Consider the following 69,800-nt stretch of genomic DNA (forward strand, 5'->3'; position numbering starts at 1 on the left):
ACCCAGGGGGTTGTGATCAACAACATATGCCTGGATAGGTCAGTTATTAGAGCGTCAAATGTGTAATCAGTGGGTCCTGGGTTCAAGTCCTCATTTAGGTGATCGCCTTTCAATTTGTAATAAGGGCAAGCTAACTGATCATCTCTCCTACTAAATGACTGACTGTTTGCTCTTTTCAATATGATTAACCTACAAAAGGTGTAACATTCCTGTTTAATTACTTCACCATTGGATTAAGGTTTAGCCACCTGGAATACTAGGTGGCAATCTTACCAGGGAAGTGAGAGTGAACTGGCAGAGGTGCTGCTTTGAATGCACCACTGTCAGGCTTTGCCTAGCCATGAAGTGCTGCCCTTTGTTCGTGCGTTATTGCTGGAGGAATCAGACAAATAGACATTTCTTTCCACTTCTGTGTAGTTGTGGCCGAGTGGTTAAGGCGATGGTCTTGAAATCTTTTGGGGTCTCCCCGTGCAGATTCAAACCCTGCCAACTACGGTTGAGGTTTGCTGTGCTTTCGTTTTCTTTCATGATTTTCAGTGGGTGTCGGAGAGATTCATTATGTCATTGGCCCTATCTTTGTACAAGCATTTTTTCAATTTCCCTTGCCGACCCGTGTCTCGTTTCGAGCCTGAAGTGGGCAATGTTCTAAAAGGCACAAGTCGTCTCATTATTTGTCCATACAATTCAGGCATTGGGATCTGTGTATTTGGTACCCCTGATGACTTAAAGGCCTTAAATAGCCAGCTCAAGAGTCACTGCAGTATGTTGAGTAGAGAAAAATGAGTATCAGAACTATGAAAGGTTTCCTCTCTGCTGGCGTATTTCAAGATGACTGCTTTTTCTACCTCAAAAGAAGCAAGTCTCATGTCATTGTAAAGTTCCTCCACTCAAAGATCTGTTATATGCTCTGTTGGAATAATGAAGCTGATGTGTTGTCATTATGACGTTGCCGTAAATATTACACTGCTCTCTAGACAAAAGAGTCGGCAAGCTGCCATGAAGGGATCCCAGACTTTTTTTGAGAATTCCCAACCTGCCAAAAGCAACTCAATGATCTCAATCCTTATTAGTTGTAGACGTCATTGAGAGTTAACTTTAGGTTAACTGGGTCCATGCGTTTCTTTTTTTTTTTTTTTGGCTTAACTGCCTTTATGTCCAAGGGTGTCGACACAACTGACAGAGTGTGGGTACCTCAGTTAGTAGCGCATCAGACTTTTAATCTGAGGGTCCAGGGGTCAAGTCCCTGTTTGGGTGGTAGGTTGACAGTTTGTAGTGAGCCTAAGGTAGCTGTAACTTTCCCATTCTAAGTGAGCAGCTTCTCGCTCTTTTGGATGTAAGTATCCTCTAAAATGTGCTACATGCCTGTTTAATTTCTTCACCATAGGATTTAGGTTTGGCCACTGGAGGGCTAGGAGGCAATCTTACCAGGGAAGTGAGAGCGAACTGGCAGAGGTGCTGCTTTGAAAGCACCACTGGCAGGCTTTGCCTGGCCAAGCTGTTCTGCCTTTTTCTTGGGCAGCATTGATGTGAGGAACCATACAAATTTAAATTCCTTTTCAATTTCTTGTAGTTGTGGCTGCGTGGTTAAGGCAATAGACTAGAAATCCACTGGGGTTTCCCCATGCAGATTTGAATCCTCCCAACTATGTTGCTGCTGTTCTTCTGCTTTCCATTTTCTGGCAATGCTCACTTTCTTGGGCTTGTGATCGTTAATGAAAAAAGCTGTGACAATGTTATGACAGTTGAAAAGGTTTGTTGTCCATATATGCTACAGAACTTCTTTTAAATTTACACTGCACAGACAAGCAAGCCAAAGGCTTTTTACATTTAGGCAGGTCTGAGAAGGCGCACGCAACACGGTACCAGTGGTGCGCCGTGATCGTATAGAGGTTAGTACTCTGCGTTGTGGCCGCAGCAACCCCGGTTCGAATCCGGGTCACGGCAGCATTTTCTGGTAGACAGAGAAATCAAGCTGCTTTTACCACCTCTACTCACCCAAATCCTTCATTTGGCTGTTTGCGTGGCTTCACCTCAGCGGTGACCTGTGCTTTACCCATCCAGCCAAAAGCTTGCACAGGTTCAGACGCATGTAGTCGTGGCTGAGTGGTTGAGGCGATGGACTAGAAAATCATTACGGAACTCCCTGTGCAGGTTCAGTGTCTGTTGTGCTTTTGTTTTCCTCTCTTGGTTTAGAGTGGGTGTCGCTGTTATGCATTAATAAAGCCTTTGGCCCTATCTTTGTACAAGCTTTTTTCAATTTCCCTTGCTGACCCTCGTCTAGTTTCGAGCCTGAAGTGGGCAATGTTCTAAAAGGCACAAGTCGTCTCTTTATTTGTCACTGCAGTATGTTGAGTAGAGAAACATGCGTATCAGAGCTATGAAAGTTTACATTTCTGATGGCTTTTTGGAAGATGACTTCTTTCTCTTCGTCAAGAGAAGCAAGTCAGATGTGACTGCAACTTTACTCCACTCAAAGTGCTGTTATGTGCTCTTTTAGAATAGTGAAGCTGATGTGTGCTCATTATGACTTTATAGTGATAATTACTCTGCTCTTTAGACCACAAAGTAGTTGGCATGCCACCATTAAAGGATCCAAGCCTATTTAAGCATTCCTAACCCACCAAGAGCAGCTCAACATTCTCAATCCTTACTGATTTCAGGCTTCATGGCAAATTAACTTAAGGTTAAAATGGCACATGCAGTTTTTGGCTCTACTGCCTTTATCTCCCAGGGGGTTGTAACAATCAGCATGCCAGTTGGTAGAACAACAGACTTTTAATCAGTGGGTTCTGGGTTCAAGTCCCTGTTTGGGTGATTGACTGTCAATTTGTACTAAGGCCAAGCCAGCTGATAATCTCTCCTACTAAATGAGAGGCGCTGCTTTAAATGCACCGCTGTCAGGCTTTGCCTAGCCATGAACTGTTGCCCTTTGTTCGTGCGTTATTGCTGGAGGAATCAGACAAATAGACATTCCTTTCCAGTTTTGTGTAGTTGTGGCCGAGTGGTTAAGGCGATGGACTTGAAATCCATTGGGGTCTCCCCGCGCAGGTTCAAACCCTGCCAACTACGGTTGAGGTTTGCTGTGCTTTCATTTTCTTTCATGATTTTCAGTGGGTGTCGGAGAGATTCATTAATTATGTCATTGGCCCTATCTTTGTACAAGCATTTTTTCAATTTCCCTTGCCGACCCGTGTCTCGTTTCGAGCCTGAAGTGGGCAATGTTCTAAAAGGCACAAGTCGTCTCATTATTTGTCCATACAATTCAGGCATTGGGATCTGTGTATTTGGTACCCCTGATGACTTAAAGGCCTTAAATAGCCAGCTCAAGAGTCACTGCAGTATGTTGAGTAGAGAAAAATGAGTATCAGAACTATGAAAGGTTTCCTCTCTGCTGGCGTATTTCAAGATGACTGCTTTTTCTACCTCAAAAGAAGCAATTCTCATGTCATTGTAAAGTTCCTCCACTCAAAGATCTGTTATATGCTCTGTTGGAATAATGAAGCTGATGTGTTGTCATTATGACGTTGCCGTAAATATTACACTGCTCTCTAGACAAAAGAGTCGGCAAGCTGCCATGAAGGGATCCCAGACTTTTTTTGAGAATTCCCAACCTGCCAAAAGCAACTCAATGATCTCAATCCTTATTAGTTGTAGACGTCATTGAGAGTTAACTTTAGGTTAACTGGGTCCATGCGTTTCTTTTTTTTTTTTTTTTTGGCTTAACTGCCTTTATGTCCAAGGGTGTCGACACAACTGACAGAGTGTGGGTACCTCAGTTAGTAGCGCATCAGACTTTTAATCTGAGGGTCCAGGGGTCAAGTCCCTGTTTGGGTGGTAGGTTGACAGTTTGTAGTGAGCCTAAGGTAGCTGTAACTTTCCCATTCTAAGTGAGCAGCTTCTCGCTCCTTTGGATGTAAGTATCCTCCAAAATGTGCTACATGCCTGTTTAATTTCTTCACCATAGGATTTAGGTTTGGCCACTGGAGGCCTAGGAAGCAATCTTACCAGGGAAGTGAGAGCGAACTGGCAGAGGTGCTGCTTTGAAAGCACCACTGGCAGGCTTTGCCTGGCCAAGCAGTTCTGCCTTTTTCTTGGGCAGCATTGATGTGAGGAACCATACAAATTTAAATTCCTTTTCAATTTCTTGTAGTTGTGGCTGCGTGGTTAAGGCAATAGACTAGAAATCCACTGGCGTTTCCCCATGCAGATTTGAATCCTCCCAACAATGTTGCTGCTGTTCTTCTGCTTTCCATTTTCTGGCAATGCTCACTTTCTTGGGCTTGTGATCGTTAATGAAAAAAGCTGTGACAATGTTATGACAGTTGAAAAGGTTTGTTGTCCATATATGCTACAGAACTTCTTTTAAATTTACACTGCACAGACAAGCAAGCCAAAGGCTTTTTACATTTAGGCAGGTCTGAGAAGGAGCATGCAACACGGTACCAGTGGTGCGCCGTGATCGTATAGAGGTTAGTACTCTGCGTTGTGGCCGCAGCAACCCCGGTTCGAATCCGGGTCACGGCAGCATTTTCTGGTAGACAGAGAAATCAAGCTGCTTTTACCACCTCTACTCACCCAAATCCTTCATTTGGCTGTTTGCGTGGCTTCACCTCAGCGGTGACCTGTGCTTTACCCATCCAGCCAAAAGCTTGCACAGGTTCAGATGCGTGTAGTCGTGGCTGAGTGGTTGAGGCGATGGACTAGAAAATCATTACGGAACTCCCTGTGCAGGTTCAGTGTCTGTTGTGCTTTTGTTTTCCTCTCTTGGTTTAGAGTGGGTGTCGCTGTTATGCATTAATAAAGCCTTTGGCCCTATCTTTGTACAAGCTTTTTTCAATTTCCCTTGCTGACCCTCGTCTAGTTTCGAGCCTGAAGTGGGCAATGTTCTAAAAGGCACAAGTCGTCTCTTTATTTGTCACTGCAGTATGTTGAGTAGAGAAACATGCGTATCAGAGCTATGAAAGTTTACATTTCTGATGGCTTTTTGGAAGATGACTTCTTTCTCTTCGTCAAGAGAAGCAAGTCAGATGTGACTGCAACTTTACTCCACTCAAAGTGCTGTTATGTGCTCTTTTAGAATAGTGAAGCTGATGTGTGCTCATTATGACTTTATAGTGATAATTACTCTGCTCTTTAGACCACAAAGTAGTTGGCATGCCACCATTAAAGGATCCAAGCCTATTTAAGCATTCCTAACCTGCCAAGAGCAGCTCAACGTTCTCTATCCTTACTGATTTCAGGCTTCATGGCAAATTAACTTAAGGTTAAAATGGCACATGCAGTTTTTGGCTCTACTGCCTTTATCTCCCAGGGGGTTGTAACAATCAGCATGTCCCTCGATAGGCCAGTTGGTAGAACAACAGACTTTTAATCAGTGGGTTCTGGGTTCAAGTCCCTGTTTGGGTGATTGACTGTCAATTTGTACTAAGGCCAAGCCAGCTGATAATCTCTCCTACTAAATGAGAGGCGCTGCTTTAAATGCACCGCTGTCAGGCTTTGCCTAGCCATGAAGTGCTGCCCTTTGTTCGTGTGTTATTGCTGGAGGAATCAGACAAATAGACATTCCTTTCCAGTTTTGTGTAGTTGTGGCCGAGTGGTTAAGGCGATGGACTTGAAATCCATTGGGGTCTCCCCGCGCAGGTTCAAACCCTGCCAACTACGGTTGAGGTTTGCTGTGCTTTCATTTTCTTTCATGATTTTCAGTGGGTGTCGGAGAGATTCATTAATTATGTCATTGGCCCTATCTTTGTACAAGCATTTTTTCAATTTCCCTTGCCGACCCGTGTCTCGTTTCGAGCCTGAAGTGGGCAATGTTCTAAAAGGCACAAGTCGTCTCATTATTTGTCCATACAATTCAGGCATTGGGATCTGTGTATTTGGTACCCCTGATGACTTAAAGGCCTTAAATAGCCAGCTCAAGAGTCACTGCAGTATGTTGAGTAGAGAAAAATGAGTATCAGAACTATGAAAGGTTTCCTCTCTGCTGGCGTATTTCAAGATGACTGCTTTTTCTACCTCAAAAGAAGCAAGTCTCATGTCATTGTAAAGTTCCTCCACTCAAAGATCTGTTATATGCTCTGTTGGAATAATGAAGCTGATGTGTTGTCATTATGACGTTGCCGTAAATATTACACTGCTCTCTAGACAAAAGAGTCGGCAAGCTGCCATGAAGGGATCCCAGACTTTTTTTGAGAATTCCCAACCTGCCAAAAGCAACTCAATGATCTCAATCCTTATTAGTTGTAGACGTCATTGAGAGTTAACTTTAGGTTAACTGGGTCCATGCGTTTCTTTTTTTTTTTTTTTTTTGGCTTAACTGCCTTTATGTCCAAGGGTGTCGACACAACTGACAGAGTGTGGGTACCTCAGTTAGTAGTGCATCAGACTTTTAATCTGAGGGTCCAGGGGTCAAGTCCCTGTTTGGGTGGTAGGTTGACAGTTTGTAGTGAGCCTAAGGTAGCTGTAACTTTCCCATTCTAAGTGAGCAGCTTCTCGCTCTTTTGGATGTAAGTATCCTCCAAAATGTGCTACATGCCTGTTTAATTTCATCACCATAGGATTTAGGTTTGGCCACTGGAGGCCTAGGAGGCAATCTTACCAGGGAAGTGAGAGCGAACTGGCAGAGGTGCTGCTTTGAAAGCACCACTGGCAGGCTTTGCCTGGCCAAGCAGTTCTGCCTTTTTCTTGGGCAGCATTGATGTGAGGAACCATACAAATTTAAATTCCTTTTCAATGTCTTGTAGTTGTGGCTGCGTGGTTAAGGCAATAGACTAGAAATCCACTGGGGTTTCCCCATGCAGATTTGAATCCTCCCAACTATGTTGCTGCTGTTCTTCTGCTTTCCATTTTCTGGCAATGCTCACTTTCTTGGGCTTGTGATCGTTAATGAAAAAAGCTGTGACAATGTTATGACAGTTGAAAAGGTTTGTTGTCCATATATGCTACAGAACTTCTTTTAAATTTACACTGCACAGACAAGCAAGCCAAAGGCTTTTTACATTTAGGCAGGTCTGAAAAGGAGCATGCAACACAGTACCAGTGGTGCGCCGTGATCGTATAGAGGTTAGTACTCTGCGTTGTGGCCGCAGCAACCCTGGTTGGAATCCGGGTCACGGCAGCATTTTCTGGTAGACAGAGAAATCAAGCTGCTTTTACCACCTCTACTCACCCAAATCCTTCATTTGGCTGTTTGCGTGGCTTCACCTCAGCGGTGACCTGTGCTTTACCCATCCAGCCAAAAGCTTGCACAGGTTCAGATGCGTGTAGTCGTGGCTGAGTGGTTGAGGCGATGGACTAGAAAATCATTACGGAACTCCCTGTGCAGGTTCAGTGTCTGTTGTGCTTTTGTTTTCCTCTCTTGGTTTAGAGTGGGTGTCGCTGTTATGCATTAATAAAGCCTTTGGCCCTATCTTTGTACAAGCTTTTTTCAATTTCCCTTGCTGACCCTCGTCTAGTTTCGAGCCTGAAGTGGGCAATGTTCTAAAAGGCACAAGTCGTCTCTTTATTTGTCACTGCAGTATGTTGAGTAGAGAAACATGCGTATCAGAGCTATGAAAGGTTACATTTCTGATGGCTTTTTGGAAGATGACTTCTTTCTCTTCGTCAAGAGAAGCAAGTCAGATGTGACTGCAACTTTACTCCACTCAAAGTGCTGTTATGTGCTCTTTTAGAATAGTGAAGCTGATGTGTGCTCATTATGACTTTATAGTGATAATTACTCTGCTCTTTAGACCACAAAGTAGTTGGCATGCCACCATTAAAGGATCCAAGCCTATTTAAGCATTCCTAACCTGCCAAGAGCAGCTCAACGTTCTCAATCCTTACTGATTTCAGGCTTCATGGCAAATTAACTTAAGGTTAAAATGGCACATGCAGTTTTTGGCTCTACTGCCTTTATCTCCCAGGGGGTTGTAACAATCAGCATGCCAGTTGGTAGAACAACAGACTTTTAATCAGTGGGTTCTGGGTTCAAGTCCCTGTTTGGGTGATTGACTGTCAATTTGTACTAAGGCCAAGCCAGCTGATAATCTCTCCTACTAAATGAGAGGCGCTGCTTTAAATGCACCGCTGTCAGGCTTTGCCTAGCCATGAAGTGCTGCCCTTTGTTCGTGCGTTATTGCTGGAGGAATCAGACAAATAGACATTCCTTTCCACTTTCTTGTAGTTGTGGCCGAGTGGTTAAGGCGATGGATTTGAAATCCATTGGGGTTTCCCCGCGCAGGTTCAAACCCTGCCAACTACGGTTGAGGTTTGCTGTGCTTTCATTTTCTTTCATGATTTTCAGTGGGTGTCGGAGAGATTCATTAATTATGTCATTGGCCCTATCTTTGTACAAGCATTTTTTCAATTTCCCTTGCCGACCCGTGTCTCGTTTCGAGCCTGAAGTGGGCAATGTTCTAAAAGGCACAAGTCGTCTCATTATTTGTCCATACAATTCAGGCATTGGGATCTGTGTATTTGGTACCCCTGATGACTTAAAGGCCTTAAATAGCCAGCTCAAGAGTCACTGCAGTATGTTGAGTAGAGAAAAATGAGTATCAGAACTATGAAAGGTTTCCTCTCTGCTGGCGTATTTCAAGATGACTGCTTTTTCTACCTCAAAAGAAGCAAGTCTCATGTCATTGTAAAGTTCCTCCACTCAAAGATCTGTTATATGCTCTGTTGGAATAATGAAGCTGATGTGTTGTCATTATGACGTTGCCGTAAATATTACACTGCTCTCTAGACAAAAGAGTCGGCAAGCTGCCATGAAGGGATCCCAGACTTTTTTTGAGAATTCCCAACCTGCCAAAAGCAACTCAATGATCTCAATCCTTATTAGTTGTAGACGTCATTGAGAGTTAACTTTAGGTTAACTGGGTCCATGCGTTTCTTTTTTTTTTTTTTTTTGGCTTAACTGCCTTTATGTCCAAGGGTGTCGACACAACTGACAGAGTGTGGGTACCTCAGTTAGTAGCGCATCAGACTTTTAATCTGAGGGTCCAGGGGTCAAGTCCCTGTTTGGGTGGTAGGTTGACAGTTTGTAGTGAGCCTAAGGTAGCTGTAACTTTCCCATTCTAAGTGAGCAGCTTCTCGCTCCTTTGGATGTAAGTATCCTCCAAAATGTGCTACATGCCTGTTTAATTTCTTCACCATAGGATTTAGGTTTGGCCACTGGAGGCCTAGGAAGCAATCTTACCAGGGAAGTGAGAGCGAACTGGCAGAGGTGCTGCTTTGAAAGCACCACTGGCAGGCTTTGCCTGGCCAAGCAGTTCTGCCTTTTTCTTGGGCAGCATTGATGTGAGGAACCATACAAATTTAAATTCCTTTTCAATTTCTTGTAGTTGTGGCTGCGTGGTTAAGGCAATAGACTAGAAATCCACTGGCGTTTCCCCATGCAGATTTGAATCCTCCCAACTATGTTGCTGCTGTTCTTCTGCTTTCCATTTTCTGGCAATGCTCACTTTCTTGGGCTTGTGATCGTTAATGAAAAAAGCTGTGACAATGTTATGACAGTTGAAAAGGTTTGTTGTCCATATATGCTACAGAACTTCTTTTAAATTTACACTGCACAGACAAGCAAGCCAAAGGCTTTTTACATTTAGGCAGGTCTGAGAAGGAGCATGCAACACGGTACCAGTGGTGCGCCGTGATCGTATAGAGGTTAGTACTCTGCGTTGTGGCCGCAGCAACCCCGGTTCGAATCCGGGTCACGGCAGCATTTTCTGGTAGACAGAGAAATCAAGCTGCTTTTACCACCTCTACTCACCCAAATCCTTCATTTGGCTGTTTGCGTGGCTTCACCTCAGCGGTGACCTGTGCTTTACCCATCCAGCCAAAAGCTTGCACAGGTTCAGACGCGTGTAGTCGTGGCTGAGTGGTTGAGGCGATGGACTAGAAAATCATTACGGAACTCCCTGTGCAGGTTCAGTGTCTGTTGTGCTTTTGTTTTCCTCTCTTGGTTTAGAGTGGGTGTCGCTGTTATGCATTAATAAAGCCTTTGGCCCTATCTTTGTACAAGCTTTTTTCAATTTCCCTTGCTGACCCTCGTCTAGTTTCGAGCCTGAAGTGGGCAATGTTCTAAAAGGCACAAGTCGTCTCTTTATTTGTCACTGCAGTATGTTGAGTAGAGAAACATGCGTATCAGAGCTATGAAAGTTTACATTTCTGATGGCTTTTTGGAAGATGACTTCTTTCTCTTCGTCAAGAGAAGCAAGTCAGATGTGACTGCAACTTTACTCCACTCAAAGTGCTGTTATGTGCTCTTTTAGAATAGTGAAGCTGATGTGTGCTCATTATGACTTTATAGTGATAATTACTCTGCTCTTTAGACCACAAAGTAGTTGGCATGCCACCATTAAAGGATCCAAGCCTATTTAAGCATTCCTAACCTGCCAAGAGCAGCTCAACGTTCTCTATCCTTACTGATTTCAGGCTTCATGGCAAATTAACTTAAGGTTAAAATGGCACATGCAGTTTTTGGCTCTACTGCCTTTATCTCCCAGGGGGTTGTAACAATCAGTAGGCCAGTTGGTAGAACAACAGACTTTTAATCAGTGGGTTCTGGGTTCAAGTCCCTGTTTGGGTGATTGACTGTCAATTTGTACTAAGGCCAAGCCAGCTGATAATCTCTCCTACTAAATGAGAGGCGCTGCTTTAAATGCACCGCTGTCAGGCTTTGCCTAGCCATGAAGTGCTGCCCTTTGTTCGTGCGTTATTGCTGGAGGAATCAGACAAATAGACATTCCTTTCCACTTTCGTGTAGTTGTGGCCGAGTGGTTAAGGCGATGGACTTGAAATCCATTGGGGTCTCCCCGTGCAGGTTCAAACCCTGCCAACTACGGTTGAGGTTTGCTGTGCTTTCATTTTCTTTCATGATTTTCAGTGGGTGTCGGAGAGATTCATTAATTATGTCATTGGCCCTATCTTTGTACAAGCATTTTTTCAATTTCCCTTGCCGACCCGTGTCTCGTTTCGAGCCTGAAGTGGGCAATGTTCTAAAAGGCACAAGTCGTCTCTTTATTTGTCCATACAATTCAGGCATTGGGATCTGTGTATTTGGTACCCCTGATGACTTAAAGGCCTTAAATAGCCAGCTCAAGAGTCACTGCAGTATGTTGAGTAGAGAAAAATGAGTATCAGAACTATGAAAGGTTTCCTCTCTGCTGGCGTATTTCAAGATGACTGCTTTTTCTACCTCAAAAGAAGCAAGTCTCATGTCATTGTAAAGTTCCTCCACTCAAAGATCTGTTATATGCTCTGTTGGAATAATGAAGCTGATGTGTTGTCATTATGACGTTGCCGTAAATATTACACTGCTCTCTAGACAAAAGAGTCGGCAAGCTGCCATGAAGGGATCCCAGACTTTTTTTGAGAATTCCCAACCTGCCAAAAGCAACTCAATGATCTCAATCCTTATTAGTTGTAGACGTCATTGAGAGTTAACTTTAGGTTAACTGGGTCCATGCGTTTCTTTTTTTTTTTTTTTTTGGCTTAACTGCCTTTATGTCCAAGGGTGTCGACACAACTGACAGAGTGTGGGTACCTCAGTTAGTAGCGCATCAGACTTTTAATCTGAGGGTCCAGGGGTCAAGTCCCTGTTTGGGTGGTAGGTTGACAGTTTGTAGTGAGCCTAAGGTAGCTGTAACTTTCCCATTCTAAGTGAGCAGCTTCTCGCTCTTTTGGATGTAAGTATCCTCCAAAATGTGCTACATGCCTGTTTAATTTCTTCACCATAGGATTTAGGTTTGGCCACTGGAGGCCTAGGAAGCAATCTTACCAGGGAAGTGAGAGCGAACTGGCAGAGGTGCTGCTTTGAAAGCACCACTGGCAGGCTTTGCCTGGCCAAGCAGTTCTGCCTTTTTCTTGGGCAGCATTGATGTGAGGAACCATACAAATTTAAATTCCTTTTCAATTTCTTGTAGTTGTGGCTGCGTGGTTAAGGCAATAGACTAGAAATCCACTGGGGTTTCCCCATGCAGATTTGAATCCTCCCAACTATGTTGCTGCTGTTCTTCTGCTTTCCATTTTCTGGCAATGCTCACTTTCTTGGGCTTGTGATCGTTAATGAAAAAAGCTGTGACAATGTTATGACAGTTGAAAAGGTTTGTTGTCCATATATGCTACAGAACTTCTTTTAAATTTACACTGCACAGACAAGCAAGCCAAAGGCTTTTTACATTTAGGCAGGTCTGAGAAGGAGCATGCAACACGGTACCAGTGGTGCGCCGTGATCGTATAGAGGTTAGTACTCTGCGTTGTGGCCGCAGCAACCCCGGTTCGAATCCGGGTCACGGCAGCATTTTCTGGTAGACAGAGAAATCAAGCTGCTTTTACCACCTCTACTCACCCAAATCCTTCATTTGGCTGTTTGCGTGGCTTCACCTCAGCGGTGACCTGTGCTTTACCCATCCAGCCAAAAGCTTGCACAGGTTCAGATGCGTGTAGTCGTGGCTGAGTGGTTGAGGCGATGGACTAGAAAATCATTACGGAACTCCCTGTGCAGGTTCAGTGTCTGTTGTGCTTTTGTTTTCCTCTCTTGGTTTAGAGTGGGTGTCGCTGTTATGCATTAATAAAGCCTTTGGCCCTATCTTTGTACAAGCTTTTTTCAATTTCCCTTGCTGACCCTCGTCTAGTTTCGAGCCTGAAGTGGGCAATGTTCTAAAAGGCACAAGTCGTCTCTTTATTTGTCACTGCAGTATGTTGAGTAGAGAAACATGCGTATCAGAGCTATGAAAGTTTACATTTCTGATGGCTTTTTGGAAGATGACTTCTTTCTCTTCGTCAAGAGAAGCAAGTCAGATGTGACTGCAACTTTACTCCACTCAAAGTGCTGTTATGTGCTCTTTTAGAATAGTGAAGCTGATGTGTGCTCATTATGACTTTATAGTGATAATTACTCTGCTCTTTAGACCACAAAGTAGTTGGCATGCCACCATTAAAGGATCCAAGCCTATTTAAGCATTCCTAACCTGCCAAGAGCAGCTCAACGTTCTCTATCCTTACTGATTTCAGGCTTCATGGCAAATTAACTTAAGGTTAAAATGGCACATGCAGTTTTTGGCTCTACTGCCTTTATCTCCCAGGGGGTTGTAACAATCAACATGTCCCTCGATAGGCCAGTTGGTAGAACAACAGACTTTTAATCAGTGGGTTCTGGGTTCAAGTCCCTGTTTGGGTGGTTGACTGTCAATTTGTACTAAGGCCAAGCCAGCTGATAATCTCTCCTACTAAATGAGAGGTGCTGCTTTAAATGCACCGCTGTCAGGCTTTGCCTAGCCATGAAGTGCTGCCCTTTGTTCGTGTGTTATTGCTGGAGGAATCAGACAAATAGACATTCCTTTCCAGTTTTGTGTAGTTGTGGCCGAGTGGTTAAGGCGATGGACTTGAAATCCATTGGGGTCTCCCCGCGCAGGTTCAAACCCTGCCAACTACGGTTGAGGTTTGCTGTGCTTTCATTTTCTTTCATGATTTTCAGTGGGTGTCGGAGAGATTCATTAATTATGTCATTGGCCCTATCTTTGTACAAGCATTTTTTCAATTTCCCTTGCCGACCCGTGTCTCGTTTCGAGCCTGAAGTGGGCAATGTTCTAAAAGGCACAAGTCGTCTCATTATTTGTCCATACAATTCAGGCATTGGGATCTGTGTATTTGGTACCCCTGATGACTTAAAGGCCTTAAATAGCCAGCTCAAGAGTCACTGCAGTATGTTGAGTAGAGAAAAATGAGTATCAGAACTATGAAAGGTTTCCTCTCTGCTGGCGTATTTCAAGATGACTGCTTTTTCTACCTCAAAAGAAGCAAGTCTCATGTCATTGTAAAGTTCCTCCACTCAAAGATCTGTTATATGCTCTGTTGGAATAATGAAGCTGATGTGTTGTCATTATGACGTTGCCGTAAATATTACACTGCTCTCTAGACAAAAGAGTCGGCAAGCTGCCATGAAGGGATCCCAGACTTTTTTTGAGAATTCCCAACCTGCCAAAAGCAACTCAATGATCTCAATCCTTATTAGTTGTAGACGTCATTGAGAGTTAACTTTAGGTTAACTGGGTCCATGCGTTTCTTTTTTTTTTTTTTTTTTGGCTTAACTGCCTTTATGTCCAAGGGTGTCGACACAACTGACAGAGTGTGGGTACCTCAGTTAGTAGCGCATCAGACTTTTAATCTGAGGGTCCAGGGGTCAAGTCCCTGTTTGGGTGGTAGGTTGACAGTTTGTAGTGAGCCTAAGGTAGCTGTAACTTTCCCATTCTAAGTGAGCAGCTTCTCGCTCTTTTGGATGTAAGTATCCTCCAAAATGTGCTACATGCCTGTTTAATTTCTTCACCATAGGATTTAGGTTTGGCCACTGGAGGCCTAGGAAGCAATCTTACCAGGGAAGTGAGAGCGAACTGGCAGAGGTGCTGCTTTGAAAGCACCACTGGCAGGCTTTGCCTGGCCAAGCAGTTCTGCCTTTTTCTTGGGCAGCATTGATGTGAGGAACCATACAAATTTAAATTCCTTTTCAATTTCTTGTAGTTGTGGCTGCGTGGTTAAGGCAATAGACTAGAAATCCACTGGGGTTTCCCCATGCAGATTTGAATCCTCCCAACTATGTTGCTGCTGTTCTTCTGCTTTCCATTTTCTGGCAATGCTCACTTTCTTGGGCTTGTGATCGTTAATGAAAAAAGCTGTGACAATGTTATGACAGTTGAAAAGGTTTGTTGTCCATATATGCTACAGAACTTCTTTTAAATTTACACTGCACAGACAAGCAAGCCAAAGGCTTTTTACATTTAGGCAGGTCTGAGAAGGAGCATGCAACACGGTACCAGTGGTGCGCCGTGATCGTATAGAGGTTAGTACTCTGCGTTGTGGCCGCAGCAACCCCGGTTCGAATCCGGGTCACGGCAGCATTTTCTGGTAGACAGAGAAATCAAGCTGCTTTTACCACCTCTACTCACCCAAATCCTTCATTTGGCTGTTTGCGTGGCTTCACCTCAGCGGTGACCTGTGCTTTACCCATCCAGCCAAAAGCTTGCACAGGTTCAGATGCGTGTAGTCGTGGCTGAGTGGTTGAGGCGATGGACTAGAAAATCATTACGGAACTCCCTGTGCAGGTTCAGTGTCTGTTGTGCTTTTGTTTTCCTCTCTTGGTTTAGAGTGGGTGTCGCTGTTATGCATTAATAAAGCCTTTGGCCCTATCTTTGTACAAGCTTTTTTCAATTTCCCTTGCTGACCCTCGTCTAGTTTCGAGCCTGAAGTGGGCAATGTTCTAAAAGGCACAAGTCGTCTCTTTATTTGTCACTGCAGTATGTTGAGTAGAGAAACATGCGTATCAGAGCTATGAAAGTTTACATTTCTGATGGCTTTTTGGAAGATGACTTCTTTCTCTTCGTCAAGAGAAGCAAGTCAGATGTGACTGCAACTTTACTCCACTCAAAGTGCTGTTATGTGCTCTTTTAGAATAGTGAAGCTGATGTGTGCTCATTATGACTTTATAGTGATAATTACTCTGCTCTTTAGACCACAAAGTAGTTGGCATGCCACCATTAAAGGATCCAAGCCTATTTAAGCATTCCTAACCTGCCAAGAGCAGCTCAACGTTCTCAATCCTTACTGATTTCAGGCTTCATGGCAAATTAACTTAAGGTTAAAATGGCACATGCAGTTTTTGGCTCTACTGCCTTTATCTCCCAGGGGGTTGTAACAATCAGCATGCCAGTTGGTAGAACTACAGACTTTTAATCAGTGGGTTCTGGGTTCAAGTCCCTGTTTGGGTGATTGACTGTCAATTTGTACTAAGGCCAAGCCAGCTGATAATCTCTCCTACTAAATGAGAGGCGCTGCTTTAAATGCACCACTGTCAGGCTTTGCCTAGCCATGAAGTGCTGCCCTTTGTTCGTGCGTTATTGCTGGAGGAATCAGACAAATAGACATTCCTTTCCAGTTTTGTGTAGTTGTGGCCGAGTGGTTAAGGCGATGGACTTGAAATCCATTGGGGTCTCCCCGCGCAGGTTCAAACCCTGCCAACTACGGTTGAGGTTTGCTGTGCTTTCGTTTTCTTTCATGATTTTCAGTGGGTGTCGGAGAGATTCATTAATTATGTCATTGGCCCTATCTTTGTACAAGCATTTTTTCAATTTCCCTTGCCGACCCGTGTCTCGTTTCGAGCCTGAAGTGGGCAATGTTCTAAAAGGCACAAGTCGTCTCATTATTTGTCCATACAATTCAGGCATTGGGATCTGTGTATTTGGTACCCCTGATGACTTAAAGGCCTTAAATAGCCAGCTCAAGAGTCACTGCAGTATGTTGAGTAGAGAAAAATGAGTATCAGAACTATGAAAGGTTTCCTCTCTGCTGGCGTATTTCAAGATGACTGCTTTTTCTACCTCAAAAGAAGCAAGTCTCATGTCATTGTAAAGTTCCTCCACTCAAAGATCTGTTATATGCTCTGTTGGAATAATGAAGCTGATGTGTTGTCATTATGACGTTGCCGTAAATATTACACTGCTCTCTAGACAAAAGAGTCGGCAAGCTGCCATGAAGGGATCCCAGACTTTTTTTGAGAATTCCCAACCTGCCAAAAGCAACTCAATGATCTCAATCCTTATTAGTTGTAGACGTCATTGAGAGTTAACTTTAGGTTAACTGGGTCCATGCGTTTCTTTTTTTTTTTTTTTTTGGCTTAACTGCCTTTATGTCCAAGGGTGTCGACACAACTGACAGAGTGTGGGTACCTCAGTTAGTAGCGCATCAGACTTTTAATCTGAGGGTCCAGGGGTCAAGTCCCTGTTTGGGTGGTAGGTTGACAGTTTGTAGTGAGCCTAAGGTAGCTGTAACTTTCCCATTCTAAGTGAGCAGCTTCTCGCTCTTTTGGATGTAAGTATCCTCCAAAATGTGCTACATGCCTGTTTAATTTCTTCACCATAGGATTTAGGTTTGGCCACTGGAGGCCTAGGAAGCAATCTTACCAGGGAAGTGAGAGCGAACTGGCAGAGGTGCAGCTTTGAAAGCACCACTGGCAGGCTTTGCCTGGCCAAGCAGTTCTGCCTTTTTCTTGGGCAGCATTGATGTGAGGAACCATACAAATTTAAATTCCTTTTCAATTTCTTGTAGTTGTGGCTGCGTGGTTAAGGCAATAGACTAGAAATCCACTGGGGTTTCCCCATGCAGATTTGAATCCTCCCAACTATGTTGCTGCTGTTCTTCTGCTTTCCATTTTCTGGCAATGCTCACTTTCTTGGGCTTGTGATCGTTAATGAAAAAAGCTGTGACAATGTTATGACAGTTGAAAAGGTTTGTTGTCCATATATGCTACAGAACTTCTTTTAAATTTACACTGCACAGACAAGCAAGCCAAAGGCTTTTTACATTTAGGCAGGTCTGAGAAGGAGCATGCAACACGGTACCAGTGGTGCGCCGTGATCGTATAGAGGTTAGTACTCTGCGTTGTGGCCGCAGCAACCCCGGTTCGAATCCGGGTCACGGCAGCATTTTCTGGTAGACAGAGAAATCAAGCTGCTTTTACCACCTCTACTCACCCAAATCCTTCATTTGGCTGTTTGCGTGGCTTCACCTCAGCGGTGACCTGTGCTTTACCCATCCAGCCAAAAGCTTGCACAGGTTCAGATGCGTGTAGTCGTGGCTGAGTGGTTGAGGCGATGGACTAGAAAATCATTACGGAACTCCCTGTGCAGGTTCAGTGTCTGTTGTGCTTTTGTTTTCCTCTCTTGGTTTAGAGTGGGTGTCGCTGTTATGCATTAATAAAGCCTTTGGCCCTATCTTTGTACAAGCTTTTTTCAATTTCCCTTGCTGACCCTCGTCTAGTTTCGAGCCTGAAGTGGGCAATGTTCTAAAAGGCACAAGTCGTCTCTTTATTTGTCACTGCAGTATGTTGAGTAGAGAAACATGCGTATCAGAGCTATGAAAGTTTACATTTCTGATGGCTTTTTGGAAGATGACTTCTTTCTCTTCGTCAAGAGAAGCAAGTCAGATGTGACTGCAACTTTACTCCACTCAAAGTGCTGTTATGTGCTCTTTTAGAATAGTGAAGCTGATGTGTGCTCATTATGACTTTATAGTGATAATTACTCTGCTCTTTAGACCACAAAGTAGTTGGCATGCCACCATTAAAGGATCCAAGCCTATTTAAGCATTCCTAACCTGCCAAGAGCAGCTCAACGTTCTCTATCCTTACTGATTTCAGGCTTCATGGCAAATTAACTTAAGGTTAAAATGGCACATGCAGTTTTTGGCTCTACTGCCTTTATCTCCCAGGGGGTTGTAACAATCAGCATGCCAGTTGGTAGAACAACAGACTTTTAATCAGTGGGTTCTGGGTTCAAGTCCCTGTTTGGGTGATTGACTGTCAATTTGTACTAAGGCCAAGCCAGCTGATAATCTCTCCTACTAAATGAGAGGCGCTGCTTTAAATGCACCACTGTCAGGCTTTGCCTAGCCATGAAGTGCTGCCCTTTGTTCGTGCGTTATTGCTGGAGGAATCAGACAAATAGACATTCCTTTCCAGTTTCGTGTAGTTGTGGCCGAGTGGTTAAGGCGATGGACTTGAAATCCATTGGGGTCTCCCCGCGCAGGTTCAAACCCTGCCAACTACGGTTGAGGTTTGCTGTGCTTTCGTTTTCTTTCATGATTTTCAGTGGGTGTCGGAGAGATTCATTAATTATGTCATTGGCCCTATCTTTGTACAAGCATTTTTTCAATTTCCCTTGCCGACCCGTGTCTCGTTTCGAGCCTGAAGTGGGCAATGTTCTAAAAGGCACAAGTCGTCTCTTTATTTGTCCATACAATTCAGGCATTGGGATCTGTGTATTTGGTACCCCTGATGACTTAAAGGCCTTAAATAGCCAGCTCAAGAGTCACTGCAGTATGTTGAGTAGAGAAAAATGAGTATCAAAACTATGAAAGGTTTCCTCTCTGCTGGCGTATTTCAAGATGACTGCTTTTTCTACCTCAAAAGAAGCAAGTCTCATGTCATTGTAAAGTTCCTCCACTCAAAGATCTGTTATATGCTCTGTTGGAATAATGAAGCTGATGTGTTGTCATTATGACGTTGCCGTAAATATTACACTGCTCTCTAGACAAAAGAGTCGGCAAGCTGCCATGAAGGGATCCCAGACTTTTTTTGAGAATTCCCAACCTGCCAAAAGCAACTCAATGATCTCAATCCTTATTAGTTGTAGACGTCATTGAGAGTTAACTTTAGGTTAACTGGGTCCATGCGTTTCTTTTTTTTTTTTTTTTTTGGCTTAACTGCCTTTATGTCCAAGGGTGTCGACACAACTGACAGAGTGTGGGTACCTCAGTTAGTAGCGCATCAGACTTTTAATCTGAGGGTCCAGGGGTCAAGTCCCTGTTTGGGTGGTAGGTTGACAGTTTGTAGTGAGCCTAAGGTAGCTGTAACTTTCCCATTCTAAGTGAGCAGCTTCTCGCTCTTTTGGATGTAAGTATCCTCCAAAATGTGCTACATGCCTGTTTAATTTCTTCACCATAGGATTTAGGTTTGGCCACTGGAGGCCTAGGAAGCAATCTTACCAGGGAAGTGAGAGCGAACTGGCAGAGGTGCTGCTTTGAAAGCACCACTGGCAGGCTTTGCCTGGCCAAGCAGTTCTGCCTTTTTCTTGGGCAGCATTGATGTGAGGAACCATACAAATTTAAATTCCTTTTCAATTTCTTGTAGTTGTGGCTGCGTGGTTAAGGCAATAGACTAGAAATCCACTGGGGTTTCCCCATGCAGATTTGAATCCTCCCAACTATGTTGCTGCTGTTCTTCTGCTTTCCATTTTCTGGCAATGCTCACTTTCTTGGGCTTGTGATCGTTAATGAAAAAAGCTGTGACAATGTTATGACAGTTGAAAAGGTTTGTTGTCCATATATGCTACAGAACTTCTTTTAAATTTACACTGCACAGACAAGCAAGCCAAAGGCTTTTTACATTTAGGCAGGTCTGAGAAGGAGCATGCAACACGGTACCAGTGGTGCGCCGTGATCGTATAGAGGTTAGTACTCTGCGTTGTGGCCGCAGCAACCCCGGTTCGAATCCGGGTCACGGCAGCATTTTCTGGTAGACAGAGAAATCAAGCTGCTTTTACCACCTCTACTCACCCAAATCCTTCATTTGGCTGTTTGCGTGGCTTCACCTCAGCGGTGACCTGTGCTTTACCCATCCAGCCAAAAGCTTGCACAGGTTCAGATGCGTGTAGTCGTGGCTGAGTGGTTGAGGCGATGGACTAGAAAATCATTACGGAACTCCCTGTGCAGGTTCAGTGTCTGTTGTGCTTTTGTTTTCCTCTCTTGGTTTAGAGTGGGTGTCGCTGTTATGCATTAATAAAGCCTTTGGCCCTATCTTTGTACAAGCTTTTTTCAATTTCCCTTGCTGACCCTCGTCTAGTTTCGAGCCTGAAGTGGGCAATGTTCTAAAAGGCACAAGTCGTCTCTTTATTTGTCACTGCAGTATGTTGAGTAGAGAAACATGCGTATCAGAGCTATGAAAGGTTACATTTCTGATGGCTTTTTGGAAGATGACTTCTTTCTCTTCGTCAAGAGAAGCAACTCAGATGTGACTGCAACTTTACTCCACTCAAAGTGCTGTTATGTGCTCTTTTAGAATAGTGAAGCTGATGTGTGCTCATTATGACTTTATAGTGATAATTACTCTGCTCTTTAGACCACAAAGTAGTTGGCATGCCACCATTAAAGGATCCAAGCCTATTTAAGCATTCCTAACCTGCCAAGAGCAGCTCAACGTTCTCTATCCTTACTGATTTCAGGCTTCATGGCAAATTAACTTAAGGTTAAAATGGCACATGCAGTTTTTGGCTCTACTGCCTTTATCTCCCAGGGGGTTGTAACAATCAGCATGTCCCTCGATAGGCCAGTTGGTAGAACAACAGACTTTTAATCAGTGGGTTCTGGGTTCAAGTCCCTGTTTGGGTGATTGACTGTCAATTTGTACTAAGGCCAAGCCAGCTGATAATCTCTCCTACTAAATGAGAGGTGCTGTTTTAAATGCACCACTGTCAGGCTTTGCCTAGCCATGAAGTGCTGCCCTTTGTTCGTGCGTTATTGCTGGAGGAATCAGACAAATAGACATTCCTTTCCACTTTCGTGTAGTTGTGGCCGAGTGGTTAAGGCGATGGACTTGAAATCCATTGGGGTCTCCCCGCGCAGGTTCAAACCCTGCCAACTACGGTTGAGGTTTGCTGTGCTTTCGTTTTCTTTCATGATTTTCAGTGGGTGTCGGAGAGATTCATTAATTATGTCATTGGCCCTATCTTTGTACAAGCATTTTTTCAATTTCCCTTGCCGACCCGTGTCTCGTTTCGAGCCTGAAGTGGGCAATGTTCTAAAAGGCACAAGTCGTCTCTTTATTTGTCCATACAATTCAGGCATTGGGATCTGTGTATTTGGTACCCCTGATGACTTAAAGGCCTTAAATAGCCAGCTCAAGAGTCACTGCAGTATGTTGAGTAGAGAAAAATGAGTATCAAAACTATGAAAGGTTTCCTCTCTGCTGGCGTATTTCAAGATGACTGCTTTTTCTACCTCAAAAGAAGCAAGTCTCATGTCATTGTAAAGTTCCTCCACTCAAAGATCTGTTATATGCTCTGTTGGAATAATGAAGCTGATGTGTTGTCATTATGACGTTGCCGTAAATATTACACTGCTCTCTAGACAAAAGAGTCGGCAAGCTGCCATGAAGGGATCCCAGACTTTTTTTGAGAATTCCCAACCTGCCAAAAGCAACTCAATGATCTCAATCCTTATTAGTTGTAGACGTCATTGAGAGTTAACTTTAGGTTAACTGGGTCCATGCGTTTCTTTTTTTTTTTTTTTTTGGCTTAACTGCCTTTATGTCCAAGGGTGTCGACACAACTGACAGAGTGTGGGTACCTCAGTTAGTAGCGCATCAGACTTTTAATCTGAGGGTCCAGGGGTCAAGTCCCTGTTTGGGTGGTAGGTTGACAGTTTGTAGTGAGCCTAAGGTAGCTGTAACTTTCCCATTCTAAGTGAGCAGCTTCTCGCTCTTTTGGATGTAAGTATCCTCCAAAATGTGCTACATGCCTGTTTAATTTCTTCACCATAGGATTTAGGTTTGGCCACTGGAGGCCTAGGAAGCAATCTTACCAGGGAAGTGAGAGCGAACTGGCAGAGGTGCTGCTTTGAAAGCACCACTGGCAGGCTTTGCCTGGCCAAGCAGTTCTGCCTTTTTCTTGGGCAGCATTGATGTGAGGAACCATACAAATTTAAATTCCTTTTCAATTTCTTGTAGTTGTGGCTGCGTGGTTAAGGCAATAGACTAGAAATCCACTGGGGTTTCCCCATGCAGATTTGAATCCTCCCAACTATGTTGCTGCTGTTCTTCTGCTTTCCATTTTCTGGCAATGCTCACTTTCTTGGGCTTGTGATCGTTAATGAAAAAAGCTGTGACAATGTTATGACAGTTGAAAAGGTTTGTTGTCCATATATGCTACAGAACTTCTTTTAAATTTACACTGCACAGACAAGCAAGCCAAAGGCTTTTTACATTTAGGCAGGTCTGAGAAGGAGCATGCAACACGGTACCAGTGGTGCGCCGTGATCGTATAGAGGTTAGTACTCTGCGTTGTGGCCGCAGCAACCCCGGTTCGAATCCGGGTCACGGCAGCATTTTCTGGTAGACAGAGAAATCAAGCTGCTTTTACCACCTCTACTCACCCAAATCCTTCATTTGGCTGTTTGCGTGGCTTCACCTCAGCGGTGACCTGTGCTTTACCCATCCAGCCAAAAGCTTGCACAGGTTCAGATGCGTGTAGTCGTGGCTGAGTGGTTGAGGCGATGGACTAGAAAATCATTACGGAACTCCCTGTGCAGGTTCAGTGTCTGTTGTGCTTTTGTTTTCCTCTCTTGGTTTAGAGTGGGTGTCGCTGTTATGCATTAATAAAGCCTTTGGCCCTATCTTTGTACAAGCTTTTTTCAATTTCCCTTGCTGACCCTCGTCTAGTTTCGAGCCTGAAGTGGGCAATGTTCTAAAAGGCACAAGTCGTCTCTTTATTTGTCACTGCAGTATGTTGAGTAGAGAAACATGCGTATCAGAGCTATGAAAGGTTACATTTCTGATGGCTTTTTGGAAGATGACTTCTTTCTCTTCGTCAAGAGAAGCAAGTCAGATGTGACTGCAACTTTACTCCACTCAAAGTGCTGTTATGTGCTCTTTTAGAATAGTGAAGCTGATGTGTGCTCATTATGACTTTATAGTGATAATTACTCTGCTCTTTAGACCACAAAGTAGTTGGCATGCCACCATTAAAGGATCCAAGCCTATTTAAGCATTCCTAACCTGCCAAGAGCAGCTCAACGTTCTCTATCCTTACTGATTTCAGGCTTCATGGCAAATTAACTTAAGGTTAAAATGGCACATGCAGTTTTTGGCTCTACTGCCTTTATCTCCCAGGGGGTTGTAACAATCAGCATGTCCCTCGATAGGCCAGTTGGTAGAACAACAGACTTTTAATCAGTGGGTTCTGGGTTCAAGTCCCTGTTTGGGTGATTGACTGTCAATTTGTACTAAGGCCAAGCCAGCTGATAATCTCTCCTACTAAATGAGAGGTGCTGTTTTAAATGCACCACTGTCAGGCTTTGCCTAGCCATGAAGTGCTGCCCTTTGTTCGTGCGTTATTGCTGGAGGAATCAGACAAATAGACATTCCTTTCCACTTTCGTGTAGTTGTGGCCGAGTGGTTAAGGCGATGGACTTGAAATCCATTGGGGTCTCCCTGCGCAGGTTCAAACCCTGCCAACTACGGTTGAGGTTTGCTGTGCTTTCATTTTCTTTCATGATTTTCAGTGGGTGTCGGAGAGATTCATTAATTATGTCATTGGCCCTATCTTTGTACAAGCATTTTTTCAATTTCCCTTGCCGACCCGTGTCTCGTTTCGAGCCTGAAGTGGGCAATGTTCTAAAAGGCACAAGTCGTCTCTTTATTTGTCCATACAATTCAGGCATTGGGATCTGTGTATTTGGTACCCCTGATGACTTAAAGGCCTTAAATAGCCAGCTCAAGAGTCACTGCAGTATGTTGAGTAGAGAAAAATGAGTATCAAAACTATGAAAGGTTTCCTCTCTGCTGGCGTATTTCAAGATGACTGCTTTTTCTACCTCAAAAGAAGCAAGTCTCATGTCATTGTAAAGTTCCTCCACTCAAAGATCTGTTATATGCTCTGTTGGAATAATGAAGCTGATGTGTTGTCATTATGACGTTGCCGTAAATATTACACTGCTCTCTAGACAAAAGAGTCGGCAAGCTGCCATGAAGGGATCCCAGACTTTTTTTGAGAATTCCCAACCTGCCAAAAGCAACTCAATGATCTCAATCCTTATTAGTTGTAGACGTCATTGAGAGTTAACTTTAGGTTAACTGGGTCCATGCGTTTCTTTTTTTTTTTTTTTTTGGCTTAACTGCCTTTATGTCCAAGGGTGTCGACACAACTGACAGAGTGTGGGTACCTCAGTTAGTAGCGCATCAGACTTTTAATCTGAGGGTCCAGGGGTCAAGTCCCTGTTTGGGTGGTAGGTTGACAGTTTGTAGTGAGCCTAAGGTAGCTGTAACTTTCCCATTCTAAGTGAGCAGCTTCTCGCTCTTTTGGATGTAAGTATCCTCCAAAATGTGCTACATGCCTGTTTAATTTCTTCACCATAGGATTTAGGTTTGGCCACTGGAGGCCTAGGAAGCAATCTTACCAGGGAAGTGAGAGCGAACTGGCAGAGGTGCTGCTTTGAAAGCACCACTGGCAGGCTTTGCCTGGCCAAGCAGTTCTGCCTTTTTCTTGGGCAGCATTGATGTGAGGAACCATACAAATTTAAATTCCTTTTCAATTTCTTGTAGTTGTGGCTGCGTGGTTAAGGCAATAGACTAGAAATCCACTGGGGTTTCCCCATGCAGATTTGAATCCTCCCAACTATGTTGCTGCTGTTCTTCTGCTTTCCATTTTCTGGCAATGCTCACTTTCTTGGGCTTGTGATCGTTAATGAAAAAAGCTGTGACAATGTTATGACAGTTGAAAAGGTTTGTTGTCCATATATGCTACAGAACTTCTTTTAAATTTACACTGCACAGACAAGCAAGCCAAAGGCTTTTTACATTTAGGCAGGTCTGAGAAGGAGCATGCAACACGGTACCAGTGGTGCGCCGTGATCGTATAGAGGTTAGTACTCTGCGTTGTGGCCGCAGCAACCCCGGTTCGAATCCGGGTCACGGCAGCATTTTCTGGTAGACAGAGAAATCAAGCTGCTTTTACCACCTCTACTCACCCAAATCCTTCATTTGGCTGTTTGCGTGGCTTCACCTCAGCGGTGACCTGTGCTTTACCCATCCAGCCAAAAGCTTGCACAGGTTCAGATGCGTGTAGTCGTGGCTGAGTGGTTGAGGCGATGGACTAGAAAATCATTACGGAACTCCCTGTGCAGGTTCAGTGTCTGTTGTGCTTTTGTTTTCCTCTCTTGGTTTAGAGTGGGTGTCGCTGTTATGCATTAATAAAGCCTTTGGCCCTATCTTTGTACAAGCTTTTTTCAATTTCCCTTGCTGACCCTCGTCTAGTTTCGAGCCTGAAGTGGGCAATGTTCTAAAAGGCACAAGTCGTCTCTTTATTTGTCACTGCAGTATGTTGAGTAGAGAAACATGCGTATCAGAGCTATGAAAGTTTACATTTCTGATGGCTTTTTGGAAGATGACTTCTTTCTCTTCGTCAAGAGAAGCAAGTCAGATGTGACTGCAACTTTACTCCACTCAAAGTGCTGTTATGTGCTCTTTTAGAATAGTGAAGCTGATGTGTGCTCATTATGACTTTATAGTGATAATTACTCTGCTCTTTAGACCACAAAGTAGTTGGCATGCCACCATTAAAGGATCCAAGCCTATTTAAGCATTCCTAACCTGCCAAGAGCAGCTCAACGTTCTCTATCCTTACTGATTTCAGGCTTCATGGCAAATTAACTTAAGGTTAAAATGGCACATGCAGTTTTTGGCTCTACTGCCTTTATCTCCCAGGGGGTTGTAACAATCAGCATGTCCCTCGATAGGCCAGTTGGTAGAACAACAGACTTTTAATCAGTGGGTTCTGGGTTCAAGTCCCTGTTTGGGTGATTGACTGTCAATTTGTACTAAGGCCAAGCCAGCTGATAATCTCTCCTACTAAATGAGAGGTGCTGTTTTAAATGCACCACTGTCAGGCTTTGCCTAGCCATGAAGTGCTGCCCTTTGTTCGTGCGTTATTGCTGGAGGAATCAGACAAATAGACATTCCTTTCCACTTTTGTGTAGTTGTGGCCGAGTGGTTAAGGCGATGGACTTGAAATCCATTGGGGTCTCCCCGCGCAGGTTCAAACCCTGCCAACTACGGTTGAGGTTTGCTGTGCTTTCATTTTCTTTCATGATTTTCAGTGGGTGTCGGAGAGATTCATTAATTATGTCATTGGCCCTATCTTTGTACAAGCATTTTTTCAATTTCCCTTGCCGACCCGTGTCTCGTTTCGAGCCTGAAGTGGGCAATGTTCTAAAAGGCACAAGTCGTCTCTTTATTTGTCCATACAATTCAGGCATTGGGATCTGTGTATTTGGTACCCCTGATGACTTAAAGGCCTTAAATAGCCAGCTCAAGAGTCACTGCAGTATGTTGAGTAGAGAAAAATGAGTATCAGAACTATGAAAGGTTTCCTCTCTGCTGGCGTATTTCAAGATGACTGCTTTTTCTACCTCAAAAGAAGCAAGTCTCATGTCATTGTAAAGTTCCTCCACTCAAAGGTCTGTTATATGCTCTGTTGGAATAATGAAGCTGATGTGTTGTCATTATGACGTTGCCGTAAATATTACACTGCTCTCTAGACAAAAGAGTCGGCAAGCTGCCATGAAGGGATCCCAGACTTTTTTTGAGAATTCCCAACCTGCCAAAAGCAACTCAATGATCTCAATCCTTATTAGTTGTAGACGTCATTGAGAGTTAACTTTAGGTTAACTGGGTCCATGCGTTTCTTTTTTTTTTTTTTTTGGCTTAACTGCCTTTATGTCCAAGGGTGTCGACACAACTGACAGAGTGTGGGTACCTCAGTTAGTAGCGCATCAGACTTTTAATCTGAGGGTCCAGGGGTCAAGTCCCTGTTTGGGTGGTAGGTTGACAGTTTGTAGTGAGCCTAAGGTAGCTGTAACTTTCCCATTCTAAGTGAGCAGCTTCTCGTTCTTTTGGATGTAAGTATCCTCCAAAATGTGCTACATGCCTGTTTAATTTCTTCACCATAGGATTTAGGTTTGGCCACTGGAGGCCTAGGAAGCAATCTTACCAGGGAAGTGAGAGCGAACTGGCAGAGGTGCTGCTTTGAAAGCACCACTGGCAGGCTTTGCCTGGCCAAGCAGTTCTGCCTTTTTCTTGGGCAGCATTGATGTGAGGAACCATACAAATTTAAATTCCTTTTCAATTTCTTGTAGTTGTGGCTGCGTGGTTAAGGCAATAGACTAGAAATCCACTGGGGTTTCCCCATGCAGATTTGAATCCTCCCAACTATGTTGCTGCTGTTCTTCTGCTTTCCATTTTCTGGCAATGCTCACTTTCTTGGGCTTGTGATCGTTAATGAAAAAAGCTGTGACAATGTTATGACAGTTGAAAAGGTTTGTTGTCCATATATGCTACAGAACTTCTTTTAAATTTACACTGCACAGACAAGCAAGCCAAAGGCTTTTTACATTTAGGCAGGTCTGAGAAGGAGCATGCAACACGGTACCAGTGGTGCGCCGTGATCGTATAGAGGTTAGTACTCTGCGTTGTGGCCGCAGCAACCCCGGTTCGAATCCGGGTCACGGCAGCATTTTCTGGTAGACAGAGAAATCAAGCTGCTTTTACCACCTCTACTCACCCAAATCCTTCATTTGGCTGTTTGCGTGGCTTCACCTCAGCGGTGACCTGTGCTTTACCCATCCAGCCAAAAGCTTGCACAGGTTCAGATGCGTGTAGTCGTGGCTGAGTGGTTGAGGCGATGGACTAGAAAATCATTACGGAACTCCCTGTGCAGGTTCAGTGTCTGTTGTGCTTTTGTTTTCCTCTCTTGGTTTAGAGTGGGTGTCGCTGTTATGCATTAATAAAGCCTTTGGCCCTATCTTTGTACAAGCTTTTTTCAATTTCCCTTGCTGACCCTCGTCTAGTTTCGAGCCTGAAGTGGGCAATGTTCTAAAAGGCACAAGTCGTCTCTTTATTTGTCACTGCAGTATGTTGAGTAGAGAAACATGCGTATCAGAGCTATGAAAGGTTACATTTCTGATGGCTTTTTGGAAGATGACTTCTTTCTCTTCGTCAAGAGAAGCAAGTCAGATGTGACTGCAACTTTACTCCACTCAAAGTGCTGTTATGTGCTCTTTTAGAATAGTGAAGCTGATGTGTGCTCATTATGACTTTATAGTGATAATTACTCTGCTCTTTAGACCACAAAGTAGTTGGCATGCCACCATTAAAGGATCCAAGCCTATTTAAGCATTCCTAACCTGCCAAGAGCAGCTCAACGTTCTCTATCCTTACTGATTTCAGGCTTCATGGCAAATTAACTTAAGGTTAAAATGGCACATGCAGTTTTTGGCTCTACTGCCTTTATCTCCCAGGGGGTTGTAGCAATCAGCATGTCCCTCGATAGGCCAGTTGGTAGAACAACAGACTTTTAATCAGTGGGTTCTGTGTTCAAGTCCCTGTTTGGGTGATTGACTGTCAATTTGTACTAAGGCCAAGCCAGCTGATAATCTCTCCTACTAAATGAGAGGCGCTGCTTTAAATGCACCACTGTCAGGCTTTGCCTAGCCATGAAGTGCTGCACTTTGTTCGTGCGTTATTGCTGGAGGAATCAGACAAATAGACATTCCTTTCCACTTTTGTGTAGTTGTGGCCGAGTGGTTAAGCCGATGGACTTGAAATCCATTGGGGTCTCCCTGTGCAGGTTCAAACCCTGCCAACTACGGTTGAGGTTTGCTGTGCTTCCATTTTCTTTCATGATTTTCAGTGGGTGTCGGAGAGATTCATTAATTATGTCATTGGCCCTATCTTTGTACAAGCATTTTTTCAATTTCCCCTGCCGACCCGTGTCTCGTTTCGAGCCTGAAGTGGGCAATGTTCTAAAAGGCACAAGTCGTCTCTTTATTTGTCCATACAATTCAGGCATTGGGATCTGTGTATTTGGTACCCCTGATGACTTAAAGGCCTTAAATAGCCAGCTCAAGAGTCACTGCAGTATGTTGAGTAGAGAAAAATGAGTATCAGAACTATGAAAGGTTTCCTCTCTGCTGGCGTATTTCAAGATGACTGCTTTTTCTACCTCAAAAGAAGCAAGTCTCATGTCATTGTAAAGTTCCTCCACTCAAAGGTCTGTTATATGCTCTGTTGGAATAATGAAGCTGATGTGTTGTCATTATGACGTTGCCGTAAATATTACACTGCTCTCTAGACAAAAGAGTCAGCAAGCTGCCATGAAGGGATCCCAGACTTTTTTTGAGAATTCCCAACCTGCCAAAAGCAACTCAATGATCTCAATCCTTATTAGTTGTAGACGTCATTGAGAGTTAACTTTAGGTTAACTGGGTCCATGCGTTTCTTTTTTTTTTTTTTTTTTTGGCTTAACTGCCTTTATGTCCAAGGGTGTCGACACAACTGTCAGATTGTGGGTACCTCAGTTAGTAGCGCATCAGACTTTTAATCTGAGGGTCCAGGGGTCAAGTCCCTGTTTGGGTGGTAGGTTGACAGTTTGTAGTGAGCCTAAGGTAGCTGTAACTTTCCCATTCTAAGTGAGCAGCTTCTTGCTCTTTTGGATGTAAGTATCCTCCAAAATGTGCTACATGCCTGTTTAATTTCTTCACCATAGTATTTAGGTTTGGCCACTGGAGGCTTAGGAAGCAATCTTACCAGGGAAGTGAGAGCGAACTGGCAGAGGTGCTGCTTTGAAAGCACCACTGGCAGGCTTTGCCTGGCCAAGCAGTTCTGCCTTTTTCTTGGGCAGCATTGATGTGAGGAACCATACAAATTTAAATTCCTTTTCAATTTCTTGTAGTTGTGGCTGCGTGGTTAAGGCAATAGACTAGAAATCCACTGGGGTTTCCCCATGCAGATTTGAATCCTCCCAACTATGTTGCTGCTGTTCTTCTGCTTTCCATTTTCTGGCAATGCTCACTTTCTTGGGCTTGTGATCGTTAATGAAAAAAGCTGTGACAATGTTATGACAGTTGAAAAGGTTTGTTGTCCATATATGCTACAGAACTTCTTTTAAATTTACACTGCACAGACAAGCAAGCCAAAGGCTTTTTACATTTAGGCAGGTCTGAGAAGAAGCATGCAACACGGTACCAGTGGTGCGCCGTGATCGTATAGAGGTTAGTACTCTGCGTTGTGGCCGCAGCAACCCCGGTTCGAATCCGGGTCACGGCAGCATTTTCTGGTAGACAGAGAAATCAAACTGCTTTTACCACCTCTACTCACCCAAATCCTTCATTTGGCTGTTTGCGTGGCTTCACCTCAGCGGTGACCTGTGCTTTACCCATCCAGCCAAAAGCTTGCACAGGTTCAGATGCGTGTAGTCGTGGCTGAGTGGTTGAGGCGATGGACTAGAAAATCATTACGGAACTCCCTGTGCAGGTTCAGTGTCTGTTGTGCTTTTGTTTTCCTCTCTTGGTTTAGAGTGGGTGTCGCTGTTATGCATTAATAAAGCCTTTGGCCCTATCTTTGTACAAGCTTTTTTCAATTTCCCTTGCTGACCCTCGTCTAGTTTCGAGCCTGAAGTGGGCAATGTTCTAAAAGGCACAAGTCGTCTCTTTATTTGTCACTGCAGTATGTTGAGTAGAGAAACATGCGTATCAGAGCTATGAAAGTTTACATTTCTGATGGCTTTTTGGAAGATGACTTCTTTCTCTTCATCAAGAGAAGCAAGTCAGATGTGACTGCAACTTTACTCCACTCAAAGTGCTGTTATGTGCTCTTTTAGAATAGTGAAGCTGATGTGTGCTCATTATGACTTTATAGTGATAATTACTCTGCTCTTTAGACCACAAAGTAGTTGGCATGCCGTCATTAAATGATCCAAGCCTATTTACATTAGACTTTTAATCAGTGGGTTCTTGGTTCCAGTCCTTGTTTGGGTGATTGACTCTCAATTTGTAATAAGGCCAAGCTAGCTGATAATCTCTCCTACTAAATGAGTGGTGCTGCTTTAAATACACCACTGTCAGGCTTTGCCTAGCCATGAAGTGCTGCCCTTTGTTTGTGCGTTATTGATGGGAGGAATCAGATGAATAAACATTCCTTTCCTCTTTAGTGTAGTTGTGGCTGAGTGGTTAAGGTGTTAGACTAGAAATCCATTGGGGTTTCCCCATGCAGATTTGAATCCTCCTAGCTATGTTGCTGCTGTTCTTCTGCTTCCCATTTTCTGGCAATGCTCACTTTCTTGGGCTTGTGATCGTTAATGAAAATGGCTGTGACAATGTTATGACAGTTGAAAAGGTTTGTTGTCCATATATGCTACAGAACTTTTTTAAAATGTACACTGCACAGACAAGCAAGCCAAAGGCTTTTTACATTTAGGCATGTCTGAGAAATCAACTGCAGCACATTCCCAGTGGTGCACTGTGATTGTATAGATGTTAGTATTCTGTGTTGTGGCCGCAGCAACCCTGGTTTGAGTTTGAGTCTAGGTCATGGCAGCATTTTCTGGTAGACAAAAAATCAAGCTGCTTTTACCACCTCTACTCACCCAAATCCTTCATTTGGGTGTTTGCGTGGCTTCACCTCAGAGGTGACCTGTGCTTTTGGCCGGATGGGTAAAGCATGCACAGGTTCAGCTGCGTGTAGTCATGGCTGAGTGGGTGAGGCGATGGACTAGAAAATCATTGGGGACTCCCTGTGCAGGTTCAGTGTCTGTTGTGCTTTTGTTTTCCTCTCTTGGTTTAGAGTGGGTGTCTCTGTTATGCATTAATAATGCCTCTATCTTTGTACATGCTTTTTTCAATTTTCCTTGCTGACCCACATCTAGTTTCGAGCATGAAGTGGGCAATGTTCTAAAAGGCACAAGTCATCTCATTATTTGTCCATACACTTCAGGCATAAGGATATGTGGATTTGGTACCCCCTGACGACTTAAAAGCCTTAACTAGCCAGCTCAAGAGTCACTGCAGTATGTAGTGTAGAGAAACATGCGTATCAGAGCTATGAAAGTTTGCCTTTCTGCTGTCGTTTTGGATGTATAGTGTGTGTATATATATATATATATATATATATATTTATATTATATTTTCAATTTCAAATATAGAAATAAATGTACTAATATAGAAAAAAATATGAGCGTTATATGAGCCAGAAACCAGATGGGTTGCTAGGTTTCTACTATTAGAATGAAGTCAGATGATCTAAGAAATAATTGTGGTGAGCAAAGTTGGGAGGGAAAGCAACCCCATTGGTTAGAGATAATGAGAATAAACAATTTATAGGTTCAGAAGAGATAACAAAAATGTATAAAGACTGGAAGTCTGAGACTGAGAGGTAGAACAGACAACTGGCCTTCTTAGTTTTATTGGTTTGGTCAATAAACTAACTTTTGGCATCTGGAACCCCTGACTCTGAGAGATTTCTTGCAAAGAGGGAAAGAATCTTCAACATTTTCCACAACATATTCTTGGTGACCAGGAAGGGACTGGTATCGGGGCCAGGAGGGCGGGGGAACCACGGTGGGTCTGCCAGCACAGACTGCACAAAATCACTGTCGCAAAAACTGATGTAAGCTATTTTGCTTAAAATAGTGTTTTTGTGTGGTCTGAAGTAGGTTTGACCTAAGTTGTGGTAACTCTAAGGCCTCGCCAGTCCGAACCTAATTGAACTAATAATTGGCTAAAATAGAAAATTGGGTTCCAGATTTCAAATGCTGCACAAGCGAGTGTAAAATTATTGTAAATAACTTGAAGTACACAAAAATCCTGCAGATGCCGCTCTCAGTGGTGCTCCAGTGAGGAAGAAGGAGCCTGCACTAAGACAGTGGCCTTTGAGCTGGCTGAGAGGCAGTGAGCCCTCAATTAGATGGTTGGCACTGCATCTCAAAGTAGCACTGCTGAGAGGTCTGGCATTGGCAAGTCATGCAGAAGTAGCATGTACACCCAGAAGTAGGGTGTGTGGTAAATCCTGTTAAATACCACTTTCTGTAGTGACATCAGTAAAGATGGGGAGCCTGTAAACAGTGGCCTTGGAGCTGGCTGAGAGATAATGAGCCCACAATTTGATGGATGGCATTTTCTCTCAAAATAGCACTGCAGATAAGGACTGGATTAATTGGGTTGCCACGAAGGATATTGAAAATTTTTGTAGTATGTAGTAATATAAGCCCGGGCTGAGTAGAGTGTAGAGGTCTACTGACATTTTTTTTTATATGTGTTGGGTGTGTTGAACTATGTGTGGAATGGATTGCATTGTCTGTTTATATGTGATGCTGGCTTTAACTGTGCTGGGTTGTGTGCTTTTGCTGATTGCGCTGTATTGTGCTGTATATGTGAGTGTACAGTTGAGTGTGCTGTGATATAAAGAAACATGTGTATTAGGCTCTGTGTAGGATAAATTAAAAATGGATAATGAAAAAATTGAAAAAGAAGTTAGAAAAATCATTCCAAGAGCTAAGAATGTTCCAAGATATTGGCTTTGTCAACTATTTGGGCATCATCCAAATTGTAGCCGGTGTGACCCAAATAAAGAAACACAACTATTAATAAAGAAATAAAAAGCACCTGTTTCTCTGTCTCTCTCTCAGGCTGATTGTGTGATATGCTGTGACTGAGAGGGGGAGCGAAGGGAGGGGTTGAACAAACAGAGAAATTAAGAGCAGAGATGTTAAGCAATATGTGTGTGAAGGGAGAATTATGGTTAATTAGATAAAGTACAGATAAGAATCTTCTTTTCTCTACAGTGTTCCTCAACTAAGGAAAAATGCAGAGACTAACACATTTTGAGAGAGAAGTTCCAAAAAGACAAGATGAAGCAGAAGAAGAATTAGAAAGAACATTAATAGAAACAAGAGGGATTAGCAACCATTTTTGGAAAGAATTTGAATATGTAGATTGTACAGGAGAAAGAAAGGAATTAACAGAACAAAAGAAGAAAGAGTTATTGATAAAACTGACTAAGATCACAAACCTGAGGGAAATAGAATATGAATGGCCTTGGGTAGACTGGCAAGCAATAGTAAGTAAACATCTAACAGATGAGTCATTGGTAAAACAGTTGGAGGGGCTTTACATGCTGAGTCCTACCCAATTGGGACAGTTGAGAGTAGCCACAAAAATACCCATCAACTTGGTGTATATCCCTTATCTCAAATGTGAAATTCCCTATTTCAGAATCCACCCAACAGAGAGACCAGGAGAGGGAGGAGCAACTGTCTTAAAGAATGTTTTCCTTAATGTCAGTTCAGACATACGACCAGTGCAGTGGGAAAGTAGTGTGTTGTTCAGCAAAAACAGCAATGGAGAAATAATTCCAGTCTACACAACGAATGGGACAATAGGAAGGGTGGAAGTAGAAATTGGCATGAGAAACCCAGAACAGATACGACATCTGTGGGTGGAAATATATGGAGGAAAGAAAAAATAAACAAAATAACATATTTAGCAGACCACCCTTGTAAATAATAAGTGATAATTAGCAATCAGCTGTTGTAAATAATGAGTGATTTATGCAAAAACAGAAGAGGTAAGAAAAGAGGAAAAAGGGGGAGGGGTATTTTACACAAAGAAGAAAGGGATGTCCTAATTGACTTGAACCTTTTCATCTAGAATATTGTGATAGAAGTGAATTAAATGTTTCTGTAGTTCTATGGGGGGGGAGGAGGGGGCAAGTAGAATTAACCCCATCTCTCACTTTTATGTATTGGGCAGGAGGAATAACTGCCACAGGCCGCTGGTTTGCTTTAGAAGAGCTTTGGAGCTTTAATATAATTACCCTAAGAAGAGACATTATCTGGATGCAGAATAATTCATACAGGCTAGGAGCAGAGGAATCACCTGTAAAACCATTAAATAGAAAACAAATAAATGCTGTTTTGAAGTATTTGAGAAAAACTACTAAAATCCCTTAAGGAATAGTAACAAGTTCTCAACCCAGCAAAAGTCCAGGGCAAGTCAGGTGTCGGATACTTTTAGTGGTCCTCGTCTGACCAACCTGGTGAAGATTAGTTTAGTAATAAGAACAAGCTGGGGTTAGAGAGGTACAAATAAAGGCATAGAATACAACTTAATAATAGACAACAATGGCATTAACACCTGTAGAGTAGATGTGCACAGAATTTCCAGTATGCAGAGACATCATAAGGGAGTTGGGAGAAAAATGGGAGAAAAGAACAAAAGGGTTGAACACAAAATGGCCAGCAAAGGGAACATTTGATGTTGCTATGTGTAGAGAAATGGAGGCATTGATAAAAACCCATAAGGCTAAAGACAAAAGGAAAAAAGAGGGAAGAAAAAAGAGACAAAGAGAGAGGGATAATGCAATTGTTTAAAAGCCAAGGGATAAAAATGCTAAAAGGTGAGAGACAGCAAAAAAAGAGCATTGGATGATAAAAATAAAGAAAAAACAGAAAGACTACATCCATATGCTTCACCTCTTGAGCAAATCGAGAAACAAATGCCTGTCATAAAAGGAAAAGTAGATATAATAGGTAAGGTGGAAATAGAGGACGATACACAAGAAAGAATTAATAAAGAAAGAATAAGGGAGGCTTCAATCTATGAAGATAGAAGGGAAAAAGAAGAAAGAGAGGGAGAAGCACAAAGATGTGAAGGCGCAGAAAGATTGTATACACATCAGTAGCTAACGCAGCTCCTAAAAGATATGGTGGAAAGACAAAAAGAAGAATGTGGGGATGTGTCAAGAGAGGAAGTTATACATGAAAGAGATCTGGGAGAAGCGATAGAAGAACTCAAACAAAAGATAATAGAGACTGGGGATCAAGTGTCAAGAGAAAGAGATGCAGCAAGAAGAAAGTTAGCAAAATTGGAATCTGTAGAAAAAAAGACGCTCAAAAACAAGAGCCCACTCAAGCAGCCCGAAGAGAGAATATAAACATGTTTCAGGCAAAATAATTTTTGAAGATGTGCCAGAAGAGAAACTACAATGGCAAAGAGGTAACAAGGGCAGATTGACAAGAACTACAAACAGTATGTACCTAACTGATGCTTATCCAAGTGATGGATACATGCCTGATGAAGCAGATGAAGACCAGGGTTACATGTGTCAACCTGGAGAAGATCTGCATCCATCCAATGAGCATTCAAAACAATTTCCTATTTTAATAAAAGGGAGACAAGAACAGTATGTGCCATGGGCCAATCAGGACTTTGATGGACTGATAGCTCGCCTTCCAGACATACATGAGGGGGCAGGGAAATGGATTAGAATGGCGGAAGAAGAAACGATGGGAAAACTCTTTGCTATTGGGGATATTAAAGCTCTGCTAGCTAAATGTTTGGGGGGATCTAAGATGAACGAGATCCTCAATGCAGTGTGCCTAAAGCAAGCAATTGACAATACAGGAGTGGATGGAGTTCCTTTTGACAAATGCCATACTAAGATATGGAAGGCTTTGAGAAGAGACTACCCAACATGGATGGACCAAAAATCACTGAGGGAGAACCAATAGGTAAGACAGAAAATCCCACCGCCTATATTCAATGACAACTGAGAAAATGGAAGCAAGAGCTGGAAAGAGATCCAGAGAAAGATGTGGTGATGACAACATTGTTCAGAACTGCCATAGTGGATGCTATGCCAGCACCAATGAAGGACAAGTTGGAAGATGTAGTTGGACTAAACTCCAAGACACAAAGAGAGTTCTGTGAACATGTGACTCATGCCGTAGAACAATACAGAAAGAATGAAACAAGGCTGAGACAGCAAGAAAGAGAAATACAGAGAAAGCTGACATAGCTGCAACTTGAAGAACTAACTGGGAGGAAGAATAAGATTCAAGCTGCTGTAAAAGAAAAAGGAGAAGGACAATCAGCAGTAATGGCTCCTGTAAACATATCTGTACCTGCTGCCCAGACTGTATCAATGCCACCTGAACCTGTCACTCAGAATTTAATATCAACACCTGGGAGTACACCACAACTACCAGCACCAGGTGTAATCTATGTAAAACCAGAACAACTAAACAATAGAAACTGGAACAAACCACCCCAAGGAGGGAGAGGAAGAGGACAATAGAACAGTGGCCCAAGAAATTATGGCCCATCAGGAACATGTTGGGGATGCAGTCAACCAAGACATAGCAAGAAAGACTGCCCTGTTAATCCATGGCTGAATGACCAGCCACCGAACCCAAACAATAATCCATGGCAACAAGAGTACCAGGCTCAAGCACAAGGTTCACTTAACCCATGGCGTGGACCACAACAGGGCTACTATGGTTGCCCAGAGGATCCTACGGGGAGGGGTCAGCTTCCAATAATATCATCTGATGCTGATCAAGAACCTATGCTACAGTTTAAAATAGAGGGCAAAACAACACCAGTTATGCTAGACACTGGAGCCACATTCACATGTATAAATGCAAATTATGCCTCTCACCTCCCCAAGACTGGAAAATATGTAAAGACAGTAGGATTCTCGGGACTAATGCAGCTAATTCCAATGATGGCTCCAGTAAGCATAAAAGTAAAAGACACAGAAATAAAAATTCCTATTTTAAAGAACAGACACCTTTTAACCTGCTAGGAAGAGATGCTATATATAAAATGAACTTACAAATATGGTGCTCTCCAGAGGGAATATACATAGACAGCAGGGAAATCAAACAAATGACTGTCACAAAACCCCAAGAACTCCAAGAGCCACAGGCAAACATATACTGGTTAGGAGACTTAGGGAAAGATGTAGTGGAAACAGTAAATAAATTGAGAAAATATATTGAAGTACAGCTCTGTGAATCAAGTGTGCCAAAAACTGAATTTCATTGTATCCTAAAATATGATCAGAGTAGGGATCCAGAGCTTGAAAAGCAATGGCTAAATGACACAGAAGGACAAAAAGTTTCATTAAATTCACAGTACATAATTGTAGGACCAGAGGGAGCTGCGCTACAAATTGAGAAATGCAGCTTCACTGAAAAATGGTTCCAAGTGTCAGATTCAACTCCACATGTTACCTTATATGTAAGTAAGTGAAGTCAGGCAAAAGATTTAGGACCAATGATGAAGGAAGCAGAGAAGAAAAAGTGGGAAGAAACAGATAATCCTTTGATTTCTGAGTCACCAGACAAAACATATTTAAAATTCCTGTGTACCACGGTTATGACAGGCGTTCCAAGCGTCATGGTTATTACTAAAGAAAAAGAGAAACTGGATTCAAAAACAGCTGAATTAATGTTAGAAATGGAAAAACAAGTACCAGCTGAATTATGGTCTCAATGCGACACAGATGTAGGGTTAATGAAATATGCTAATCCAGTTAGAATCAAAGTTAGACCAGGAACAGAGATGCCAAGAAAGCAATAGTATCCATTAAAGCAAGAAGCTGTAGAAGGAATTAAAAAAACTATTGAGGGACTGCTTAAGGCAGGGGTGTTGATTGAAACAGCAAGCCATTGCAACACACCCATATTGACAGTAGCTAAGGCAGATAGATCAAAATGGCGTTTAGTACATGATTTGAGAGCAGTTAATGAAGTAGTAGAAGACTGGCCTGCAGAAGTTCCAAATCCACATATGCTGTTGACTAATGTTCCTCCTGCTGCCAATTATTTTACTGTGATTGATCTGTGTTCTGCCTTTTTCAGCATCCCTCTAGCAGAAGAAAGCAGACACCTTTTTTCATTCACCTATCAAGGTAAACAGTATACCTACACCAGAATGCCCATGGGATTCAAGCATTCACCACATGTTTTTAACCAAGTGTTGAAAACTGATTTGGAAGATCTCAAAATTGATAGCACATTGATACAGTATGTAGATGATCTGCTGATTTGTTCAGCAACATTAGAACAATGTCACAAAGATTCTATTAAAGTACTTACTATGTTGGCTGAGGGAGGCCATAAGGTCTCTAAAGAAAAATTGAAATACTGCTTACCACAAGTAGAATACTTACGACGGATCATGGCACATAAAACCAAGGCTATATCACCTAGTCAATTGGAGGGAAGAAGTAAAGCACCTCAACCACAAACAGTGGGACATATTATGACCTTTTTAGGAATTACAGGGTTCAGTACTGATTGGATAGAAGATTATGCTATCAAAACGGCCTCTTTGAGGGCATTGATGAAACAGACGGTATCAGAATCTTCAAGCTCAACTAACATGGGATACTGATGCCTTGATAGCCTTTGAGTCATTGAAAAAAGAGCTTCAGACAGCACCTGCTCTGGCAACCCCAGACTATACTAAACCTTTCCATTTGTATGTAGCAGATTGGAGAGATGGTTATGCATAAGCAGACTTGATGCAGGAGATTTGTAGAGGAAGAAAAAGCTACCAATAGCTTATTATAGCACCAGACTGGACAATGTGGCACAAGGCTACCCACCATGTTATCAAGGGTTTGCTGCAGTGTATTATGTCTATGACAAAGCATCTTCTGTGACAATGGACTACCCAGCAGTGATTTACACTCACCATAAAGATGCAGAGTTATTAGAGCAAGGAAGATTTGTTTTAACTCAAGCTAGGTGTTTGACATATTCAACACTACTAACTTACCCAGACATTACAATAAAACGATGTACGACAGTAAATCCAGCCAATTATATTCCTCTAGAAGGAGAAGGAACACCTCATGAATGTGTGGTGGATTCCCTAGCTTTTACACGTTTAAGACCAGATCTAGAATCAACACCAATCAATGATGCAGAGACAGATTAATTTGTTGATGGGTCATGCTTGAGAGACCATCTGGGAAATCATGCTGGGTATGCCGTTGTCAAGAGGGAAGACAAAAATGTTGTCCCAGTTATGGTTCAGCATTGTGAACAACCATGCTCAGCACAATTGGCTGAATTAAAAGCACTGACTGAGGCTTGCCTACTAGCCAAAAAGTGTGCCATTTATTTATTTCAGCAATGATGCATCCAAAACAATTGGCTATCAGCAAATGTCAAGCACATAAGAAAGGCAATGATTTTGTTATTCAAGGCAACAATGCTGCAGACTCATATGCCAAAAAGGCCTCAGGATGCCAAGTAGCAGTAATGGCAACTGTATCAGTTTTGATTCAGCCTCAACCCCAATTAGATGATATTGCACGAATGCAACATCAAGCTGGCCCATATGAACATGCGATCTGGCAGGAAAGAGGTGCAAGTAGAGATGTAAATGGCATATGGCGGTCACATGAAGGACACGTTATTGCTCCAACAGCACTCTTTACTATTCTAATCTCAGATGCGCATGGTTTTGACCATTGCGCAAGGGGGGAGGTGATTAGAAAAATTAAACGACAGGGATATTGGTCCCCATATCTACAGGCGATGGTAGATGAATTTTTAGCTGAATGTGAAGTTTGCGCTCAAAATAATGTCAGGAGGGTACATCTGCACCAGTAGGTCACATACCAGTTCCAGAGGGACCATTTAAGCATCTGGTAATGGATTATGTAGACATGCTAAAATCAGTCAGAGGCAAAAAATACATGTTGGTGATAATAGACAGATTCAGCAGATGGGTAGAAGCAGTACCATCAGCAGACCAGGGAGCTCAAACCACGATCAAATTTTTAACCAGAGAAGTAATTCCAAGATTTGGCATACAATCTCAAATTAGTTCTGATAATGGCTCAGCATTCACTCAAAAAAGGGTAAAAACAGTGATACAACAGCTGAGAATAAAACAAAGATTAGGATGTGTCTATCACCCGCAATCATAGGGAATGGTAGAAAGGGTAAATGGAACTCTCAAAGCTAAGATCAACAAAATTTGTGTTGACTTAACTCAATTGGGTTGATGCCCTACCCCTTGCATTGATGAATTACCACATGCAGACCAATAGAATCACCAATCTAACACCGCATGAAATGCTAACAGGAAGACCCATGCCAGTACCATATCTGAGAGGTCCCTATAAAGGCCCACCTCTAGAGCATTTGCAGATGGAATTAAGGGCTTACATGAGACAATTAACTGCTATACATGAAGCCATTTATTCACAGGAACAGAACAGGGGACCCTGACAAGAAGAAGTGCCCTGTCCAATAGTTCCTGGAGACCGGGTGTACCTGAGAGTTTTTAGGAGATGGAAAGAACCCAGAAGGGAAGGACCTTTTAAGGTAGTAAGGGCGACCCCAACAGCAGTGCAGGTAGAAGGTAGCACAATGTGGTATCATTTGAATCACTGTACTAGAGCACCTATACCAAGACCACCACGAGACCAGGTACATAGAGCAGAAGAGGAACAGGAAGACTCAAAAGTGACTTCCCCTGAGGTTGAAAGAGAAACTGAAGTCCATGACCAAGAAAGGGAAGAACAAGGGGAAGGAAGTGAAGAGCAGGAAGGAGAAAGTAGTTATGATGTTACACCTCATTCTAGGGCAACTGAACATGCTGAAGAAGGAGATGAAGGGCAGATGCAGGAGGATGTACCGCAGGCAGTGGAGACAGGACAGGTAGGTGAGAGAAGTCCTGACATTGATATTAATGTTGATACACCTGATGCAGCAGTTGCCCCAGACCCAAGGCTTTCCAAAGAACAATCTCCAGATGACCCATGGAATGTTGAGTTTCCTACGCTCAAACCCGCCGACCTCGAGTGATCCACTTCACAATTCCAATGGTCTCCATAATGACACTGAATCAACACAAGGTACTTAAGTAAATAAATCTATTAAAAAGAGGTCCTCATATGATGACTAGGATTATGAGGATCAGTTCACAGATTCAAAGGCTAAGCATAAAGAAAACATCAGACTACAGGATTGAAATATCAGGCTACAAAACTGCCACCTTCTCCATACCAGCCTATACAACCACCATTAACAATGATGTACGATGATTCAGATTTTGAAACTGACCCATCATTAAGAGAGGAAAGACTGTTAGAAAATGCACATCAAAATGACTGGTTTAGATGGGCTGAATACACAGTAAAACAATCAGGAATGTCTAGTTGCATATTATGCTCACCATCACCTATGAAAAAATGTACAGTAGTCCCAAACTGATATGACTACATACATTGTGCACAATATTACTCACAAAATTGTGTTAAAGGGGAAAGAACACTCTTTTGCCCAGCTGAATGTCTGGCATTTCTAGGAAATCCACAATAAAGAAAAATGTCACACTAATAGAGACTCCAAGTGTTTGGGTAAACTCGTGGAAGGATGCCTTATAAATTGTGATAAATAAAAATATACGAGGAACAAACAGCAGCCATAGCAGATTACTTTTGGATTTGTGGAGGAAGATGGTTGAGAGCTATATTACCAAAACCATGTAACATGGGACCCCCAAGAGTCTGAAGCCCAGAATGTACCAAGAAAAAGTGTCCAGAACAAACGAAGAGTAAAGAGAGCATATAAGCCAGACCCTAATGTTTATTTAGATGCAATTGGACAACCCAGAGGGATACCACAGGAATTTAAAGCTAGAGATGAAATAAAATCAGGCTTCAAATCTATATTTGTATGGATAACACCCAATAAGAATGCAGAATGGATCAATTACATTTATTACAATCAGCAAAGATTCATTAACTACACTGATGAAGCGTTAAAAGCCTTAGGAGACCAGCTGGCTGCTACATGACAATGGCAAAATAGACAGGCACTGAACTGGCTATTGGCAGAGAAGGGAGGTGTCTGTGTAATGTTTGGAGCTGATTGTTGTACTTATATCCCAAATAATACAGCTCCTGATGGCTCCTTTACAGCAGCAATGAAGAAGTTGAAAAATGTAAGCGAAGAAGTGACTGCAAATGCAGGGAGAGGCCAGCATTTTGGAACCTGGTTTGATAACCTATTTGGATCCTGGAAAGAATGGCTTACTAAAGTGGGAATAATAATAGCCACAGTTTTTGCTATTTTTGTGTTGCTGTTTTGTGTATTGTGCCTCTTCTCAGATCAATGATGGCTAATGTTGCAGCCAAACAGATGGTCAATGTGTCTGTGAAACCTTCTGGAATTGACATCGCAGCCACTATGCATCCCATAACCATAGGTCCTGGACTGGACGAGCTGGATGAATTCTAATACATTTTAGAAGTGCACAAAAGTGGTGGGGAAGGGGAGCCTTTTTATTTTTGACTCTTTGTTTTCGAATTTTCTATAGTTTTTGGATAGAAAGGGAGTTAGCATACTCATTGTATTTTCTTTTATAACAAAATTAGGTAGAACTTTAGATTGGAAAGAGTAGGAAGGAAGATAGAGGGTGTTATGTTTATTATTTTGGCATATGCCCCTTCCTGAAGTTATTACTCTTTTACTTTCATTTATTCTTTTTTTTTTTAAATATTCAATTTACGATGTTCGTTGTTTAATCAAGTTATGTACTCCTTGAATATAATTTATTATTTGAATCATTTCTGAAGGTACTATTAACCAAGTAAATTACTTTTAAATGGAATATAGTATGCATGTTTAAACTTTTAAAACACTGGAAGCACCACTGGAGGGCTAGAGGATAAGACATCACAAAATGAAGAAAGGATCAACGAGCACATCAGTGCTTAGCAGCACTGAAGAGCAAGACTCAACTGGTGGTTTAAAAACCTGCTGTCTGCTTCAACACCACCAGATAGCACTCCAGGCTATTGGAAATATCTGTGAGTTCCTCTGGCACCGTGGGACGTGTCATCATTATAAGCAGTCTACTAATATTGTTTAATCACTGAAGTATGTTAATCTACTAAAATAAGTGTAATCACTGGTGTATTCTACATAACACAAGGCTAAGATTGCATGCACATGCTTTTATACAAAAAGTTGATTTGTTTTTAATTAATGTCGCCCCCCCAGAAAGAATTTAGCTAGGGAGATAAGATCTTTTACTTCCTCCTAGCCAATTGTGGGGGAGATGTATGGTCTTATTTATCCTCTGGAGTGCATTTTCATAAGAGCAATCATTGTTAGAGAAATGTGTGACTTACATTGATCACTTGGTGGAAATGTAGGAGGTTGACTTGTGAGGTTGCACTCTGGGTGAGGGACATAGGGGTGAGACTGTGAAAAGTGTCAAAGGGGGGATATATAGAGTATATTTTCAATATCAAATATAGAAATTAAGGTACTAATATAAAAAAAAAGTATGAGCATTGTATGAGTCAGAAACCTGTACTATGAGAAGTGCATATATGATGTCACACTCAACAATATACAGAGTGGAAAAAGGCATTTACAAGGCACAGTATAGCCATTAGACAGGATGCTCATTATGTTAACCCAATAGATAGGATGCTTATTATGTTTAGTTAACCCATTAGACAGGATACTCATTATGTTTAATCACCTTAATCTGGTTACTTAGAATGTATACTTCCTAAAAAGATGGGACCAAAATGTTCTTTTTAAAAAACAGATGGGTTGCTAGGTTTCCATTATTAGAAAGAAGTCAGATGATCTAAGAAATAATGGTGGCGAGCAAAGGTGGGAGGGAAAGCAACCATTGGTTAGAGATAATGAGAATAAACAATTTATGGGTTCAGAAGAGATAACAAAAATGTATAAAGACTGGGAGTCTGAGACTGAGAAGGTAGAACAGACAGCTGGCCTTCTCAGGTTTATTGGTTTGCTCAATAAACTTTAACTTTTGGCATCTAGAACCCCTGACTCTGAGAGATTTCTTGCAAAGAGGGAAAGAATCTTCAACATTTTCCACAACAGTACAAGCATTTTTCAATTTCCCTTGCTGACCCGCGTCTAGTTTCGAGCCTGAAGTGGGCAATGTTCTAAAAGGCACAAGTCATCTCTTTATTTGTCCATACACTTCAGGCATTAGGATCTGTGTATCTGGTACTCCTGATGACTTAAAGGCCTTAACTAGCCAGCTCAAGAGTCACTGCATTATATTGAATAGAGAAAAATTATTATCAGAACTATGAAAGGTTGCTTTTCTGCTGGCATTTAGAAGATGATATAGTATGTTTTTATTTATCAAACATAGAAAAAGTGCTTATATAGAATAGTTTGAGCATTATTTTAATCCAGGAAAATAAGGATGAGACTGTAAGGTCTTCGTGACCTTGCTGAGAGGAATCTTGGCACTCAGCCATGACAGAAAATTACTAGGGAGAGAGTAATCTTCAAAGCACTGAATGGCACAGACAATGGTTAAAGTTATTGTATACTTTCATAATAAATTAATTTAAAAGGTTATTTTTAAAAATAGACTAACTACCAGAATTCCACCATTAAAAAGAAGTCAGAGAGTCTGTGAAATAATGGTGGCAAACAAGGAGAGTGGAGAAGCACGCTTATTGGTTAAGATAACAGGATGGGTGTACATATGAGGTAATGTGTGATAACAAAAGTGTATAAACAAGTAAGCTTTGAATGAGAGGATCAGACAATACAGCTGGCATCTCGGATTTGTTGTTTTGCTCAATAAAGTCTAACCTTTGACATCTGGAACCCCTGACTTCGAGAGTTTTCTTACTGAGAGAGAAAAAGAGTCTTCAATATTCCACAACATAAATTTGGCGCCCAACATGGGGCTGGAAAAGGGGCCAAGAGAGCACTGCTGCGGGTTTGCTGACACAGACTACATAAAATCACTGGTGCCAAAAAATTTAGGCAAGCGATTTTGCATAAAAGGTGTTTTGTGTAGTGTGTTGTAAGTTAGACCTGGGTAGTGATAAATCAAAGAGCCTCTCCAGTCTCAAACTTAATTAAATGATTAATTGGATAAAATAGAGAATTGGGTTCCAGATTTCAAACACTGTGCATGCAAATGTAAATAAGTATTGTAAATAAGTTGAAGCGCCAGTAAGGAGAGGGAGCCTGCACTAAGACAGTGGCCCTTGAGCTGGCTGAGAGGCAGTGAGCCCACAATTAGATGGTTGGCACTGCATTTCAAAGTAACACTGCTGAGAGGTCTGGCATTGACAGATCATGTAGAAGTAGCATGTTCACCCAGAAGTAGGGTTTAATAAATCATGCAGAAGTAGCATGTTCACCCAGAAGTAGGGTTTAATAAATCATGCAGAAGTAGCATGTACACCCAGAAGTAGGGTGTGTGGAAAATCCTATTAAATACCGCTTTCTGCATTGACACCAGTAAAGATGGGGAGCCTATGTTTGAACAGTGGCCTCGGAGCTGGCTGAGAGATAATGAGCCCATAATTTGATGGTTGGCATTTTCTCTCAAAATAGCACTGCAGATAAGGACTGGATTGATAGGATACCATGAAGAGCATTGAGAAGTTTTGAAGTATTTAAAGCCCAGGCTGAGTAGAGTGTAGAGGTCTATTGAAAAATATGTATATGTGTTGGTTGTGTTGAGCTATGTGTGGAATTGACTGCATTGTTTGTTTATATCTGCTGCTGGCTTTAACTGTGCTGTGTTTATGTTGGCTGGGTTGTGTGCTTTTGCTGATTGCACTGTATTGTGTTATATGTGTGAGTATACAGTGAGTGTGCTGTGATATAAAGAAACAGGTGTATTAGGCTCTGTGTCTGATAAATGTAAAATGAATGATGAAAAAAGTGTGAAAAAAGTTAGAAAAACATTCCAAGAACTACAAACGTTCCAAGATATTGGCTTTGCCGACTATTTGGACATCATCCAAATTGTAGTTGGTGTGATCCAGATAAAGAATGTTTGTATCTGTGTCTGAAAGTGTGTGTGAAGTGACTATGAAGTGTGACTGTGTGAATGAAAGCAAAAAGTTAACTCTTAGCTGGCTGGATAAGATTCAGCCTTGGGCTGTTCTTTTCATGCCATGAAGGAAGCGTAATATAAGATTAACTAAACTGAGAAAGAGCAAGTGGTATATCTGTGCTTAGAGTTAAAGTTCGTATCACATTATCTGGACAAACAATAACGTTTTGAGTGTCTTTAAACTAAAGTCAACTAAATAATTGGATTTTAAACAAAAGTTGTATTGAAGATAAGTGTTGTTACATTACAATAAGGTATAATTATGGCAATTACTCCAGTGGAAATACTAATATCTAGAAATCCACTGTGTAAATTGATAGATAAAATCTCAAAGAAATGGAAAAGAGGAAATAAAAAAAGGTGAAGCTGACTAATAAGAAAAAATGTTTCCAAAACCAAATTATATTTTGTAACTTGAGTATGAGAAGCAAATGTGTCTGTTTTACATTCTGTCTGGTCCAGTTTATGAGAGAATACAATTTTGAATAATATTAAATTAAACACTGTAAAGTCTTGATATTTAAATGTAAGAACCCATGATTATTTGTTTTGTTTTTGTTATTTTCTATGTGTTTGAGTATGTCTGGAGAACAAATTTATATGTGAGTTGCAGCTTTATGGTGTAAACTTGGTGAACCAACAAAAATAAGATAGGTAAAGTTTATTATTTTGTTAGGGACTGTAAAAAGGGATAATTTTCTATCTGTTCCGGAGTGGAACTTCAATAAATTGCCCTTGAAGGTCTCTGCGTTGTTCTGTCTATTCTGAGCACTGAAGTAAAGCAATTATTGTTAATTCACACTTTTGATTCCGTTATTCATTTTATCTGACTCCAATTTTATGTTAATCTGACTCCAATTTAAGTTGACCTCTAATTTAGATTACAGTTCTATTTAACTTCTGATCATTCTTTTAATTTTATCTTTTTAAGTTATTGATTACTCTGAATCATCTTAATTTTCATTATCCTTTCATTCGGGTCCCGATTATCACTTAGAGTCATATGCCGGCCGATTAATTGCATAGATCTCACAGACACAAAATAGCCAGCCCGTTCATAGTCAGTGGTTGCAGGGTTTACTAATATCATCTGGTTCGGCCTCCTACTGCTTGCTCATAACCAGATGATAGTTTTATTTAGTCACGTTTCATACAACTTGCTAAGATGGTGATAAGCAGTGACTGGTAGTCTTACGTGGTTTTCTCCTATTCATAAGCTCCAGTAATGATCATTATCCTGGACATAAGTTTGCGGTAACAAAAGGCGTTCCTCGAATCTACCAGTGATAAATGATTTCGGATGAATACAGAATAAATCAAAAAGTAACAATTTATTTGCCAGGTAGGATTTAAAACGTAAGTTACAACATCAATCAAAGCCAATTTCACACATGATCAGAATAAATAAACATTTCTAAAAATAAAAGACAAGTCAAAGAAACATACCTGACAAAACTACATGCAGCAGTACAGCATGGGAGATCTGCTTACAGATTCCTGGTGAAAACGACTACACACATCAATTGTGCGGGATATCTGCTTACAGATTCCCCGAGCTTCTTGACAACTTTCCTTAAATACTCAGACAGAATAAACATTGTGTACCAAATGGTATTATCCTTTGAACAATGAGAATTTGGGGGTGAATGTGTTCTTGACTTCCTGGGTTTTAACCTTGTTAATATACAGGAGATCATTTAAACTGTAGGTCAAGGAGGGGGATAGACCTAATCCAGAATTATGCAGTATTTGGCAAAGACCTTATAACTTTGTTACCATTAGTTTTATCAACATGGGAAAGAGACCACTATACCAGTCGCACAGAGACCTCTTAAATAATATCAAACACATACAGTTGCATTCTTTGTTTTCATGGTATTTGTTATATTTTTACATATAAATCTTGTGTCTTTGTGTTGGTCCAGAGTTGTTGAAGGGGAGAAGGGGGCAGCAAGGTGATTTGCAATTTATCACACTGTGGTGATATTCAGGTGAAGATTTCAGCTTTGTAAAACAATGCAAATGTGATTTGCAATTTATCACACGTGATATTCAGGTGTAGGTTTCAGCTTTTGTGAGAGAGTTCTATGACGTTTACCGGAAATAGCGCCTTTTGGTTGTAGACATCCTGGTGCCAGCCTTACAGGACTGTCTGATGGAGAGATTGAGTGAGACGCTGCTCTGTAAGCAGAGTGAGCAGGAGGGGTTATACTCTATACTGCAAATGATTGTTTGCAGACTTTGAATGGGAAAACTCGTCTCTTTTGGTGTCTCCACTCAGACAGGGGTGCCCTGAATTTAGAAAATATAGATAGCAAATTATTTTAGTTTAGATATTTATTTTTGTTTTATTTTTTGTTTTTGTTTTATATACACAGTGTAGTTATTGGTTAATCATGGGTACACTGAGAAGCTGCCTTTGAGACTAAAATTAAAGGAAAATAATTTTAAGAATGATTTGGATCATTTCATGTTCTCTGCAATTCCAATCCGCTGAAGTTGTGCTCTTAATACCTGGATTTTTATGTGTGACAGCCTTGTCAACATTGTGATGCTTTTTCCTTGGGTTTGATCTGTGACCAATCATGCCAGATAAAATGGAAAATAAAGTTCCAACCTCACAAGAAGGAGGAAGAACTAAGCAAATGTTGTAAACAATTTTGCTCAGATGCTCTGATATCTAATAAAATAGAAGGTTTCTTCTTTTGAAAGTGCATATAATGGAAAATGTTATTTGTGCTAGAAGTTCTGATTTTAAGAGATTAAGAAATATCTTTGATGTATTTGATTGTAAAAAATTATTGATAATGCTAAGGAAAAATTGGTCGTTGCTGGTGGGTGAAACCCATGAAGAAACATTAAGATTAAATTGAACATCATAACTTCCTCAATAATGAATGTTAATAACTTCATATTCATGAGTCTATTCTGTGTGTGTCTTTGATACTAACTATGTTTTATCCTTTCTTTTGTCATCATTATGTGTATGTTATTTCACTAACTTATTCTGGAACTAGTCTCTCACCATTGCAGATGGCTGGGCCAGATGATTTATTGAAGCTACTAATATTTCAGGAGGAAATATGGAGAAAAAGAATACTGAAAATGATGTGGGCTTTTATACGATTGGTCCTCCTGCTCTCATGACTGCTGGTAATCATTACTGATTTGACATTTCAAATGTGGATTCAAATGTCTCTGGTTAAGTTGATTTCAGTCTTATACAACTAATTGGATTTATGATTTTACAATCTGCAATCCATGGGTTCAATGCCCATGTCTAAATTGTTCTGAGGGTCTAAATTTAAATCCAGCATCTAACTGCTGATTTATTGGTTTGAAGAGTAAATATTACAAACTTGATGGCAAAGTTAGAGTTACCTATTGGATTGGTTACCCCCAAATTTTCCAGAGAGTACTCTCACTTTAAAGAAAAGGTTAGTGGGTGCTACAAAGAGTTGATTGAGTGTCTTTTTCTAGTAAACTATTTCTATTTTGAGATTAATCCATGAAAGTATCATTCTAGAGGCATACAGTTTCTGCACTGTGAATTTTGATTTTGCTATTTAACTGAATCATTTGTCAAGAAATGCTGAGAAGTATAAAAGAATAATAACTGAAAAATCTTATTGTTAAATTATGCTGAAACAGTAGGATATAAAAAATAAGAGACATGAAAAATTAAAAGGACGTAGTGTATGATATTGATCAAATATTTCAAAACACAAGAGATTTGTCTGAAATACTTCTATATTTTGTTTATGTTTTTAATCATTTTTCTGTTTGTTTAAAAAGATGATTTGTGTTGCTTCATTAGATAGAATGGAAGTTCCTTCTCCTGAGAGAGTAAGGAAAGGGAGAAAGTAATCATTAGAGAATTATTCGACTTAAAGAGAGAGAGAGAGAAAAAAGAGGGGATAAGATAGGTGTTGTAAATGTAAAGCTCTGCTTGAACAGAAGGCTAAAGTAAGTTGTATTAAATGAAAAGAGAATGACGAAAAAGAAAGGTAAAGTTTGTGTTTTATTAAAGATTTGATGGTTCTTGTTTTAGGGTTCACAATGTATATGGCATTCTCATGAAGGACTGATTGTTGCATCAACTACGTTTCTCAATGTTCATATTACAGATGTGAAGTGATGAGAATTAAACAACAGGGATATTAGGGATATTGGTCTCCATTTCTGCAAGTGAAGGTTGATGAGTTTTTGTCCACATGTGAAGTCTGTGCTCAAAACAATGTTAGGACATGGTAAATAAAGTACATGGAAAGCATTATATGCTTGTATTGATATGCAGATTTAACAGATGGCTGGAAGCAGTACCATCAGCAGATCAGGGGTCAGGAACAGTAATCAAATTTCTAACATGAGAGGTAATACCTAGATTCGGAATACCAAAAGGTTCTACAGTTTTTGATGTATGTTGTTTGAAAGGACAAAAGAAAGTAGGAAATAAGAGAAGTAGATTGAAAGTTCTGGAAGAAGTTTTCTTGAAGATGGTTTAAGATGGGAAAGTTTGAAAGCAGTTAATATAATGAATTATTATAATTATCACTATTTTCACTGTTGAAGATTAACTTAAATATATTATTGTGAGATTCTAATATGATAAAGAAGGAATAACTGTAACAAGATTAGAAACAGTGTGAAGGAGTGGAATGTCCTCCTCTGAATTCCTCCCCTGCCCTCTCTCTCACTCTCAGTTTAAGTTTTTGAAGTGTGCTAAAGGCCCATCTCTAAATTGTTTTATTTTCATTTGATTTTCTAGAGACTATTATTGAATTAAGGTGGTGTTTTAAATTAAGCTTCTTAGAAGCTTGACAGAGGTTACCCTTTATTTTGTTTTGTTCTGATGTTAGTCTTCACTGTGATACAGGGTCTTTTGTGACGTTTGCTAAAGCAGCAGAAATACAACCTGAATGGAAATGATCTGTGAAAAGAGTTCAGTTTTAGTATTCTTACTTTTACTTTTAATTTGGACAATTTTAATAGATTGTTGAATTTTGAATAATGCTTTGTGAATTTAACCATGTTATGAACTGTCTCCATATTTAAGCAGTTGTTGATGGTTCCATTGGCTGTGATGGTTCTCAGGTGATACTCCCTGAAACAGAAGAAAATATCTGTTTACTGATACCAAATTGTTAAGGATTGGCTAATAGGACTGAGCGGTATCAAGACCAGTGGCAAGAGGTGATGACCCAATGACGGGTAAGACTCTCCAATGGCAAGAAGGTGGGTAACCTAAGGCAGGGCATCACCACCCTGGAAGCCTGCCCAAGAAGGGGTGAGATGGGTTTAAGGAAGTGGATGGATGCTTTTAGGTCAGAAGCATCAAAAGGGAAGTCCAGAAGAAACCTGAAAATTGTGCATTCCACTCAACCCGGTTGCATTTTAATAACTGCTTTATTAAAACATTTTATCACAGTGTTAAATACCAAGCATTCTATCACTGTGCCATCAGGGGATCATATCCTATGTAGAAGATTAATTATAGATTTAGGGGTAAAGTTTTGAGAACCATTACAGACAAAGGAATGCCTGACTTATTAAAGAAGTATTAAACAAACCTGGGAATGTTTGTATGCTGAAGAATTAAGATTGAAAAATGATTTATTACTTTTACTTATGCTTTTATTGAATTCATGTACAATTTAGAATGGAATGGAAAAAGAAAACATTGTGTTGACTAAAGATTAACATTGCTTGTCTTGTTTATAAATTTAAATAGAATTGTTTAAAAAATGGGGTGCATGGTTGGCTAACATTGGTATAATGATTGGAACAACAATCCTTGTGGGAGGAATAATATTCTGTTGTGTGTTACCATTGGTAAAATCATTCTTGATCTGTGCAACAGTGAAGCAGATGACATTGATCAATGTGAATGGTCCAATGCAATGACAACTACCCTGGATGGACAGAAAGACCAAATTGGGAGGAAATTGATTCCTTCAATGAATATATATGATGAAATGAATTATGAGCCATGCCCCGGGATGAAAGTGCTAGCCTAACCTCTCCCCGGAGATGACCCTTTATGATGTGCAAAGTATCTGGGTTGAAGATATCTACACTAAAAAAAGAACTCTTAATATTATGATGAATATTTCATTTATGTTTGATATACTCTACATTACTGTGACAACCACAGGCAAGGCTGAACCAATTGCATGCTCATGCTTATAACATGCTTATATATTTCATTTATTGAATGAAGGTATAAGGAGACAGAATCTTTTTACTCCATTCTTAATCAAACTTGTATGGAGACATTTGGTTCTGCAAATCTCAACCGGAGTGTGGTTGCATAATCTGGTCACTGGTGATGAAGCTGTGTGACTTAACTTAGTCACTAGATAACATAACTGAGGTGACTGAATTATGAAACTGCACTCTGAATAAGGACAGTGAAGGTGGGACTTATGTAAGTCCCAGAGGGGGGATAATGTTGAATATTTTTATAAAGTTGAGTATAAATTAATCAAGTATAATCAATGTTAATATAGCCATTTTATTCTACAATTGTTTCTGGTGGTCAAACATGTGTGTTTGTGTAGAGGTCTGACTTGAAAAGGAATGTGGGGCCCCTCACATATGGTAAACTGAGTCTTCTGTTTTGACACTAAAGAAAATATGGTAAGGCCTCTTCACAGAGGTGTCCAGTGACACATATGGAATGTATTAGCCACTCCTTGGTAGATCATATGTATTTAAGCGGGGGAAAACCCATTTTCTGGAGTTGCGCTGGGAGCAACTAAGCTTTTTTATCTCTGATAATAAAGTCTATCTTCTGGCATCAAAACCCAAGACTTCAAGAGTGATGTTTCACAGAGGTGGCAGAAGCCACAACACAGTCTGAAACTATGGAAAACAACTTAGCTTGCAATTTCTCTCTGTGTAAGGCCTTTCTGTGTCAAGGGAAAATTAGTCGATGTGATACAGACAGTGAGAGACCTTGGGAAACAGGAGGAGATGGGATGTATGTGATAAGCGAATGAATAGGGAGTTTTAAGATAAGGAACACCTGTGGCAATTTACCTCCTCTAAGGCAAATTGCAGCCTTTCTGTGAATGCCCCTTTCTGTGTACGACCCTGAAAAATTTGTGTATTGATACTAAAGGGATGATCTAATGTTTTTAATTAGAACAAAGCCAGGCTCTGCCTGGCACCTGCTTGAAGGAGGCAGAGGACCCATGTGTGTTAATTAATGCTAGAAACGAGATGAAACAAATGTATGTGGGTGTGCACACATTTCCTATCTTACAAGAATGTGTGTATCAAATGACTGTAATAAGGTAAATCATTTAATATACTAATCAAATTAATGCACAATGTAATGATTGTTAGTTAATATAAAATATGTAACCATATGAGGTGATTACAGTGTGCTTTATGCATATCAAATGAAATAGTCATGCTGTTGCCATCATTGAAGCAAGTCGGGTCAGGATGACCAGCTGAAAGAGAGAAGGTGGAACAGAAACTATATAAATGTATAACAGCCAGCAGAGATGTAAATGGTATATGGCGATCACATGAAGGACACATGATTGCTCCAACAGCACTCCTTACTTATTCTAATCTCAGATGCGCATGGTTTTGACCATTGCACAAGGGGGGAGGTGATTAGAAAAATAAAACGACAGGGATATTAGTCCCCAAAACTATACAATAAAAGAAGCCCCATTTGCAACAGCCACAAAGCCCCAGGATGCTTTAATACAATTGGGGAAGGATGCCTTTTAAATTGTGAAAACCAAATTCTAGTTTTTCCTAGGATAAGAACATTTGAGGAACAAACAGTAGCCATAGCAGACTACTTTTGGATCTGTGGAGGAAGACGATTGTGGCTACAGTACCCAAAGGTGTACCAGAGAAAGATTAGTGCAAGAAATAACAATATCAGACTGGAACTTAAAATAATCAGAAAACCTGGATGAACCTAGAGAAACTGTAAAAAAAAAAAAAAAAAAAAAGCATACCAGCCAGACCCTAATGTATACATAGATGCAATTCATCAACCAAGAGGAATACCTCATAAATTTAAAGCTAGAGATGAAATAAAATCAGGCTATGAGTCTATATTTGTATGGATACCGGTTAATAAGAATACAGAACGGATTAATTACATTTACTACAGTCAGCAAAGATTCATCAATTACATTGATGATGCATTGAAGGCCTTAGGAGAACAACTAGAACCTACAAGTAAAATGGCCTGGTTAGAAATTGGTTTGACAAACTATTTGGATCCTGGAAAGAATGGCTTACTAACGTAGGAGTAATAATAGCCACAGCTGTTGTTATTTTTGTGTTGTTGTTTTATTATGTTGTGCCTCTCCTCAGATCAATGCTGGCCAGAGCTGCAGTCAAACAGATGATCAATGTGACTGTAAAGTCATCTGGAATTGATATTGGGGCAAACGTATGTACCATAGGCCCTGGACTGAATGAGCTGGACGAATTCTAGAAAAACCCTGGAAATACAAAAGTGGTAGGGAAGGGGAGCCTTTTATTTTTGACTCTTTATTTTCATTTTTTTTTATTGATGTCACCCCCAAGAAAGAACTTAGTTAGGGAGATGAGATCTTTTACTTCCTCCTAGCCAAACGTGGAGGGAGATGTTTGGTTTTATTTCTCATCCAGAGTGCAGTTACATAAGAGCAGTCATAGTTAGAGGAATGTGTGACTTATATTGATCACTTGATAGGAATGAAGGAGACTGACTTGTGAGGTTGCACTCTGTGTAAGGGCAATAGAGGTTTTAATAAGGACTTTTAATAAGTCTCAAAGGAGGGAATATATAGTATATTTTTATATATTATAGTATATTTTTATATATCAAACATAGAAAAAGTGCTTATATAGAATAGTTTGAGCATTATTTTAACCCAGGAAAATAAGGATGAGACTGTAAGGTCTTCGTGACCTTGCTGAGAGAAATACGGGCACTCAGCCATGACAGAAAATTACTAGGGAGAGAGTACTCTTCAAAGCACTAAATGGCACAGACAATGGTTAAAGTTATTGTATACTTTCATAATAAATGAATTTAAAAGGTTATTTTTAAAAATAGACTAATTACCAAAATTCCACCATTAAAAAGAAGTCAGAGAGTCTGTGAAATAATGGTGGCGAACAAGGAGATTGGAGAAACACGCTTATTGGTTAAGATAACAGGAGGGGTGTACATATGAAGTAATGTATGATAACAGAAGTATATAAACAAGTAAGCTTTGAATGAGAGGATCAGACGATACAGTTGTTTTGCTCAATAAAGTCTAACCTTTGACATCTGGAACCCCTGACTTTGAGAGTTTTCTTACTGAGAGAGAAAAGAGTCTTCAATATTCCACGACAATGACTGCTTTTTCTTCCTCAAAAGAAACAAGTCTCATGTCAATGCAAATTTCCTCCACTCAAACAGCTGTTATGTGCTCTGTTAGAATAATGAAGCTGATGTGTGCTCATTATGACTTTATAGTGATAGTTACTCTGCTTTTTAGACCACAAAAGAGTTGTCAAGCCACCATTAAAGTATCCAAGACTTTTTAAGTATTCCTAACCTGCCAAGAGCAGCTCAACGTTCTCAATCCTTATTAATTTTAGATTTCATGGTGAATTGACTTAAGGTTAAAATGATGCATGCAGTTTTTGGCTTTACTGCCTTTATCTCCCAGGGGATTATGACTTGGAGCATATTCCTGGATAGCTCAGTTGGTAGAGCATCAGACTTTTAATCTTCAAGGGTTCAAGTCCCTGTTTGGGTGATTGTCTGTCAATTTGTAATGGGGCTAAACTATCTGTTAATCTCTTCTACTAAATGACCAACTGTTTGCTGTTTTCGATGTGATTAACCTACAAAAGGTGTTACATGCCTGTTTAATTACTTCACCAGGTGGCAATCTTACCAGGGAAGTAAGAGCAAACTGGCAGAGGTGCTGCTTTGAAAACACCACTGTCAGGCTTTGTCTAGCCATGAAGTGCTGCCTTTTGTTTGTGCATTATTGATTGAAGGAATAAGACAAAAAGGCATTCCCCTGACTGCCTGTGTAGTTGTGGTCGAGTGGTTAAGGTGATGGATTAAAATCTTTTGGGGTCTCCCCGTGCAGGTTCAAACCCTGCTCACTACAGTTGAAATTTGATATGCTTTATTTTTCCTTTCTTGGTTTTCAGTGGGTTTCGGAGAGATGCATTAATTATGTCTTTGGCCCTATCTTTGTACAAGTGTTTTTTCAATTTCCCTTGCCGACCCGTGTCTCATTTCGAGCCTGAAGTGGGCAATGTTCTAAAAGGCACAAGTCGTGTCTTTATTTGTCCATAACCTACAGGCATTAGGATCTGTGTATTTGGTACCCCTGATGACATAAAGGCCTTAACTAGCCAGCTCAAGAGTCACTGCATTTTGTTGAGTAGGGAAATTTTTTATCAGAACTACGAAAGATTGCCTTTCTTCTGGCGTATTGCAAGATGACTGCCTTTTCTTCCTCAAAAGAAGCAAGTCTCATTTTAATGTAAAGTTCCTCCACTCAAAGTGCTGTTATGTGCTCTGTTAGAATAGTTACGCTGATGTGTGCTCATTATGACTTAATGGTGATAATTACTCTGCTCTTTAGACCACAAAATAGTTGGCATGCCACCATTAAATGATCCAAGCCTTTTTTAGCATTTCCAACCTGCCAAGAGCAGCTCAACATTCTCAATCCTTATTGCTTTTAGACTTCATGGCAAATTAAATTAAGGTTAAAACGGTGCATGCAGGTTTTGGTTTTACTGCCTTTATCTCTCAGGGGTTTGTGACAAGCAACATAAGCTTGGATAGCTCTATTGGTAGCACATCATTCTTTTAATCTGTGGGTCCTGGGTTTAAGTCCCTGTTTGGGTGAATGTCTGTCAATTTGTGATGAGGCTAAACTAGATTTTAAACTCTCCTACTAAATGACAAACTGCTTGCTCTTTTCTATGTGATTAAAATACAAAAGCTGTTTAGAATCAGAATCAGCTTTATTGCCAAGTATGCTTACACATACAAGGACTCTGTCAGTCTTGCTGACAGAAGCTTCCAGTGTACAACAATACAAAAACAATACAAAAACAGCAGCAAGACATAGATAATAATAAAAAATAAAAAATAGTTATACACATACATACATACACACACAGAAACACACATACACATACGTAGTGCAGTCTAATATAAATCTGTTATCTGTTATGTACAGTGCAAATACAAATCTGTTATGTACAGTGCAAATGTTTTTTTTTTTTTTCAGAGGAATGAAATGGCAGAAGAGGTTGGATGTGTTGGATAAATAAAAAAAAAACTACACTGTGTATTGCACATAGTTATTGCTCAATGGGGCAATTTAACTGTTCATGAGATGGATAGCCTGAGGGTAAAAAAAAAATGTGCCTGACGTTTCTGGTGCTCAGAGCTCTGAAGCGTCGTCCAGAAGGCAACAGTTCAAAAAGGTAGTGGGCAGGGTGAGTGGGGTCCAGAGTGATTTTTCCAGCCTTTTTCCTCACTCTGGAAGTGTATAGTTCTTGAAGGGGGGGCAGGGGGCAACCAATAATCCTCTCAGCAGTCCGAATTGTCCTTTGTAGTCTTCTGATGTCTGATTTCGTAGCTGAACCAAACCAGACAGTTATTGAAGTGCAGAAGACAGACTCAATGACCACTGAGTAGAACTGTATCAGCAGCGCCTGTGGCAGGTTGAACTTCCTCAGCTGGCGAAGGAAGTACAACCTCTGCTGGGCCTTTTTCACAATGGAGTCAATGTGGGTCTCCCACTTCAGGTCCTGTGAGATGGTAGTGCCCAGGAACCTGAATGACTCCACTGCTGCCATAGTGCTGTTTAGAATGGTGAGGGGGGTCAGTGTTGGGGTGTTCCTCCTAAAGTCCACAATCATCTCCACCGTTCTGAGTGTGTTCAGCTCAAGTTTGTTTTGAATGCACCAGACAGCCAGCTGTTCAACCTCCCTTCTGTATGCAGACTCATCATCATCTCGGATGAGGCCAATGACAGTGGTATCATCTGCAAACTTCAGGAGCTTGACAGAGGGGTCCTTGGTGATACAGTCATTGGTGTAGAGGAAGAAGAGTAGTGGGGAGAGCACACATCCCAGGGGGGCACCAGTGCTGATTGTACAGGTGCTGGAAGTGAGTTTCCCCTGTCTCACAAGCTGCTGCCTGTCCGTCAGAAAGCTGGTAATCCACTGACAGATAGACATGGAAACAGAGAGTTGGTGTAATTTATTCTGCAGTATAGCTGGGATGATGGTGTTGAAAGCCGAACTGAAGTCCACAAAAAGGATCCTTGCATATGTCCCTGGTCTGTCCAGATGTTGCAGGATATGATGCAATCCCATGTTGACTGCATCATCCACAGACCTGTTTGCTCGATAAGCAAATTGAAGGGGATCTAGAAAGGGTCCAGTGATGTTCTTCAGGTGGGCCAACACCAGTCTCTCAAATGATTTCATGACCACAGACGTCAGGGCGACAGGTCTGTAGTCATTAAGTCCTGTGATTTTTGGTTTCTTTGGGACAGGAATAATGATTGAGCATTTGAAGCAGCATGGGACTTCACACTGCTCCAGTGATCTATTGAAGATCTGTGTGAAGATCTTTGTGAAGATCCTGTATACATCATGATGGCGCCACGGATGGCCACCTCAGTGTGGAGCGCTTCTATTGTTTTGTTATTTTTGTTTGTTTGTCCTGTGTTTAGTAATCTTTTTTCAGTCAGTTTTACCAGAGACAAACTGCTGAACATTCGACAGCATACACCAGTCAATCTTTTCCCAGATTTTGAATATTCTGACATTTTGTTTGACATTTTAGTCAGAGGCGCAGCTGTGTTGTTTAAACGCGCTATGAGACGCAGGCGAGGGAGACGAGCAGGCGCGCTGTTCAAACTCCAACGGCGGGGCTTTCGAACAACACTGCCAAGCATTCATCTAGCGAATCTCCATTCTCCCTAACAAAACGGACAAACTTCATCTCCTCACCCGCACAAACAAGGACTTTTCAAACTCTGCTGCCTTGTGCTTCACAGAAACCTGGCTGAGTGAAGCCATTCTGGACAGCGCATTATATCTGCCGGGCTTTCAGCTGTTCAGAGCGGATCGCATCGCAGAGTTAAAGGGGAAAACGAGAGGCAGTGGAACATGCTTTTACATCAATGATAGTTGGTGTACAGATGTAACAGCATTAAAGAAGATTTCCAAATTTGGAAGCGCTCTTTGTTAATTGTAAGCCTTTCTACTCACCGCGGGAGTTTTCCTTGTTTATTCTGGTGAGTGTTTATATCGCGCCAAATGCGTGTTTGAATGCAGCGCTGCAACAGCTGGCTGATCAAATCACAGATACGGAACAACAATACCCGGACTCAGTTATTATTATTCTTGGGGATTTTAACAAAGCAAATCTCACACGTGAACTGCCCAAATACAAACAGCACATTGCATGCCCAACCAGAGACAGAAATATACTGGACCACTGCTACACAACAATAAAGGATGCATATCGCTCTGTTCCTAGAACAGCTTTGGGACTATCTGATCACTGTCTGGTTCATCTTCTTACAACCTACAGACAGAAATTAAAATCTGCTAAGCCTGTATTAAGGACTGTAAAGAGATGGACCAACGAAGCAGAGCTGGAACTACAAGCCTGCTTTGACTGCACTGATTGGAGTGTTTTTGAGGCTGCAGACACCAATCTGGACAAGCTCACAGATACTGTTACATCATATATCAGTTTCTGTGAGGATATGTGCATTCCTACTAGGACTTATTTAACATTTAACAATGACAAACCATAGTTTACAGAGGAACTCAGGCAGCTTCGTCAGGCCAAAGAGGATGCTTACAGAGTTGGGGATAAAGTCTTGTACAATCAGGCCAGGAACACACTGAATAAGGGAATCAGAGTGGCTAAAAGAAGATACTCTGAGAAGCTGAAAAACAAGTTTTCAGCTAACGACCCTGCATCAGTGTGGAGTGGCATGAAACAACTTACGAATTACAGGACTCCTGCCCCCAACCCTGTGGTGGACCAACAACTGGCTGACGACCTGAATGTGTTCTACTGTAGATTTGAAAGGCCCAATCTCACACCCCACACCCACTCTGACCTTCATTTCACACAAACACCAACACCTCCTGCAACCCCCCTCCTCCCCCCTCCTGCTACTCAACCTGCACTTAAGATCTGTGAAGATGATGTGAGCTGTGTCTTTCGGAAACAAAGGATAAGGAAAGCACAGGGCCCAGATGGCATTTCACCTGCATGTCTTAGATCCTGTGCTAACCAGCTGGCCCCCATCTTCACACAGATCTTCAACAGATCACTGGAACAGTGTGAAGTCCCATGCTGCTTCAAACATTCCACTATCATCCCCATCCCAAAGAAACCAAAAATCACAGGACTTAATGACTACAGACCTGTCGCCCTGACATCTGTGGTCATGAAATCATTTAAGAGACTGGTGTTGGCCCACCTGAAGAACATCACTGGACCCTTTCTAGATCCCCTTCAATTTGCTTATCGAGCAAACAGGTCTGTGGATGATGCAGTCAACATGGGATTGCATCATATCCTGCAACATCTGGACAGACAAGGGACATATGCAAGGATCCTTTTTGTGGACTTCAGTTCGGCTTTCAACACCATCATCCCAGCTATACTGCAGAATAAATTACACCAACTCTCTGTTCCCATGTCTATCTGTCAGTGGATTACCAGCTTTCTGATGGACAGGCAGCAGCTTGTGAGACGGGAAACTCACTTCCAGCACCTGTACAATCAGCACTGGTGCCCCCCTGGGATGTGTGCTCTCCCCACTACTCTTCTCCCTCTACACCAATGACTGTATCACCAAGGACTCCTCTGTCAAGCTCCTGAAGTTTGCAGATGACACCACTGTCATCGGCCTCATCCAAGATGACGATGAGTCTGCATACAGAAGGGTGGTTAAACAGCTGGCTGTCTGGTGCAGTCAAAACAACCTTGAGCAGAACACGCTCAAAACGGTGGAGATGATTGTGGACTTTAGGAGGAACACCCCAACACTGACCCCCCTCACCATTCTAAACAGCACTGTGGCAGCAGTGGAGTCATTCAGGTTTCTGGGCACTACCATCTCACAGGACCTGAAGTAGGAGACCCACATTGACTCCATTGTGAAAAAGGCCCAGCAGAGGTTGTACTTCCTTCACCAGCTGAGGAAATTCAACCTGCCACAGGCGCTGCTGATACAGTTCTACTCAGCAGTCATTGAGTCTGTCCTCTGCACTTCAATAACTGTCTGGTTTGGTTCAGCTATGAAATCAGACATCAGAAGCCTTCAAAAGACAGTTCGGACTGCTGAGAGGATTATTGGTTGCCCCCTGCCCCCCCTTCAAGAACTATACACTTCCAGAGTGAGGAAAAAGGCTGGAAAAATAACTCTGGACCCCACTCACCCTGCCCACTACCTTTTTGAACTGTTGCCTTCTGGCTGACACTTCAGAGCTCTGAGCACCAGAACTGTCAGGCACAGGAACAGTTTTTTCCCTCAGGCTATCCATCTCATGAACCGTTAAATTGCCCCATTGAGCAATAACTATGTGCAATACACATTTTATCTTTCTTATATTTATCCAACACATCCAACCTCTTCTGCCATTTCATTCCTCTGAAAAAAAAACATTTGCACTGTACATAACAGATTTGTATTTACACTGTACATAACAGATTGTATTAGATTTGCACTACCCATGTGTATGTGTGTATGTATGTATGTATGTGTGTGTCTGTATGTATGTGTATAATTATTTTTTATTTTTTATTATTATCTATGTCTTGTTGCTGTTTTTGTATTATTTTTGTATTGTTGTACACTGGAAGCTCCTGTCACCAAGCCAAATTCCTTGTATGTGTAAGCATACTTGGCAATAAAGCTCATTCTTATTCTGATTCTGAAGATGGGGGCCAGCTGGTTAGCACAGGATTGAAGACACGCTGGTGAGACGCCATCTGGGCCTGAAGCTTTCCTCGTCTTTTGTTTCCGAAAGTTGCGGCTCACATCATCTTCACAGATCTTAAGTGCAGGTTAAGTAGCAGGAGGGGGGAGGAGGGGGTTTGCAGGAGGTGTTGGTGTTTGTGTGAAGTGAAGTTCAGAGTGGGTGTGGGGTGTGAGATTGGGCCTTTCAAATCTGCAGTAGAACACATTCAGGTCGTCGGCCAGTTGTTGGTCCACCACAGGGTTGGGGGTATTAGTCCTGTAATTTGTGAGTTGTTTCATGCCACTCAGCTTCTCAGAGTATCTTCTTTTAGCCACTCTGATTTCCTTGTTCAGTGTGTTCCTGGCCTGATTGTACAAGACTTTATCCCCACCCCTGTAAGCATCCTCTTTGGCCTGACGAAGCTGCCTGAGCTCTGCTGTAAACCACGGTTTGTCATTGTTGAACTTTAAATAAGTCCTAGTAGGAATGCACATATCCTCACAGAAACTGATATATGATGTAACAGTATCTGTGAGCTTGTTCAGGTCTGTGGCTGCAGCCTCAAAAATGCTCCAATCCATGCAATAGAAGCAGGCTTGTAGTTCCTGCTCTGCTTCATTGGTCCATCTCTTTACAGTCCTTACTACTGGCTTGGTTGATTTTAATTTCTGCCTGTAGGTTGGAAGAAGATAAACCAGACAGTGATTAGAGAGTCCCAAAGCTGCTCTAGGGACAGAGTGATATGCATCCTTTATTTTTGTGTAGCAATCCAGTATGTTCCTGTCTCTGGTGGGATATGAAATGTGCTGTTTGTATTTGGGCAGTTCACTTGTGAGATTTGCTTTGTTAAAATCCCAAAGAATAATAATAACTGAGTCCGGGTATTGTTGTTCCGTGTCTGTGAATTGATCAGCCAGCTGTTGCAGCGCTGCACTCAAACACGTGTTTGGCGCGATATACACACTCACCAGAATAAACGAGGAAAACTCCCATGGTGAGTATAAAGGCTTACAGTTAATAAAGAGCACTTCCAAATTAGGACAGCACATCCTTTTTAACGTTGTTACATCTGTACACCAACTTTCATTGATGTAAAAACATGTTCCACCGCCTCTCGTTTTCCCCGTTAACTCTGCGATGTGATCCGTTCTGAACAGCTGGAAGCCCGGCAGATGTAACGTGCTGTCCGGAATGGCTTCACTCAGCCAGGTTTCTGTGAAGCACAAGGCAGCAGAGTTTGAAAAGTCCTTGTTTGTGCGGGTGAGGAGATGTAGTTTGTCCGTTTTGTTAGGAAGAGAGCGGAGATTCGCAAGATGAATGCTCAGCAGCGTTGTTTGAAAGCCATGCCGACGGAGTTTGACCAGCGCACCGGCTCATCTTCCTCGCCTGCATCTCCTGAACAACAAAGACAGTCTCCAACTAAAATGTCTAGCAAAACGTGAATATTCAAAAACCAGGAAAAGACTGTCTGGTAAAACTGACTGGTAAAAGATTACTAAACACAGGACAAACAAACAAAAACAACAAAAAAATAGGAGCGCTCTACACCAAGGCGGCCATCTGTGGCGCCATCATGATGATAACATTTTTTTTACATGTCTATTTAATTACTTCAACATGGGATTAAGGTTTAGCCACCTGGAAGACTAGGTGGCAATTTCACCAGGGAAGTGAGAATGATCTGGCAGAGGTGCTGCTTTGAAAGCACCACTGTCAGGCTTTGCAGAGCCATTTATTCGCGCAGCATTGATTGAAGGTATGAGAAAAAAATTGCATACCTTTTGCTTTCCTGTGTAGTTGTGGCTGAGTGGTTAAGGCAATGGACTTGAAATCTATTGGGGTCTCCCCCACACAGGTTCAAAGCCTACTGACTACAATTGAAATTTGATGTAGTCTTGTGGGTTTTGGAGAGATGCATTAATTATGTTTTTGGCCCTATCTTTGTACAAGCATTTTTTCAGTTTCCCTTCCCGACCCATGTCTCATTTCGAGCCTGAAGTGGGCAATTTTCTAAAAGGCACCAGTCGTATCTTTATTTGTCCATATGCTTCAGGCATTAGGATCTGTGTATTTGGTACCCCTGATGACTTAAATGCCTTAACTAGCCAGCTCAAAAGTCGCTGCATTATGTTGAGTAGAGAAAAATTATTAACAGAACTATGAAAGGTTGCCTTTCTGTGGCGTGTTGCAAGATGACTGCTTTTTCTTCCTCAAAAGAAGCAAGTCTCATGTCAATGTAAAGTTCCTCCACTCAAAGTGCTGTTATGTGCTCTGTTAGAATAGTTAAGCTGATGTGTGCTCATTATGACTTAATAGTTATAATTACTCTGCCCTTTAGACCACAAAATAGTTGGCATGCCACCATTAAATGATCCAAACCTTTTTTAGCATTTCCAACCTGCCAAGAGCAGCTCAACATTCTCAATCCTTATTGCTTTTAGGCTTCATGGCGAATTAACTTAAGGTTAAAACAGTGCATGCAGTTTTGGTTTTACTGCCTTTATCTCTCAAGGGGTTGTAACAAACAACATAAGCCTGGATAGCTCCATTGGTAGCACATCTGTCTTTTAATCTGTGGGTCCTAGATTTAAGTCCCTGTTTGGGTGAATGTCTGTCAATTTATAATGAGGCTAAGCTAGATTTTAAACTCTCCTGCTAAATGACAAACTGCTTGCTCTGTTCGATGTGATTAAAATACAAAAGCTGTTACATGCCTGTTTAATTACTTCAACATGGGATTAAGGTTTAGGCACCTGGAAGACTAGGTGGCAATCTCACCAGGGAAGTGAGAGTGAACTGGCAGAGGTGCTGTTTTGAAAGCACCACTGTCAGGCTTTGCCAAGCCAAAAAGTTCTGCCATTTGTTCATGCGGCATAGATGGAAGGAATAAGACAAAAAGGCATTCCTTTCAGAGGCCGTGTAGTTGTGGCCGAGTGGTTAAGGTGATGGACTTGAAATCCATTGGGGTCTCCCCATGCAAGTTCAAACCCTGCCAACTATGGTTGAAGTTTGATGTGTTTTTGTGTGGGTTTCGGAGGGATGCATTAATTGTCTTTGGCCTTATCTTTGTACAAGCATTTTTTCAATTTCCCTTGCCGACCTGTGTCTCGTTTCGAGCCTGAAGTGGGCAATGTTATAAAAGGCACAAGTTGTGTCTTTATTTGTCCATACACTTCAGGCATTAGGATCTGTGTATTTGTTACCCCTGATGACTTAAAGGCCTTTATTAGTCAGCTCAAGAGTCACTGCAGTATGTTGAGTAGAGAAAAATGAGTATCAGAAATATGAAATATGTTGCCTTTCTGCTGACTGCTTTTTCTTCCTCAAAAGAAGCAAGTCTCATGTAGGATTTAGGTTTGACCACTGGAGGGTTAGGTGTCAATTTTTTTTGTTTTTTACACCTTTTTCACCCAATGTGCTTTTTAGTCCTCATGGTTGTGTGGTGATTCACCTCAATCCAGGTGGCAGAGGATGAATCCCAGTTGCCTCTGCATCTGAGACCATCAACCCAAGCATCTTATCACATGGCTTGTTGAGCACATTGCCACAGAAACATAACACATGTGGAGGCTTCACACCATCCACTACAGCATCTGTGCTCAATTCACCATGTGCCCCCACTGAGAACAAACCACATTATAGTGACCACAAGGAGGTTACCCCATGTGACTCTACCCTCCCTAGCAACCAGGCCAATTTGGTTGCTTAGGAGACCTGGCTGGCTGGAGTCACTCAGCACACCCTGGGATTTGAACTAGCAAGCTAGCGAACTCAAGGGGTGGTAGCCAGTGTATTTTACCACTGAGCTACCCAGGCATCAATCTTAGCAGGGAAGTGAACGCACAACTGGCAGGCTTTGCCTGGCCAAGCATTTCTGCCTTTTGCTTGGGCAGCATTGATATAAAGCAAGAGACTAAATCAAATTCCTTTACAATTTTATGTAGTCATGGCCGAGTGCTGTTATGTGCTCTGTTAGTAGTGAAGCTGATGTGTGCTTATTATGACTTTATAGTGATAATTACTCTGCTCTTTAGACCACAAAAGAGTTGAAATGCCGCCTTTTTTAACATTCCCAACCTGCCAAGAGCAGCTCAACAATCCTTATTGATTTTTGACTTCATGGCGAATTAACTTAAGGTTAAAACGGCGCATGCAGTTTTTGGCTTTAATGCTTTTATCTCCCAGAGGGTTGGGGCAAACAGCACATGCCCAGATAGCTCTACCTGCAAGAGGATCGTCTGGTTCTGCCGTCCAATCAGCGTTCGCCTATTCCTTCTTTCTCAACCAATGATCATCCTGTGAACGATGGATTCTGCCAATCGCAAGCCCTCATTCCATCTTTGTGAACGATGGATTCTTCCAATCGCGAGCCCTCATTCAATCTTTGTGAATGATGGATTCCATCAAGCAAGGACCAGGATGTGCCGCCAGTGACGTACCTGACTTGGAGCATTTCCGCAGGTAAGGAGCATCACTGAATTCTATCTTGGATCAGATATGTGGATTTCAACAGCAAGGAAAGAATTATTTTTTAAAGCTAAAAATATCAAAGGTCGATAGCACATAAGTTTTGTCTGTTTTTAAGTGTCGCAATCGGTCAGTGAACTGTTCAGTGTTTTGTAGTTGATTGATTCTTACTTTTCTCAGTTTTGTAACATTCCAGTATTGGACAGTATTTCCTAATTTTTGTATGGCATTTACTTTTATAAATTTCATATTACATATTGATTACATTACCATACTGGCAATGTTAATAAATTATATCTTAATTTGCTGATTGGGTTTTTTTTTTATTATATCAATTTAAATTTAAAAAGAGCTGTCTGAGTCAGAGCCAAATGTATGTTTGGTTGGTATTCTTGTGATTTTTAAAGATAAAAATAAATAAATATATCCCAGTTGCAATAAGTCTCTTGATATTATATTGTGTAAGTGTATGCTTTCTGTAACGACTGATCATGTAGGTAATCATTTAGCTAATTATTTAATGCAATGACTTGTAAACTGTGATTTGTCAGTTTGAATTTAATTACTGTTCAATTTATTGGGCTATAATACTGATCAAACACAAGTCAAAAAAGGTAAAGCTGGAAGGTGGAATAAAAGACTGTACTGATATGGTAATTGCATATATTTATTTGTTTTTTACAGATTTTGATGATATGAGAAGTCAGTATAGTGGCCAGTGCATTGTGATATGATAATTACAGAATTATTACAGATTTAAAGTCTCAAGATTGTGTTGAGAGCTGCCAGATGTCAAACTCAAAATCACATAAAGCTATAAAGGGGGAAGAGGAGTGGATGTCCCATCTGCGGCGTTTTGCCAGCACAGGTGTATGGCCCTCTGAAGCTGGCAACAGGCCTACTCCTTGCCAAAAGAAGTGGTATGACCTCTTTCAGAGGGTACGTATTGGCAAATATTAATGAAAAAACATGAATGAAACCATAGTACATAATATAGAGGTTGCTTGTCAACAGACAATTGTTTTTGTTATTCTGTAAATTATTGTTACCGATAGACAAATGTCTAAGGACAAGCATCTCTTTTTGGTGGACCACGGAGCTGCCTTTTTGGATTCCATCCTCCCAAGGTATGTGACTCAGGCTTTCAGCCTTATAAAACAGTTTTTTTTTTTGTTTTTTTTTTTTACCTGTTTTTGACCTCTTTCTTTTGATTGCATTTATTAGGGCACCAGTGATCAACCTGCTCCCCAGTCTGGCCCTGTCCCTACCGCGACCTCTCCTCACACTTCCAGATGGCCTCCGCTTAGCATATCAATGGTAACTTATAAGTCTGATTGATGTATAGGCTACACCCACCCCCCTCACAAACCTATCGGCTGGCTGGGGGGTTGTGTATTGTGCTGAAATCCCTTTGATCTTAGATTCCTACTCTCCTAAATAAAAACATTTATTTGTTTATGTATGTAGATTTATGTACTGTAATTTTTGGCTCTGTACTTTAAATATGCACAGTTATAAGAAAATTGAATCTAATTGTAAATGTGTCATTCTTCTTAACTCCCACTTTTAGTTTACAAAGCCACGGTTTGGAGGGTCCCACAGTGCTGCAGCCAAGCCTAATATAAACATACCCAGGAAGAAGCTGCTCTTTCTAACTTACAGACCTCATCTGACTCCTCAACTACATTGTCTGACAGTGTCAATACTTCTTCCACATCCTCTGTGACAGCCAGCACTTCCTCTACATTTGTGACAGCCAGCACCTCATCCACCTCTGTGACAACCAGCTCTTGTCCTTTCACCACGATGAGAGCCAGCCCTTCCCCCTCTGCCACTATGACAGTCAGTCATTCTTCTGAACTTCTGAGAGCCAGCACTTCCCCTTCAGCATCGGTAAATACCCTCTTCTTTGATATAGACAGCATTTGTAAGCGTGAAGGTTGCATAGTGAATGCTGTACATGCAAACTTGACAGAAACAAATTTTATCACATACACTACCAGTCAAACTTTTGAAACCCTTGACTGAAATGTTTTAATTTATTTCATTATAAAACTAAAATGTAATAAAAAATAAAAAAAACAGTTTTTGAAATTGATGAATTGGACCAAATAATAAAGAAAAGCAGCTAATAAGTGCCCAACATAGATGGGAATTCCATCAATACTGTTTAAGAAGCATCCCAGGGTGATACCTCAAGAAGTTGGTTGAGAAAATGCCAAGAGTATTGCAGACATGTCTGCAAATTCTAGGCAAGAATAGCATCTTCCTCAACCATACTGCCAGAAGCTGCCTCTTCTGCCCTGCCAGACACTTCAAACTCAGATGCATCCACAGTTCAGTCAGTTTTCTTTGCTCCAGATTCCTCCACTCACATTCCTGAAGAGTATTTGGTATGTAAATATTTGAGTAGTGTAAAACAAATGCATTTTTATGATATGTTACCATTTGAAAAGCCATCACTTATATTTAAAACGCTATATAAATGCACACCGTTTTATATGTGCAAATAAATGCAACAGATTTATTTTATTATA

The 69,800-nt window shown here is 41.4% G+C and overlaps 24 non-coding genes across 24 annotated transcripts; all 24 read left to right on the top strand.

Annotated features, from left to right (window-relative positions):
- The first annotated feature begins 413 nt into the window (after positions 1-413).
- On the top strand, positions 414-495 carry trnas-uga (transfer RNA serine (anticodon UGA)). The gene has a single exon. It is a non-coding gene; the product is annotated as a tRNA-Ser (tRNA).
- Positions 496-1,872: 1,377 nt separating this feature from the next.
- Positions 1,873-1,944, top strand: trnah-gug (transfer RNA histidin (anticodon GUG)). The gene has a single exon. It is a non-coding gene; the product is annotated as a tRNA-His (tRNA).
- Positions 1,945-2,987: 1,043 nt separating this feature from the next.
- Positions 2,988-3,069, top strand: trnas-uga (transfer RNA serine (anticodon UGA)). The gene has a single exon. It is a non-coding gene; the product is annotated as a tRNA-Ser (tRNA).
- Positions 3,070-4,452: 1,383 nt separating this feature from the next.
- Positions 4,453-4,524, top strand: trnah-gug (transfer RNA histidin (anticodon GUG)). The gene has a single exon. It is a non-coding gene; the product is annotated as a tRNA-His (tRNA).
- A 1,055-nt stretch (positions 4,525-5,579) lies between these two features.
- trnas-uga (transfer RNA serine (anticodon UGA)) lies at positions 5,580-5,661 on the top strand. Its single transcript has one exon. It is a non-coding gene; the product is annotated as a tRNA-Ser (tRNA).
- Positions 5,662-8,160: 2,499 nt separating this feature from the next.
- On the top strand, positions 8,161-8,242 carry trnas-uga (transfer RNA serine (anticodon UGA)). Its single transcript has one exon. It is a non-coding gene; the product is annotated as a tRNA-Ser (tRNA).
- A 1,383-nt stretch (positions 8,243-9,625) lies between these two features.
- Positions 9,626-9,697, top strand: trnah-gug (transfer RNA histidin (anticodon GUG)). Its single transcript has one exon. It is a non-coding gene; the product is annotated as a tRNA-His (tRNA).
- Positions 9,698-10,740: 1,043 nt separating this feature from the next.
- trnas-uga (transfer RNA serine (anticodon UGA)) lies at positions 10,741-10,822 on the top strand. The gene has a single exon. It is a non-coding gene; the product is annotated as a tRNA-Ser (tRNA).
- A 1,383-nt stretch (positions 10,823-12,205) lies between these two features.
- On the top strand, positions 12,206-12,277 carry trnah-gug (transfer RNA histidin (anticodon GUG)). The gene has a single exon. It is a non-coding gene; the product is annotated as a tRNA-His (tRNA).
- A 1,055-nt stretch (positions 12,278-13,332) lies between these two features.
- Positions 13,333-13,414, top strand: trnas-uga (transfer RNA serine (anticodon UGA)). The gene has a single exon. It is a non-coding gene; the product is annotated as a tRNA-Ser (tRNA).
- Positions 13,415-14,798: 1,384 nt separating this feature from the next.
- Positions 14,799-14,870, top strand: trnah-gug (transfer RNA histidin (anticodon GUG)). Its single transcript has one exon. It is a non-coding gene; the product is annotated as a tRNA-His (tRNA).
- Positions 14,871-15,913: 1,043 nt separating this feature from the next.
- Positions 15,914-15,995, top strand: trnas-uga (transfer RNA serine (anticodon UGA)). Its single transcript has one exon. It is a non-coding gene; the product is annotated as a tRNA-Ser (tRNA).
- A 1,383-nt stretch (positions 15,996-17,378) lies between these two features.
- Positions 17,379-17,450, top strand: trnah-gug (transfer RNA histidin (anticodon GUG)). Its single transcript has one exon. It is a non-coding gene; the product is annotated as a tRNA-His (tRNA).
- A 1,043-nt stretch (positions 17,451-18,493) lies between these two features.
- trnas-uga (transfer RNA serine (anticodon UGA)) lies at positions 18,494-18,575 on the top strand. The gene has a single exon. It is a non-coding gene; the product is annotated as a tRNA-Ser (tRNA).
- A 1,384-nt stretch (positions 18,576-19,959) lies between these two features.
- trnah-gug (transfer RNA histidin (anticodon GUG)) lies at positions 19,960-20,031 on the top strand. The gene has a single exon. It is a non-coding gene; the product is annotated as a tRNA-His (tRNA).
- A 1,055-nt stretch (positions 20,032-21,086) lies between these two features.
- trnas-uga (transfer RNA serine (anticodon UGA)) lies at positions 21,087-21,168 on the top strand. The gene has a single exon. It is a non-coding gene; the product is annotated as a tRNA-Ser (tRNA).
- Positions 21,169-22,551: 1,383 nt separating this feature from the next.
- On the top strand, positions 22,552-22,623 carry trnah-gug (transfer RNA histidin (anticodon GUG)). The gene has a single exon. It is a non-coding gene; the product is annotated as a tRNA-His (tRNA).
- A 1,055-nt stretch (positions 22,624-23,678) lies between these two features.
- Positions 23,679-23,760, top strand: trnas-uga (transfer RNA serine (anticodon UGA)). The gene has a single exon. It is a non-coding gene; the product is annotated as a tRNA-Ser (tRNA).
- A 1,383-nt stretch (positions 23,761-25,143) lies between these two features.
- Positions 25,144-25,215, top strand: trnah-gug (transfer RNA histidin (anticodon GUG)). Its single transcript has one exon. It is a non-coding gene; the product is annotated as a tRNA-His (tRNA).
- A 1,055-nt stretch (positions 25,216-26,270) lies between these two features.
- Positions 26,271-26,352, top strand: trnas-uga (transfer RNA serine (anticodon UGA)). The gene has a single exon. It is a non-coding gene; the product is annotated as a tRNA-Ser (tRNA).
- Positions 26,353-27,734: 1,382 nt separating this feature from the next.
- On the top strand, positions 27,735-27,806 carry trnah-gug (transfer RNA histidin (anticodon GUG)). Its single transcript has one exon. It is a non-coding gene; the product is annotated as a tRNA-His (tRNA).
- A 1,055-nt stretch (positions 27,807-28,861) lies between these two features.
- On the top strand, positions 28,862-28,943 carry trnas-uga (transfer RNA serine (anticodon UGA)). The gene has a single exon. It is a non-coding gene; the product is annotated as a tRNA-Ser (tRNA).
- Positions 28,944-30,328: 1,385 nt separating this feature from the next.
- trnah-gug (transfer RNA histidin (anticodon GUG)) lies at positions 30,329-30,400 on the top strand. The gene has a single exon. It is a non-coding gene; the product is annotated as a tRNA-His (tRNA).
- Positions 30,401-65,715: 35,315 nt separating this feature from the next.
- Positions 65,716-65,797, top strand: trnas-uga (transfer RNA serine (anticodon UGA)). Its single transcript has one exon. It is a non-coding gene; the product is annotated as a tRNA-Ser (tRNA).
- Positions 65,798-69,800: the final 4,003 nt, after the last annotated feature.

The sequence above is a fragment of the Myxocyprinus asiaticus genome, chromosome 19 (genome assembly GCF_019703515.2).
Source record: "Myxocyprinus asiaticus isolate MX2 ecotype Aquarium Trade chromosome 19, UBuf_Myxa_2, whole genome shotgun sequence".
NCBI lineage: Eukaryota > Metazoa > Chordata > Actinopteri > Cypriniformes > Catostomidae > Myxocyprinus > Myxocyprinus asiaticus.